This window comes from Zalophus californianus, chromosome 9, assembly GCF_009762305.2.
Source record: "Zalophus californianus isolate mZalCal1 chromosome 9, mZalCal1.pri.v2, whole genome shotgun sequence".
In the NCBI taxonomy this organism is placed as follows: domain Eukaryota; kingdom Metazoa; phylum Chordata; class Mammalia; order Carnivora; family Otariidae; genus Zalophus; species Zalophus californianus.
Genome location: NC_045603.1, coordinates 9,665,848 through 9,735,650, shown reverse-complemented (window position 1 = coordinate 9,735,650; position 69,803 = coordinate 9,665,848). Strand labels below are relative to the sequence as shown.

General features: G+C 53.1%; 2 protein-coding genes and 1 pseudogene across 3 annotated transcripts; 1 reads left to right on the top strand and 2 right to left on the bottom strand.

Moving 5' to 3' along the window:
- Window positions 1–9,695: 9,695 nt before the first annotated feature.
- On the bottom strand, window positions 9,696–31,984 carry NPTXR (neuronal pentraxin receptor; the record flags this gene model as incomplete). Its single annotated transcript, XM_027594327.2, has 5 exons — window positions 9,696–13,901; window positions 14,242–14,421; window positions 16,535–16,782; window positions 18,864–19,089; window positions 31,319–31,984. Coding segments are annotated over 5 exons (1,545 nt in total), but the record flags the coding sequence as incomplete, so codon positions are not given.
- A 379-nt stretch (window positions 31,985–32,363) lies between these two features.
- Window positions 32,364–57,461, bottom strand: CBX6 (chromobox 6). 2 transcript variants are annotated; one of them, XM_027592605.2, is made up of 6 exons: window positions 57,293–57,461; window positions 57,068–57,111; window positions 56,833–56,898; window positions 56,615–56,681; window positions 51,285–52,226; window positions 32,364–32,569 (listed from the first exon to the last, which is right to left on the bottom strand). In XM_027592605.2, exons 1-6 carry the CDS (start codon window positions 57,359–57,361, stop codon window positions 32,552–32,554), a joined length of 1,206 nt encoding a protein of 401 aa, XP_027448406.1. In that variant the 5' UTR covers window positions 57,362–57,461; the 3' UTR covers window positions 32,364–32,551. The 2 variants fall into 2 exon arrangements, with proteins under 2 accessions (XP_027448406.1, XP_027448405.1); XM_027592604.2 differs by lacking the exon at window positions 32,364–32,569 and having other exon boundaries at window positions 46,538–52,226.
- A 9,421-nt stretch (window positions 57,462–66,882) lies between these two features.
- LOC113923250 lies at window positions 66,883–66,947 on the top strand (annotated as a pseudogene).
- Window positions 66,948–69,803: the final 2,856 nt, after the last annotated feature.

Here is a 69,803-nt window from a genome sequence, read left to right as displayed (position 1 = left end):
CTCTTGGGTGAGAGTGGGGAAAGCAGCTGTTGGACAGTTTCAAGTAGGGCAGAAAGATAGTCAGATCTGAGTCATGGAAAGATCACTTGGGCGGTGAATATGGTGGAATGCACTTGGAGTGGGTAGACAGAAGGAGGGCACAGTGGGTTTGGTTTTGCGATTTGGCAGCTTGAGGTGTGCTCGGCCCTTGCCGATTCCCAAATTGCCTTCCTGGTGCGTTCTGAAGGTCCATGGAATGTCTGACTCAGCCTCCAGATTTCCCCAATCCTCTTTGCCAAGTTTCTCCAGGAGATGGAAGTTGGCCTTTGAGGGGGATGAAGCTCTCGCCTCCGCCTCTCATCCAAACTTCTAAAAGGGGTCTACGTTTGCTGTCTTCTATTTCTCACCTCCTATTCAGTCTTCAGCCCACTGCAATCTGGCTTCCACACCCACGCTGCCACCACCGAAATTACCTCTTTCATGGTTACCGGTGACCTCCTGAAGAGCAGAATCCAACAGATCTTTATCTTGCTGGATCCATCACTTCTGCTGGTGTAAGCCTGTTAACCACACCTGTCTTTGTGAAATTCTCTACTCCAGAAATAGTGCCTGCAGAACTCTTTACAATGCGGCTTCTAGGGCCCCATGGCATCAGAATAGAGAAGGGCAGGAATCTGTATTTGTCACAAGTGCCCCTGGTGCACAGTCACAGTTGAGAGTCACTGCTCTATCATCCAGGGCACCTCATTCTCCTGGATCTCCTCAAACCTCTCTTTCTTTCTGGCTCCTTGTTTCCTTTGCTCTCTGTGCCCACCTTGACTATATTTCCTTCTTACCAAGGGTCTCAAATTTCTTCCTACCCTAGATCACATCCTCATCAGCAAGAGTTTCCCTTGGTCACACTTCCTAGGGTATTTATTGAAATCGAAGGTTGGTGCTTTGGGAAAGCCCCTCTGGTGATTCCAAACCCTCCTAAGGAGTTATGCCACCCCATGCATATCTTGTTGAGAATTGCTGCCTTACGTCTTGTCCTTTGGGGATCTCATCTACTCCCATGGTTCCATTGTCGATGTCCTAGATTCTGATGGCTCTTGTGTTTTTCTCTCCAGATTAGGCTTCTCACTGGACCTCCAGACCTAAATATCCAATTGCTCCTGACCATCTCCACCAGAATGTCCCACAAACCCTTCAATGTCAATGTGTCCCAAACTGAATTGATCATCTCCCTCCAACTTGCTCTCCCTGTATCCCCCATCTCAATAAATGGCACCACCAAGTTGCTTCCATCAGAAACCAGAGAACTGTGTCCTTCATACTTATTCCCCCGTCATCGCCCACCTCAAGTCAACCAAAAGCCTCCTGATTCTGATTCTTATGTCCTGATTACAGACCTCTGTGCTCCCATCTCCTCTGGTGCCTACTCCTGTCATTGCTCTTCTCCATTATCCCTTCTGGCTATCTTCATGGCACTCCCCATGTGTACAACACTATGATCCAATCTGTATTATTGCAACAGCTTTCTAAAAGGACTCCCTGACTGCAGTCTTGCCCTTCTCCAATCCATTCTCCATGTCACAGTCAATGTGATGTGTCTAAAACCCAAATTTCACCACTGCATTCCTCTCTTTAACAACTCCTTGCCTTTCTCCACAGTTCCCCATAACCTGCCAGGTGACATCCAGATGCCATGATCTGCCATTTGAGGCTTTCCCATGGTGTGGCCCATGGGCACCTCCATCTCTTCTTGCTGCTCCTTCCCCTGTGCTCTGCACCCCAGCTACACCAGCTCTCATGGCTCTCCACACCCTCCAAGCTGCTTCTCACCTTGCCTTTGCTCACACACCCTCTTGGCCGCATTCTCTCTCTGGCCTTCCTCCTTTTGGCTATATGAGCCCATACACGTTTGGTCTAAGTTGTACACACTGGGATTCCATCACTGGCAACCAAAAGAGACCTCTGTGCTGCCATCTCCTCTGGTGCCTACTCCTGTCATTGCTCTTCTCCATGGTTTAATTCTCTGTCTTCCCCTGTGAGCTCCTGGAGAGCAAGAACCTTGTCCTAGTCATCTCTACAGCTCTATGTCACACACAGGATCTAGCAGAGAGTAGGTGCTTAGTAAATGTTTCATGAATGAATGAAGTGGATAGGATCTCACCTTACTTCTTCAGACTTAGCTCCTGTCAATCCTCAAGATTCAGCCAATATTCCAGCTGCACCCTTTCATGTTCTGCTCCTGCTCCTGCCATTTAACATGGCTGATGGGGACACCCTGGAAGCAGTTAGCAATTGGATCAGCTGCAAGTAACAAAGATTGGAAAAATAATGACTTTAAACAACATAAATTTATTATCTTTTTTTAAAAAGTAGGCTCCACGCCCAGTGTGGAGCCCAATGCGGGGTGTGAGCTCGCAACCCTGAGATCAAGACCTGAGCAGAGATCAAGAGTTGGACGCTTAACTGACTGAGCCACCCAGACGCCCCATAAATTTACCTTATAGTTCTGGAGTCAGAAATCTGACATGATGGGTCTCACCAGGCTAAAAGCAAAGTGTTCCCAGGGCTGCATTCTTCCTGAGGCTATAGGTGAGACTGTTTCTTTCCCTTTTCCAACTTCTAGAGACTTTCTGTATTCCTCTGACCCTGGCTCTTCAATCTCCCTTTCACATCTAAGGAATCTTGTGATTACACTGGGTCCATCCAGATAATCCAGGTTAATCTCCTTATCTCCTGGTCATATGATTAGCAGCCTAATTCCATCTGCAATCTTATTTCCCCTTGCCATGTGATATAACATATTTACAGGTTCTGGGGATCAGGATATAGACATATTTGGGGGACCATTATTCTACCTCCTGTGGTCAGTTTGGGTAAATTTTCCCCCATGTAATTGAAAAGAATATCTATTCTGTAGTTGCTCTGTTAGGTCAAGTTTGTTAATCATTTTGTACAAATTTTCTGTACTCATACTGAACTTTTTGTCTGCTAGCTTTATAAATTATTGAGAGAAGTGTGTTAAAATATCCCACTACAATTGTGGATTTGTCAAATTCATCTTTCGGCTCTGTCAATCTTTACTTTATATATTATGAAGCTGTGTTAATACATATTTTTCTATCTTTTAAATTTCAACCTGTCATATAACCAGTTTGACAAGATTAATATTTTCATTGGCATATTTCCCTTTTAATATTTAATGTAATAACCCACTTACATTACATTTAGGTTTAAAGCAATGAACACACTATTCATTTTCTATTTATTCTATCCTTTTCATGTTCCTTTTTTCTTTCCTTGTTAAGCCTTCTTTTGAATTGTTTTTATTATTCTATTTTTTCTTCTATTGAACTTGTTAGTTACATAATCTTTTACAATCCTTTCAGCAGTTACCCCAGGAAAATAAAATGTTGACCCTAGATGTATTAAAGTCTAATATAAAATGAATACTTTTTTTTTAATTTTATTTTTTAAAGATTTTATTTATTTATTTGACAGAGAGAGACATAGCAAGAGAGGGAACACAAGCAGGGGGAGTGGGAAAGGGAGAAGCAGGCTTCCCGCTGAGCAGAGAGCCCGATGCGGGGGCTCGATCCTAGGACCCTGGGATCATGACCTGAGCTGAAAGCAGACGCTTAACAACTGAGCCACCCAGCCGCCCCTAAGATGAATACTTTTAGTACGTCCAGGACAATGCAAGGAAATTAGAACATTTTAACTGCATTTACCTCTTCCCACCTTTTATTCTGTTATCATGAATTTTAAACCTCACAGGAGATAACTGTTATTATTATTATTTTTTGCTTGTTGTTAACTTGGATTTATCCACATGCCCTTTCTGTTGTGAATTTCCATGCTTCCTCTCAGAACCATTTCCCCTTTTCCTAAACAATTTCCTTTAGTCTGTCCTCCAGACAAGCTCTGTTGGTAACAAAACCCATTGGTGATGAATGAGCTTTTTCTTGGTCTGAAAACATCTTTATGCCATCTTTATTTTTGAAGAGTTTTCCATGAATAGGGAGTTCTAGAATGGTGGTTATTTCAACACTTTGAAGCTACCATCATTTTATTGTCCTCCTTTTTCCGTTCCTTCTATTGAGAAGGTAGCTGTTATTCTGGCCTTGGAACGTAATGCATCTTTTTTCTGTGGGACCTTGGAAGATTTTCTTTTTGTCTTTTATTTTACAACTGTTTCACCACCAAAGTCCTAGTTGTGGCTTTCTTTGCATTTTTCATGCTTGGTGTTCCCTGAGATTCTTAAATCTGTGGCTTCATGTCTTTCAATGGTTTTGGGCAAATCTTCAGATGTTAATTCAAATACTCTTTCTGCCTTACTTACTCTCTCCCCTTCTGGGGCTCCTTACTTGTAAGACTTTTTCACCATGTCCCTTATTAATCTTATGCTTTCCCCCGCGGTACGTTCTATTCTTTTCCCTCAGTTTTTACTTTGGCTTATTTCGTTTGAGATCTCTATTAATAGAGTTCACAGTTCCTTCTTCAGGTGTGTCTAACCTGCTGTTAGACTTATTTATTGAGTTCATGAATTCAGTTCATGTATTTTTCAGCTCTGGGATCTTCATTTCATTATTTTTCATAACTTACAGTTCTCTGTTGAAATTCTATTTGTCATCTAAGTCCTTAAATATATTAACCATAATTATTTTCAGGTCTATGTTTCACAACTCCACCATATGGATCTCCTAAAGAGATCTTTTCAAAATTAGACTTTTAATTTTGGGATAATTATAGATTCACATTCTGTTGTAAGAAGTAATACAGAGAGATCTTATGCATCCTTTATCCACTTACCACCAATGGTAGCATCCTGCAAAACTATAGGAGAATATCACAACCAGGACATTGACAATGATGCAATCATATTCAGAGTTCCCATTTTACTTGTACTCGAGTGTGTATTTAGTTTCATGCAATTTTATCATATGCGTAGGTCTATTGGCCTTTAAAATTTTTTTCCCTCTTGATTTTTAGTCATTCAGTTTTGTTTTCAGATATGTCTGATGATGCCAAACCTTGTGTATCAAAAATGTAATGTGAGTTTGGATGATGTTGTTATCCTTCCTCCAGAGAGAATTTACTTTTGCTTTTGGCAAGATGTTGGTGAAAGAGCAGACACCTTAATTCAATCCGTGAATGAGAGGATTGGAAGCTGGGATTCCATCTTTGGAGGGCTGGAATATTTCCGATTTACCCTACTCTCAGAGTGTAACCTTTTAGAGTCTCGCTGAGAGTCTGGGTCATTTACCTAGAGCCCCTTATCTTGAACTCCAATTTTTAGCTGGAATCTTTACCTTTATTTGTCATACAATTTCTTGAACCTACTAACCAGCTGCTCAACTATTGCTCTCTGCTCAACTTAGGCATTTGTTGTAAGTGGGCAGGTGCCTCAAGAGGAAAACTGTAGCCCCCAAAGTCAGGCTCACTTCTCTGAGCTTCTGTTCTCCATGGGATCTGGTTAACTTATCTCTCACCTCTCTTGATGCTTCTCTGATGCCTGGAAGTTTCAGATGTGGTGTTTGGTTTTTCTAGCTTTTCTCAGGGGAAGAATTAATCTGCAACGGAAATCTGCATCAGCCTTTGTTTCTCAAACCAGTGTTTGATATCCCTGAGGCGCTAAGGAGAATCCAAAATCACAGATCATATAGTGCAGCCATTGAGTGATCATTCTGGAGGCAGGAGGGATTAATATGTCAGTGTTGCCACTTTCCAGGTGGATGACCTTGGACAAGCACTTCATCTTTCTGTGCCTATTTTCGAGCAGTACTTCCTTCCCAGGGTTAAATAAACTAGTATGTGTCAAGTGATCAGAGCAGCAAATGTCTGGTGCATAGTAAGCACTTAATATAGATCAGTTATTAGTATTCAGCGAATACATAGTAAGCCCTACTCCGCCAGATGCTGGATACACGCTGTGGTGGGAAAGACAAATACAGTCCCTTCTCTCACGGGGCTGACACTCTGGGTGATCCACAATTAAAATTAAGTAAACAAGATGATTATCAAAAAGAGGTACGTGCTGTGGGAAGGGTTAAAGAGGATGATAGAGCAGGTGACCCCGACAGGCTTGGGTCCAGGATGAGTTGGTAGGGCTCAGTTGCCAATTCTGGGGTCATGGAGGAGAGGACTGAGCAAGTGGTGGAGAGTGACCAGGCAGCGACTTAAGGCTGAGGGGTCAGCAAAACATCTGCGATTGTTCATGACAAGCTGAGACCTGAATGACAGGAAGGAGCATGTCCCCTGAGAACTAGGGGACAGTGCCTTCCAGGCTGAGGGAACATATGCAGTCTCCCCAGATCTGGCAGGCTGGGGGAACAGAGGGAGGCCTGCATGTCCCGGAGCATAATGGGAGAAGGGGAGAGAGGTAATGCATGACACCCAAGAGGTGGGAGGGGGTCAGATCACACAGGGCTTTGTAAATCAGGGTGAGGGTATGGATTTCATTCTAAGTGTATTGGCACGCTTTGGAGAGTTCTGTGAAGGGGAAGACATATTTTGATTGCAACACGATCACTCTGGGTATTGTATAGAGAATGGATTTTGAGAGAGGCCGTTGCAGGAGTACAATTCAGAGACGATGGTGGTTTGGACAGAGTGGTAGCAGAAGTGGAGAGGAGTGAGCAGGCTTGAGATCCATGTTAGTAGTGGAGTCAGAAGACAGATAACGCAAGAGAAAGAGGGAGATCAATGATAATTCTTGCATTTCTGATTTGAACAACTGGCGGATCATGAGCCTGTTTACTAAATGGAAGTGTGGGGCAGAAGTCGAGGGGGATCAGGAGTTTTGGATATATTAATATTGAGACTCCTATCAGGCAAGGAGTGATGGTTTGAAAGTCATCAGATGATTGCTACAGCCATGAGCCTGGATGAGATTTCCTAGGGAGAGTGTCTAAATACAAAGAATAAAGAGACGCAGGGCTGTGGCCTGGGGTCCTGCAGATTTAGAGGTTGTGGAGATAAGGAGGAATGGGAAGGAGCCTGAGAAGGAGCAGCCAGTGAAGTCAAGCAGTGGTTCTCAAAGTATGGTTCCAGGGACCAGTGGCCACAGCCATCACCTAGCACTTGTTAGAAATGCTGAATGTCAGACCACACCCCAGTCCTGCTGTCTCAGACACACCAAGGGTGAGGCCCAGACACCAGTGCTTTGATTGTGCTACAGGCCAAACCATTGAAATGGAAGGAAAACCGGGGAAGGTGTGTTTTGAAAGGCAAGAGAAGGAACTCTTAAGAGAAGGAAGGAGTGGTTAACTAGGTGTCAGTGCAGCTGGAAGCTCAACTCAGATGAGTACTGGGGCCTGGCCATGAAGTTTCATAATGAATGTGGAGGTCATTCTTGGCCTTGACGAGAGTGATCTCGGCAAGCCGTGGGCGCCGTGGCAGAGTGGGAACTGGAGAAGGAGTGGATGAGAGAGGGAGGGTGTGGCAAAGACTATGGACCCCGGGTGCAGTAAATGGTTAACTCAGCCGGCTTAGGGTGCTCAAACCCTGCCCATTCCAAAGAAAGGACTGGGCCTTGACCGGTGGTTGGTAGATAACTTCTGAGCCCTTCAAATATCCTGCCTGATAATGGTGTCTTTGTATACCTTGGGCCAGATCAGAGAATTTATGTTAACAAAGTGACTTATGGAAAACACCTGCTTTTTTTTTTTTTTTTTTTTTTTTGCCTGAGGCCCTGGGTCACCCTGTGTCAGTTTGACCTCTGGGTGTCGGGGCCGGAGCCTGAGTAGTTAAGGCCCACACAGGTGCTTCATGCCTACGTGACTGACCCTGTGACAAGCCCAGGACACCAAGGCTCAGGTACACTTCCCTGGATGATGATTTTCTGCACAGGTGTCACACATCCCTGCTGGAAGAATGAAGCATTGTCCATGACTCCCCCCAACCCCAGAAGGGACACCTGGAAGCTCGCTCCTGGTCTTTCCTGGACTCTGCCCTATGTGCCTTTTTCCTCTGTATCTGTTTGCTGTAACAAACCGTGACCATGAGAAGAACTTTTTGGAGTCCTGTGAGTCCAAGTGACTCATCAAACCTGAGGGTGGTCTTGGGGACCCTGCCACACCTGCTTTTTCAAGAAGTCTTGCAGTGATAGGAGCAGAGAAAGAGTGAGGCCTTGAGGCGTGTATTGGCTTGGGGTGGGGGGATTTGGTGTGAGTAGATACGAGGGCATCATCACAAGCCTGTTGGAATGATAAAGTTGACAAGGAGAAGTTGGTGACTCAGGAGAGATGTTCTTGGGGAGGTGCGGGGATGGGGTCCAGTACACAAGGTCCTCTGGTAGGAGCAGGGATGGTTCGCACTGAGTGGCCGGAGGGCAGCTGGAGAATGTGCAGGTTTGTAGACAGACTTGGTGAGGCGATGATCGTTTTGTTTCCTCAATGGACTGTGGGGTAAAGTCACCCTTGAGGGTGCGGGACGGGGGGTGAAGAGGCTCTAGGAGGTCTGAGGAGGGAGAGGGTCTGATTTTTAGCTACTTGGAGAGCAAGCCCTCATACAAGGCAAGTGCTAAGATTGTAGGGCAGGCAGAAATGCCCCTTGGAGATCTCTGGCCATGAATTTGAAATGAGAGTCAACATACATCAGAGCCCTGTGCTCTTCTGCATCAGGGTTCAGCTGGGCAGGTGTTGACATGAAGCAGGTGGATGGTAGGGATTAAACCAGGGTTGGACATTGCCAGCTGATGGGACAGAGGGAGAGAGGGTGTTTGTAAGTAAATCAGTGCGAGAGAGGATAAACAAAGTGTATTGCCTGCAGCTTAATTTTGCTCTGTGGTAAGTAATCAAAGGCAATATTTTAAAACAAATCTGGGTTCGTTTTGGAGAAGGAAGAAAGCACACGAGGTTTTCGAATAACTCAGTACACTTCAGATATGGTTTCCCTGTTTCAAGTGCTGCTTCCAGCTAGCTATACCCCCTGGTCTTCATGGGGTGAGGTTCACTTAGGTGGGAAGTTTGGGAAGCTTTGGAAAATTCTGGAAGGCCTGTCCTACCGGTGTGACCCCCTGACCCGCGGGCCCCCTGGCATTTTCACAGGGGCTGTCTGTGAAGGTTGGACACGGTCCAACTACGAGCAGTAACAGTATTAATGGGATGGCAGAGGCTGTGCCCCTAAGATGGTGTGGACAGGGAGGGCTGGGGACCAGATCAAGACCTCCCCGGGGGTAGGGCAGGTGCTGCAGGGGTGGGTGGGGGTAGCAGACCCTTACACTGTCAAAGAGTCCAGCCTAGAGGCCAAACAAGTCAGAGGAGTCCAGGTAGACTGTGGAGCAGGGACAGGTTGAAATACAACAGAGTCCCTCCCTCTCTCCTACCCCATTGCCTCTAGGGCCCAAGGGAGGCGACACTCTGGGGGTCCAGGCAAGTGACTCAGGCGGACTGGGTCTCAGGGAACAAGTCAGGGACCTGATTCCCAGAACTGGGGCACGAGGTGGGGATGGGGTGTTGGGAATGAGGCCAAAACCCAGTTATCAGAACTAGGACACTTTCCATGTGGGACTTGTGTTCTTTACATCCTTCCTGCATAAATCCTGGGAAGTGGGGTATGTCTGTGCCTGGGAGCTGGCAGAACGATCAGTCTGAGAGGCCAAAGTGGTGAGGCTACGGGGCACCAAGACGGCGCCTCCTGTCTTTTTCTGCTGCCCTGCCCTAGGTAGCTGTCCCCTTCCTGCCCCACACCCCCCAGGCTAACTCCACCCTTGCAAGAAGAGCCTCAGAGTAAACATTGTTTATTTTGAACATTCAAATTTACAAAAACAAAAAAGTAACAAAACCCAGGACACATCTCATACACATACACACACACACACACACACGTTGCATCTCATGTCACTTTATGTACAAAATTGGGCGGGGGGGGCGGGTGCACTAATTTCACAGTGTCAGACAGCTGGACGTGCTCACTCACTGCTCAGCCTGGGTCCACGAGAGCCCCTTCCCCACCCAGCAGGGGTGAGGTGGGGTTTGGGGTGGCAGGCAGCTGGGACAGAGGGGAAGAGAATGATCCCATCTTTGGGAGGGGACCCTTTCTCCAGTCTGCTCCGGGCAAGGTGCTGGGAAATGGAGAGGAACCAGGGACCCAGTTCTTGGTGGCGGGTAGGGACCACTGCGTTGTGGAGAGTCAGAAAGCTGAGATCAGGTCTCCGGGTGTCCTCGCTGGGTGGCCCCAAGGGCCACTCACCCTCCCGGGGCCCCGGCATCCTCATCTATAAAATGAGGCTTCAGGAGGGCCTCCTGAAGAAACCTTCCTGCCCAAAGCTGTGGTCCTAGGTCATGCACGATTGTGGCAAGGTGATCCGTCCCCTCGGGATGTTGACTGGGGGTACAGCATGCCACAAAGGGGGGCAAAATCTGGCAGATAAGAGCTGTGAAGCACCTGGCGCAGGGCTTGACCCAAAACAGAAGTTTGAGAAAGATCATCTCCCCCATTCCTGGCCTGGGCCTCTTGGGAGACCGTCCAGCTTCCTCTTACCTTTGAGTTCTGGAAACAAGAGCCAGTTGAAGGGCTGAGGTGGTGGGCACACTGCAGAGACCCCTCCCACGGCCTCCCCCAAGGGGACCCCGGCCCTGGGGCCAGCCCATCCCGGGCCTCTTCCTCCATCACCAACCCTATGAGGGTAGTGAATGGGCTCAAGCACATCTCTTTAGGGAAAAACCCATTGGGAGCAATGATGCTCAAGTCCCACTCCACAGAGAGTAGGGGTGCTGGTCCCTTTGGTCCTGGCTGTAATCTGCCTTGTTTTGAAGTCTGGACTCCAGCACCTGCCAACTGATTGACACTGAGCAGATTACTTAACCTCTCTGTGCCCCAGTTCCTTCCCTTGTATCATGGGGCTAAGAACAGTCCCAGCTTACGACTGTGTTGTGAGGATAAATGAGATGTGAGGGGCTCAGCACAGTGCCTGACATTTAAAAAAGATGGAACAAACAGGCTCCAGCATCACCATTAGCCAGAGCAGCTCAGGGACACAAGCAAGCGCCATTTCTAGCTCCTCTTTCCCTGTCTTCTTGGCTGTGCCCAGGAGCAGCTAGACAAGACCAGAGCTGGCGTCCAAACAGCAGCCATTCAGCAAAGGTGAAGAACGATCAGTGGATGAAGGAGGGGTGGGGACTTTCGGGCTTTCACCTTCCTGGAATGGAAACGGGCACCCAGGCCACTCACCAATGGCCCAGACTCAGTCTGCACCTCAACGCCTCTAATTTGTTCCTGTGCCCTTTGGAGGGCCGACCAGGGTGACTCAGCATGGGACCAAGGTCAGATGTCTCATCTTTGTCACCATGACAAAGCATAAAGGACTTGGGATGATGCCTCTGGGTAGGCTCAAGTTCTGTCAGTTCTCTCCTAGACCCTTTCTTTCCCCAAGGCCTCCACAAAAGCTGCTTCCTTAAAACCGGTAACAGAAACCCAATAAAGCCCATTGTCCCGGGAATCTGGGTTCTGAATCTGCTGTTGTCCCAGCAACAGCATATGTCTAAGAGACGCTTGACCCAGCACTTAGGCTGATGTCATTGGCTGTTACCAGGGCAACCTTGGTCTCAGCAGGTTCTGGCTGAAGCACGCCATCGCTTCTTCTTCTAGGGGGAGTTGGGCCCGTGGTGCTGAACGGTCTATTTGTGCTCTTGAACTGGCAACAAGGGAGGGAACTGGGGGCTGGAGGCAACAAGTCTTGGAGAAGCTTCCATGGCAATGGGCCCCACAGCCTGCAGCTCTTGCATCTTGCCTCAGGTTAAGCGGTGGTAGGGAGCAGAGACAGGGAACAGAAAGCGGGGCAAAAGGCACCGGTACCTGCTCGAGTCAGGTAGCCTGCAGCTGCCCAGACACCTGGTAGGTGACTGGCAGAGGGAACACCTGCCTTCCATTCCTGCCAGAGTGCCTGGGGATCACCCCTCTCCTCCCCCTACTTCCTGTGGTGGGGGGGGTCTCGATGCCAAGATGTTTGTGTGTTTCATAAAGGAAGATGTTCATGTTGGAAAGCATTCTGACCTCTTTAAAATGTCTGTCCTCTAAGGTGAAGGCTGGACTCAAAGACACTCACGGGCAGGCAGTATGGTGTAGGGGGGAAGAAGACTGAAGAGGGTGTCAGAAGCCCTGGGTTCTAGCCTTGGTTCTGCCACATTGTGCTGTGTGGTCCTGTGTAAGTCACTTGACCTCTCGGAGCTCTTCCCCATCTATACAAGCAAGAAGTCAGACTGGGTATTTTCATTCTTTTACATTACAGCTTTTACATTCTTCCACTCTCTTGGGGGAGCTGGTGAGGACTCAGGGTGGGGAGCTGGAAGCCTTTAGCCCTCTCAGATGGGCAAGGGTTCCAGGCTGGAGGGGGGGCGATCCAGAAAAGCTGGTTTTTACAATCTGTGCATGAGGTTGGTCTGCCTTACCCGTTGCCCTTGCCCCTGACTCTCTGGAGGCAGCTCCTGACCCTGACCCATGCCCGGCCAGATCCCATCTGCTGCCTACTCTCAGGATCTGCCCTGGTTCCTAGGTAGCGTCAGGCTTGCCTCACCTGATCCACTTGGAATCACAGACCACCTCACGTTTGATCTGGAGAAATGACCAAAGCAAGGGCCTCAGCTCACAAATGAGGAAGGCCAAGCCAGAGAAGGCAGGGACTTACAGAAGGCTACACAGCAGGTGAGCAGCTGGGCTGGCTAGGAACCATGGGCTCCTTCTCATCCAGTGCTCTGTACACCACTCCGTGCTTCTCCCTCTTTGCCCACTCGGTTTCTCCCTTCTTTCCCCAGAGGCTGCGGGGGCCATGCAGAGGGATTAGGTAATGTGGCTGTGCTGTAACCTGGGTCCCCTGGGCACATGCCTCTGTCACAAGCTGCTCCCAGCCCAGGCTGACGTGACCCAGGCCCTGTCCTGGGCACAGAGGAGGAGGGGTGACCTGCCAGTTAGCACACATGTGGGTGGGCACAAGGGGTGACTATGGCCTTTTGGCCTCCCAGGGTCTTGGTCCCTCAGGCTGGAGCCGGGAGGGAGATGTCCTGGGAATTGAGGTGGGGGTGGGCCAGGCATGGAACCAACATTCAAACCACTGCACACAAAGAAACGAGGAAGGAGGAGGAAGAGAGAGGGTGCAGGAGGCTCCATCAAGATCCCCTTGCCCTTCACTGGCAACGGGTGGAAAGATGGAGGAGGGGTGAGTCTGAGTCTCCTCTGTCTCTGTCATCCCTTTCTCAGCTGGGGGGACAGCTCTAGAACTTGTTGTGGCCCTGAAGGGGAAGGGGCCAGGCCTGTTGCTTGGGGGACGGGGGGCAGACAGCCACACCTGCCACTGAGATAGTGGGCCCTTCCTCCATACATGACCCCATGGGACATGCTGTTGAGATCAGTGGCATCAGACGTGGTGGATGGGCCAGGGTGGGTGGGGTAAGACAGCTCCAGTGTGATGCCGAGAGGGTGGACAGTGCTGTGGGCACTGTTATCACCCCCCACCAGGCCCTGGACTCACCCCAGGCTTGACCTGTTGGCTTGAGCTGCTTGTCCCCATCCAAGTGGGGTTAGGGGACAGCCACTGCAGGGCAGGGCATTCTGGAGGTGTGGGTATAGGTGGGGGAAACGGGAGGCATGGCCAGGAGCAGGGCAGGAGGGAAGGCCAGTGTGTGGGTAGGCTGAGGAGGGAATGTGTGCCCCCACCGTAAGGTCCCCAAAATGGCAGGCAAGGGAGGGACCCTGGATGAGGTGGCCCCTCATGCTTTGGCCCTCCCCTTGCAGACATCAAAGGTGGTCTTTTTTGCACCCCCAAAGGCCTCCACCAGCTTGTCTTCCCAGGGGAGGACGTTGCCCAGCAGCGGCCCGGTACAGTTGGCAATGCCCAGGACTTGGGCAGGTGTCAGGGCGTGGTCCCACAGGTTAAACTGGGCGATGTCACCCACGAAGGCCTGGGTGGCATCAAACCGACCACCCAGGGTGTCCTGGGCCAAGAGAGCAGAAGAGAAAGGAGAGAGAGAGACATGGAGTGAGCCATCAGGAAAGACAGGCAGACAGACTCAATCAGGCCCCAGGTCCGGCTGAAGCCCCGCCCATAAAGTTCTAGCCCTGCCCCAAGCTGCCCCCTCTGTCCCCAAGGTTCCAGCCCCTTGGGCTGGTCACTGCTCATTCTGAGTCTCAGTTTGCCCATCTGCAGAATGGCTGGGTCAGACTGATTACTGCTGTGCTTCCAGGGTCCCTTTACCTAACCCCTCCTTCTCAGGGGCCCTGGGTGAGTATGATACCTACTCAGGCCTCAAGCCCCCATACCACCCTGAGCCTTACCTGCTCTTGGCCCAGGATAAGGATCCCATGAGGCTTGATGGGGTGCCAGGCGGCTAGGTTCTCACCAGAGCCCTGCAGCTCCCCGTCCTGGTAGGCAGACCACAGGCCATCCCTTGTGGTCCAGGCGATGCAGATGTGGTGCCAGCCATTGTCCTTCAGGCTCAGAGGCAGCTGGGCCACCTGGACATAGGTCCCGCAACCCCAGGTCAGAGGTGCCACAAGTCCCAAGGCTGGACCAGTGGGGTGGGGCCCAGGAGACCCATGTCCTTTCCAGGGACTGAGCTGAGGCTTACCCTCCCCTTCCTCTCAACCCCGTGTCTTTCTGACCACTTTTTCCTCTTTCTGCACAACTTAACCAGGCAGCTTCTCTCAGATCACAAGGGACTATTCAGTATTGGTTTCGGGTGTTTCCAGGTTCCTTATTCACGCCCTCACAGGCCTGTAAGGTCATGTGGTGCGGGAGCCACATTTCACAGCCTCTGAACACCTCACACAGCGCCTGGCACACGGTTGGGCTCAAGGAGTACGAGCAGCCTTGGACTCAGAAGCTGGGCACTGGCATCCAGCCCTGGCTCTGCCAACCAACTTCCTGTGGGACCTTGGGGAAGCTGCTCTGTCCTTCCTGGGCCTCAGTTCCTCATGCAAAGGATGCTAATGGTCAGGCAAAGGATGGCAAATATGTAGCCACCTCTGCCTCGTCTACCCAAGGCGGACATGGCTAATCAATCGTGAACCCAGGCTCAGCCCCAGGATCTTTCCTAAAACAGTGCTCTGGGAAGCCGCTGGTGATTGATTAGCATTGGCCTGTGAGATGAAATGCACTTGCTGCCTGTGGATTTGGGACTCCCGAAGGGCTCTTTCATCTCCAGAGTTCTGTGAGATCACGCTTTAATACACATTCTCTGAGGCCCACTTAGTGCCAGGCTTGTTCTGGACACTGGGGATGTGGATCTGGTCCTAGCTATAAATGAGCTGAGTCTGCAGGGGAGGGAAGAACTTCAGGGACAATATTATAAGGCAAAATAACAGGGGCCATTTGGGAGGTCCAGAGGAAGAGGCAGGTGTGGGACAGCAGACATGGTATTCAAACACCTCTGGAAGGACAATGGATCTGACTGTTCCACTGCAAGTCAAAGCAAGGTGGGGGCACAGCAGGAGCAAAGGCTAAGAGGCTGGAATAAAAGGGGAACTGAGTAACCTGTGAGGCTGACGTTTAAAAAGACGCTAGAGTTCCTGGAATAGGGCCGTGCTGTGCCCTGTCCAGGGTGCTGAATCCTTTCCCCTGAGAGCAGAGTGCTGAGCTTGGGCAGGGCCAAGGATGGCAGCCAGGGGGTGTGTGAAGGGGACATGGCAGCAGGATCTAGATGTACTCCAGCTACCCCAGTCTTCTTAGGACCTACTGGGCTACAAGAGAAACTCACTGCCCCCTGGCCCCATCTCCTTCCTCCTCCTCCTCCTCCTCCTCCTCCTCCAGGACACCCATGAAAGACACCTCCTGCTGAGCTGGCTTCTGATGGGTGACAGCCACTTCCCGGCAGCTCTAAGTGGCTGTGCGGGGGGTCAGAGGTGGGTGTGATACATGGTGTCTGCATCTCCGGTGGGGGTGTCTCAAAAGACCACCATGCCTGCAAATCCCAAAGCAATATGGCAGGTAGAGGAGGATACTGGGATGAATGAGGATGATAAGACACTCCTCTTCTCCTGCTCAATCACATGCCACTCCCACACCACTCCCCCGTGTCCTTGTCCGGATGTCACCAATGACAAGGTGAGTGGGGGCTGGGCAGCCCAGGCATGGGGAAGGTGGGTGGCCCAAGGGCAGAACAAGGGCACCAGTCTACTCTCCAGGTGAGGGGAGGGGCGGAGGGGCTGGCCTCAGGGGAGGAGGGGGGGTGAGGAGTCCGCCAGCACTCCCTTCCCTAGGTAGGTCCCTGGGCCTCATTTGCTTCTCGTCCTGTCCAGGAGAATGAGCAGGGCCCTGGAACAGACCCTTTCAGCCCTGCTCCCGCAGCTGGGTCACTGGGGAAGCCCCACGGGCCTCCTCTGTAAATGGAAACGCCATCACTGACAGCCTCTCTTGGATACAAACCCTTCTTCAGCCAGCCCCAGGTCTGGCTTGTCTTTGTATCCCCAGAACCCAGCCTGCCACCCAGTAGGCATTTCCTGTGTGCTGAAGCTGCCGAGCAGGGGAATGGAAAGGGCCCACATGCTTGGGACCTAGCCCAGTGCAGGTGCTCCTGGAAGGGTAACTCTGCCCCCCACTTTCTTCCCACTCCGCCCAGCCCCCACTCACCTTGTCATTGATCAGCAGTTCCATGGGGTCGTGGCCCGCCTCCAGCAGCACAATCTCATTGGCCTGCCCGGGCACCGAGTAGGAGAAGGGCGTGCCCTGGCCACTGCCACCCGACCTGGAGCGCAGCCACATGCAGACGGTGAAGGCGTAGAGCTCAGGCAGTGCCTTCCGCACACGGGCATACATGTAGTTGTTGCGGATGGGGATGCTGATCTTGAAGGCATCTGGAGGGCTGTAGGCTGAGGACCCTGAGCGGGGTGGGCAAGGTGGACATGGTGGGGGTCAGTGGACACTGATGGGGGGCAGGGCAGACTCTAGGATGAGGGCTCCTAGTCCCTGGGCATCTGCCATGTGCCAGGTGCCTTCATGGACCTCTCTACTCTGCCTCTGTGTTGACGGGTGTGGTTAAAGCACAAGGGCTCTGGACCTGAGATGTCCTGAGTTCAAATCCTGCCTCCACACTTTCCAGCCATGTGACATCCCACAAGTTCAACGTCACCTCTCCAGCCCGGGTTTGCTCAGTTAAATGACATAAATAAGATTTCCTCCCTCCCAGGCTTGTGTGAGGGCCGAGCGGGACAAACTACATAAAGGGCCTGGCCTATAATAAATGCTCGACAAACCTGAGCTGTGGCAATGATCATTTTTCTGAGTTCTTTGCCTATTTATTTAATAGCACTACACAGAACCTTCTACCTGGCAGGCACTGTTCTAAATGCTTTCACATCATTCTTGTGACAACCCCATGAGGTAACCACTATTATAATCCCCATTTCACAGATGAGGAAGCCTTGGTGCAGAGATTAAGTCATATTCTCAAGGTCACGCAGCTGGTCAGCGGCAGAGGTGCCATCCAAACAAGATCATCTTGGGACTCCTTGGTGTCCAGGGTGCCTTCCCGTGCAGAGTTTCAGGGATTCTATGTCTTGAGTATCAGAGGGCTTTCTGCAGGGGTAGACTAGAGAGTCACCTCTTCCAAGGCCGGGGGTAACACCTACCACACCCACCTCTAGGGTAGGAGGTCCCCTTCTCTAGCTGCTTGTTGAGGGCTGGGGTTAGGGGGTTGGGGCTGGAAATGGTGGACCTGGGTTCCCAGGTCTGCTTGAGGCTTGGGGTGAAGGCTGATGTGCTGATGCAACATGTGAAGAGAGGAAGGGACTCAGTGCCCCTTGAAACCCCTTTCATAGATGAGGAAGTTGAGTTCCAAGAAGGGACACAACTTGCTCACAGGCACACAGACATCCAGCCTAGCTGCCTGCCTCCTCTCTGCTCTGCAGCTTCTGGAGGGGTGTGTCCCTCAATCCCTTAGAATATGCAGTACAGGGGGCCAGTGGCAGGACTGAGGAGGGATGAGTTTGCCTTTCTTGTCTTTGTGCTCCAGCCAGGATGCGAGCCCTGAAACCCACTGGGTCGTGCCTCGCCTTCTGCCTTGCCCCTGCTCTGGCCCCTCCACTCCAAAACTGACTCTCTCCCTCTGCCTTCAAAGACCAGCCTGAGGCTCGTCTCCTTCAGGAAGCCTCTTGGATTTCCTTCTCCTGAACTCACGTCCCACATCTAAGCCAGTCCCCAATAATTGCTCATGATTTCCCCTTGGTATCCCTAACTTGTCTGTAAGCCTCTTAAGGGTGGTCCTCACAAGGTTTCAAAGAGGAAAGGTCCCTGAGAGCTCAGGAGTCCTAGATCCCCACATTTCAGATGAGAAAAACGAGGCCTAGGGAAAGGAAGCAAAATTGCAAAGCAAGCCAGTGACAGCTGTGGAGCCAGGAGCCAGGGCTCCTGATGCTCAGACCTGAGCACTGTCCATGACAGCACGTTTCTCTGACTCCTGGCACTGCCAGGCCCAGTTGCTAAGCAAGGAGCAAAATTCTGATTCACAGAAGGTGCGATTTTTGTGGGGTGGTTAAATGCATGGACTAAAATGCATGGAGTCCAAACCTCAGACCTGGTTTGAGGTCCAGATCCACTACTCACTGGCTGTGTGACGCTGGGCCTCAGTCGCTTGACCTCTCTGAGCCTCAGTGTCCTCATCTGTGAAATGGGACGAACAGTACCACCCCCGTGTGGTTTGTGAAGATTAAACCAGCTGACATGTCAAGTCCTTAGCCCACTCCCAGAACGTAAGGGCCAGAAAATGCTAACTGTTAAGAAAAATAATGATATTCCCCAATTATTCTCTCCTTCTTGGGTTTTGCAGCCTCCTCCCCACTGTCCCATCTAGCTTTAGCCTCTGGAGAGCACAAAAATGTTTTCAAGTGAATCTGCCTCCTTGAGGACCCATCTGGGAACCAAGGCCCCGCCTGCCATGCCCTCTGCTGGGCCCTGGACCCACCATGTTCCAGTCCAGCCACGCGGTCCTGCAGCGCATCCAGCTCCTTCTCCACCTCCTGCCGCTGCCGCTGGCTGTTGTGACTGAGAGCCACACGCTCCTTCTCCAGGGCCAGCACCTTGGCCAGCAGCTGCCCCTCTAGTTCGTCCATCTTGGAGTGCAGGGCTGTGGGCACCGCGGGCACAGGGGCTGGGGCCGCTGAGAAGTTCACATGGGCTGGGAGCTCCTGCTGCTTACAGGGCAGAAGAAAGGGCATGTGAGGTCACTTGGAGGGCAGAAGGAAAGAGACACAGGGCTCAGAGATGCCCACCACCCCTGTCGGGTGACCCCAGGTGAGCCTCAGCTTCCCCAAAGGCAAAATGGGGATGGCGATATCAAATTCAGGCAACACAGTTCAGCGAAAGAGCAGGTTCTTTCCACTGCCGGTGTCTGATGGTAAGCTGAAAGCAGGCTGGGTCTACCCTCAAGAACATCTCAGCCTGTGGTGGGGTGGAGGTGGGGGGGCTGGCGGTGGAGAGCTCTAGAAGCTCCCCTGGGTGGTTCTCACATTGCAGTCAGGGTTGAGAGCCACGGCTGAGTCCTTCATAACCGAAAGCTGTATGCTGACAGGTTCTTGAAGGGGTGGATTGTCTTAGTCTTCACTCATTCGCTCGCCAGGTTTCTCAAAATGGTGCAAGGCTCTGTGTGGGCACTGGGCAGATGCAGAGGCACAAACCAGGGGCTTCTGGAATAGGGCTGCAATGGTGTGCCTTAGTCAGAAAACCCAGGGCTCAAATCCAGCTCCAGAATCAATCTGCTGTGTGACCCTGGGCAAATGCCTCCACTTCTCTGAACCCCCGTTTCCTCACATGCAACAGGGTACAACGGTACCTATTTAGAAGGGGGGTTGGGGGATGGCTAGGTAGTAAATGCCAATGAACAGAGGCTGGTTATTGCAATTACAGCCCAGGGCAGAGTGATCCAAGCTGGTTTCTGACACCCTCATCCTGCCCAGGATTTTTTAGAGCCTCCCTTTTGCTGCCTTATGACCCCAGCGGGCAGGAGAATGGGAGCAGGGGCCCGGGGAGGGGGGCTCTCCTCCCCGTCTCCTGCTGGAAGAAGCCCTTCTGGAGTGGAAGAAGGCAGGCGAGGCCTCAAGTCCAGACTCTGGGAGGGGGTAGTCTCTGGCAGACATTAATAATTCAGTGAGCTTCTAGGACCTTCCCTGTCCCCTTGGCTTCCTCCACACTCCCCAAGGGCCCAAGCAGCTCCTGCTCAATCAGCCCTGGGCCTTGCCTGCAGGCTTAGCCCCAGGCCTGAGCTCACTGAATTCTTACCATACTTTCACTGAGCAAGGAATAATGAGGGAGCACCTACTATGGGTTGGGCCCTGCACCCAGTGCTGAAGGTAACTGCCGAGGGCAAAACAGAAAACCAAGAGCACAACCTAACATTTCCTGAGTGCCCCGTGCCTCGCAGGATGGCCCCTTGGCTTGGAGCAAGTACAGGATACCCCTCCCGAGCCTCATTGGCCCAGCCCTGGCCCTGTGGTCATTTGCTGGGTGAGACTGGGCAGATTCCTTCGACTTGAGGTGCGTGTCTTCTAGCTGTGTGATGAGCAGATAAATGGGTGTCCTGCCTCAAAGTGCTGGAGGGTGGGGCGGGGAGACCAGCGCCTGAGAGAAGCTGCCATGACCTCATGCTGGGGAGTTGGAGGGACTGACACCCCACCTCGGGAGTGGGGGCAGGGGGGCTAACTTCTTTGGTGTCATTTTTCCTCATCTACAAAATGAGGGCTTGGAATGCCCAGCTTGCAGACCTGTGGTCAGGATTAAATGGTGGTGTGCAGGACAAAAGCCAGGACCAAAGCTGGACCATAGTGGGCCACTTTTTTTTTTTTAACATTTATTTATTTATTCTGAGAGAGAGAGAGAGAGAGAGAGAGAGAGAGAGGGCATGAGCAGGAGGGGCAGAGGGAGAGGGAGAGAGAATCTCAAGCAGACTCCCTGCTGAGCGCAGAGCCTGATGCAGGGCTCGATCTCATGACTCTGAGATCACGACCTGAGCTAAAGCCAAGAGTTGGACGTTTAACCAACTGAGCCACCCAGAGGCCCCCACAGCGGGCCACCTTTATCCCCCACCACATCCCACCTGAGAGGGCGCAGCCACCCATCCGTGCAACCGCCTGCTTGGTGCCCCAGACTGGGGTGCAGGCCAAGTGTGGTGGGTGGGGCATGGACTAATGAGCAGCTCTGTACAGCTGGCCCCACCCTCCGTTACACTAACCTCCGATACCCTATCTGGAGGGCTCCTTCTACCTCCCTGGGTGCCTACGAATCCTAACTCTGGCTAAACACAAAGCCTCAGTTTCCTCTTCTGTGAAATAGGGACAACAGGTCCAGCTCTGTCCATCCCCAGACAGATGGAAGGATGGAAGGGTTGAAGTAACAGGCCCTCCTGGACAATAAAAACAGAATGCAAACTGTGAGCCTTGAATACATCAGCCAACGAAGAGCTGGCTACCTCCAGAATCTTCCCTTGGCCACGAAAGCCCATGGAGTGTCAGGGCCAGCCACCCACCGCACTTAAAGTGGCTGAACGTCCAGTAAATCTTGGGCTGAGGCAATTAGCTCATAGGAGGCATCCCATCTCAGTGCCAGCAGGGCCACGGCTGCATCTCCTGGGCTCCGGCACCCTCTATCCTCAGTTTCCCTCTTTCCACGGGGCCAAGCTTGACAGGAGGGCCACACGTCTGAATGAGACAGGGTGCCAGGCCCGTCCTTGCCCCTGCACGTGTATTTACTCACCAATCCCCACAGCCGCTCATTTTGCTTGGTACTCTTAGTGCCCCCATTTCACAGATGGGGGAATTGAGGCAGAAGCCTTTTTGAATTTCCGACAGCAATGGGGCTGGGCAAAGCTGACACCTCTAGAGCGCTCGAGCAGAGCGTCCTCCTCCCTCAGAGGGGGAACAGGACGTCTAGTGCTATTTACACAGACGCCGTGGTGAGGAGAAGCCGTGCATGCTGAGCGAGGCGGGCGTGCAAGCTGTTCTTTTGTCAGAGCCACCAGCTCTGTTGCCGGCAGGAAGGCCAGGGAGGAGGTGGGCTCTGAAGATCGTGTGCGGCCCCCTCCCCACCTCAGTGTCTGAATCAGAAGAACATGACTCCCCCCACTTTCCCATCTGCTGCAGGCGCAGGCTGTGCCGCGTGGGCTCCTGGCTGATGCCAACTGGGCCCCTAGCCCAAGATGGGGGGAGGGGTCACCCCCACTCAGGTCCCGACGAGGCAGCGAGAGGGGGGGCTCCGAACCCACAGACTGTTGCGCTGGGAGTCTGGGTGGGGTTCGGCGTGAGTGTACGGGCCCCGAGCCAGAGCCCGGAGTCCTAGCCCGGCTCAGCGCGAACGCGCTGGGCTCATTAGCACTCAGTAACGAGAATGCGACAGTGGCCCTTGTCCTCATCATCGCGTACCACGTGCCAGGTCCTGCACCGGGGAAGTCTGTGCGCACATTTCACAATCCCTCTCGACAATCGGGGGAGGTGAGGAGGCCCACTTTACAGATGAGGGAACTGAGGCGGTGAGCTGAAGTTTCAGGAACCCCAGCCCAGGCCCTTCAGGTTCCAGAAGCTGTTCACCTTCTTCCATCCTTCCCTCACAGTGTGGGTCTCAGTCTGCCAAGTGGGCAGAGTGCTGGCTGCCCTGCCTGCCTGGGGGGGCCAGCGGAAGAGGTTCCGGTGGCCATGAAGAGACTGGGAGGGTGCGGTGGGCTGTCAGACCGCGGTGGCGGGGGGGGGGGGGCGACCTCACTGAGGGACCCGGAGAGCAGGGACCTGCCTAAGGAGGGTGGCTCGGAGGCTGGGAGGATGTGGGGAGGACCCAACCACCTCGTCCCCAGGTGGGGTCTGCTCCTTTCCCTCGGGGAGCAGAGGGAGGGTGCCGGACTTCAGCGCCTAGCTCAGCCCCCGCCCCCGGGACAGTGCAGGGCCCAGCTCTGGGGGTGGTGGGCAGGGTGGGGGAGGAGAGGCTTCACGGCGGCACTGTGGGTGCGGTCTCCTCACCTCCCCATCTGACCACCCCCAAGTCCAGTGGGAATCTGCTGGGCTCACAGCTGGGTTCCACCCGCCTAGTGACCTCGTGTACAGCTGCGGTGCCTCAGTTTCCCCAGCAAAAAGGGTGCAGCAATATCTCATCACACTGTAGTGAGAAGTGAGTTATATACTGCCCTGAGGGCAGAGCAGGCCAGGGAGGCGCTTGGTGTCAGTTCTTTTTTTTTTTTTAAGATTTTATTTATTTATTTATTTGACAGAGAGAGGCACAGCGAGAGAGGGAACACAAGCAGGGGGAGTGGGAGAGGGAGAAGCAGGCTTCCCACGGAGCAGGGAGCCCGATGCGGGGCTCGATCCCAGGACCCTGGGATCATGACCTGAGCCGAAGGCAGACGCTTGATGACTGAGCCACCCAGGAGCTCCTTGGTGTCAGTTCTTACTGCCACTACTTAAATAGCTCTTGAAGGAGCCCATCCTTCTCCAACTCTAACCATAAACCTTTTTGTTCAATCATTATGTTGAGAGAAAAAGCAGGTTACAGAAGAACAGTTGGATACCATTTGTATAAAGTTGCAAAGATTCAAAACTAGATCATGTATTTGTAAAAAGCAGGAAGAAACACGTGGGGAGAGATGAATACAAAATCGGGGCAGTGGTGACTCTCTCTTGAGGGCTGGTGGAGCTGGGAGGCTCTGAAGGGCACGAGCTGATTGCAAACGTTCTGGGTCTTGAGTCTGGGTCCCCACCTGGATGGCATTCTTTATACCTTTGTGTATGTCTGAGATACTCCGCAATGACTTTCTTTAAAAAAACAGGGAAAAATCCAAAAGCAGAGTCTCTGAGGGTAGAATCTAACCCTGAATCTTAATGGTAGTCTCACTTGGGTCCTCTGGGCCTCCCTAGTCCAGGCCCCGGTCACCTGGGCCCCTACACTGGCCCTTCTCCACCGGGCAGCCAGGGGCAGCTGCCCAACTGCTAAACCAACGGTGTTGCTTAAAATCCTTCAATAGCCCCCCTCTCCCACCTGTAAAGTCGCAGCCCCTCTGATCTCAGCCGTCACTACCCACCCCTGCAGGCTACACCTCCTTTGCACCTAAAGTCCCCAACTGCCCCCGGCTCCCTTCTCCCAGGGCCTCCGTACATGCTGTTCCTTCTGCTAAGAACACACTTCCTGCTCCAGTCGCACCTCCCCTGGGCAATGCTGGCTCCCCCTCCAGACAGCAGCTTTCCCGACCCCTGATCTAAGATGCTCCGAAGGGAGAGGAGAGAAGGCTTTGTGGGGGGCCTGCAAAGTCTTCCTTCCCTCGGTCCCTCCCTCCCTCATTCATCCTCGCGTCCACATAGGCTGGAACAACTCGATGTCACGAGTTCAGGCACGACTCTCACATCAGACAGGTCAGCGTCATTTCCAGGCTCCTGACTTCCTAGGTCTGTGCACACATTTCACAACCCCTCTCGACAATCTGGGGAAGTGAGGAAGCCCACTGTACAGATGCAGGAACTGAGGCGGTGAGCTGAAGTTTCAGGAGCCCCAGCAAGCTGCTCAACTCCTGGGACCGTTGGTTTCCTCAACTGTAAAATGGGTTTAATAATGGTCTCTATGTTTTGGGATATAATTAATGACCAAATGAAGGAACGTGGTGAGGGCTGGCATACACTATGCGGCTGATAAATGGGTATAGTCAGGAATAGCATTTGCATCTACTGAGGGGCGGGAGGGCACAGGGAGTGGTAACCGTGCGGGCAGCAGAGGCCAGCCTGATCCTTGGTCCTGGGTCCGCAAGGCCAATTTGGAACTGTAACCAAAAGTTTGTCTAAATGGGTGTCCGTGAGCGGGGGTGCCAGGTCAGGGGGCTCCTTGTGTGGCGAGGCAAGGAGAAGGCTCTCTGAGCATCTGTCCATCCACCCTCCTGGGCTCAGAGGCCCCAGAGTAAGTGACAGGATACCCCCAGCCCCGGGCCCCCTTGCCTCTCCCTTCAAGTATTCCCAATCCAGCTGCTGCACTGAGGCGGCCACAGAATTCCCTCTAAGGTCCTGCTTGCCCACATACTTCTGGGCCCTAGCCAAAAATCTGCAGCAAAGACTGAGAATCCCCTCTACCCCACAGTCCATTTTTATAGAAAATCCTGGCTGTGAGCTTAGCTCAGCTTCTGCTGTGCTGTGTGACCTCGGGCAAGTTACTCAGCCTCTCTGAGCCTCAGCTTCCCCTGGAGTCAAATGAGGGGTATGTGGGGGGCACAAAAGTGCTTCCACTTTGGGTTGGTTGTCTCAGTCCCCATCCCCAGAGTTCTATGGGGACCATGGGCCCAAGACTGTCCTCAGGAAACCCCACCACATTTTCACTTGGTGAGGAGCACCAACCCCTGACCTCTTTCCACCTCCCACAGGCAAGGACTTCACAAAATGGCCAATGAACATAAGAAAAGGTGCTCCATATCATGAGTCATCAGAGATACACAAATTAAAACCACAGTGAGTTCACTACACACCCACCAGAATGGGGAGGGTTTTAAAAATAACCATACCAAGGCTGGCAAGCTTCACACACAGGTGGGCATGTCGACGCTTACTGCCACTTTGGAAAAGTGTTTGGCATCACCTCCTAACGCTAAATAAATGTCTCTCCCGGGACCCAGACACCCACTCCTGGGGATGTAGCCAGGAGAAATGAGGGCTTATCACCACCAAAAGATGTCACAAGAATGTTCGCAGCAGCCTTATTTGTAATAACGCCAAGCCAGAAACAACATAAATGTCCATCCATAGAGGAAGGGTAAGTAAACTTAGGCACATCCATATGTCAAAACACTACACAGTGTGGAAAAATAACGCATCTCCGATACATGCCCGCGATCGAATGTCAGACAAACACAACAAACAGCAGACCCAACAGGGCGCAGCTGTCTGAGAACAGTCGTATAACGTTCAAATACAGACCACATCTATGGTGGCCGAAGCTGGGAGAGTGGTACCTCTGGGGAAGAAGGGACTTTAGGGGTCACAAAGGAGACTTTGGGGGGCACTGGAAATGTCCTCTTCTTGATCTGGGTGGTGCTCTCATGCATGTATCCATACGCGAATTTTCACTGAGCTGTACACTTAAGATTTATGTGTTTTAAACGCAAGATATATGAGCTCTTACATATCTGGAATGTAAGATATACCTCAAATAAAGAAAATCCCCCAGGTAAGGCCCTGACTTCTCCCAAGCAGGCTTGGAAGGGCAGGACGGGCCTCTCTTGGGGGAAGGACTGCCAGAGATGAGAGGCCGCAAGGGCCCAGCATGACAGGACAAGAGGGACCCTCCCGGGGTCCTGCCCCTCCCTCCCCATCTGACGGATGGGGAAGCTAAGGATTAGAGAGAAGAAGGAATTTTCTGAGGTCACAGCCAGCAGGTGGCAGAGCCGGGGGTTTGAAACACCAGGTTTCCTGCTAGAGCAAAGGTGTCACACTGGCAGGAGTGCGGGTTAAGGCTTCCCAGTATGTGCGCCCCACCAGGAGATGGGGCGAGGCTAGCCACAGCGTCTGCAGGTGGCTGGTGGGCACTGAGTTTCCACATCCTCAACGGGCAGAAGTTCTTTCACTGCACCCTGCCAGCCCCCTCCACAGCCAAAGAGGCAGGGTGAGGGGAACCAGCTCCCACCAGGCAGAAGCTGCCAGAATGCGCAGCAATGGAGGAGAAAAGCAAAAGCAACCAACAGACTTTAGAAAAGGCACCAGGAGCTTCTCCATACCACTGTGTTTATCTGCAGATTTCCCTCGGAAACTGGAGGTGTGGGAGTGGGTGGCTGGGGCCACGCACACATGTAATCCCGCCCGCCCCCCCACAATTCCTAAGCAGGACGCATCTGCCCAAGAATTCCCAATTTAGAGCCCAAAGGGCCAGGACCAAATCCAGCCCCTTCTTGCACCCATTTTACAGATAAGAAAACAAAAAAACTGAGGGAGGGGAAGAGCTTAAAATCACAAGAACTCCACTTTATGCCACCAGCCAGCCTATTTCAGAGAATATTTAGAGCTGGAAGGTGTTTAGAGAACATCTGGCTCACCATATCATTTTATGGAGTGGAAACCGAAGCCAGGGGTGGGGGTGGGGTGGGGTGCCAGGCCCTGATTCCTCTAGAGTCTCTGGCCCTCCATGTCCTTATCCGGAAGATGCAGACGCATACAGCCCACTTCCCGGGGCTGAAGACTGATAAGCTAATAAATACTACTTATTGTTATCTATTAGCAGCAAAGCTCCCACGTGAGCCTTCTGATGATCCTGCCAACCAGCAGGACAAGCCTTTGAGGACTGGCCCTCATCATTCTTGCTCTGGGTGCGCAGAGGCAGAAATGGCCCAGGACCACATCCAGCACCAGGCACTGCCCTCATCTGTCTTTCTCACTCTCCTGAAGGTAGGTGAGGTCTGACCTTTCCAGGTGGATCTAGAGAAAATAATGGAGCACAAAGAAGGGCTCTGGAGCCAGACACACTGACAGGGTCAAATCCAGGCCCCATTGCTGCGTGACCTTGGGCCAATGTCTTAACCGCTTTGAATGTTGGGTTTCTTTCATCTGTAAAAGGGGAATAAAATTGTTACCTCCCTCATGGAGATTTAATGAGGATTAAATGAGCGAACTCGCAGTGCTCGGTGAGTGTGAGCTATAATTGTTATCAAGTCCAGGGTCCCCTGTGACCATCATCAGAGTGTTCCTTACCCCTGTCTTCCCACTCCAAGATGGGGATAGGCAACCAGCTTGCCAGGCCAGGTTAGGGATGTGGTTTCAGTCAAAGAACTGCTGATTAAATCAATCTTAAAGTTTCATTTTACACATATATTAAATTAATGCAAAAATGGAACCCTGGAACATGCATATATGGCTGGTTGCCATATAAATGGTTCAACCCTTTTGGAAAGTGGTTCTTGGCCACAGCCATAAAAGATCAATATCCTCTGATGCAGTAATACCACTCCTGGGACTCCAGCCTAAAGAAATAATTCAAGAGACTTAAAAAGAAAAAAAAAAAAACAAACCCAGACAACTATCTGCATGAAACTGATCCTGCAATGAGCATCTAGAAGAAAAATAATTAGGAACAACCTGCATCTCCAGTAATGAGAGACGATCGGAGGATTGATGGATGATGGAGTCAGAGATGGATTCCAGTGTATTATGGCCATCATTAAAATGGTAATTACCAGCAACCAGCAACTCTGGAACAATGTCTACCTCTGGAGAAAGGACCGAGAGGGGCCAAAAAAAAAAAAAACGGATACAATGGTGGAATTAAATGCGATTTCTCCCCCCCAAAACACCTTTTCACTTTTTTCAATTAATAGCAACAACAATAACAAAAATAAAAACCCAGGAAGGAAGACAATTTCTCATAAGGCCACAAGTGTGGCTCTCACTTGAGGCCTCAGGGGGAGGCCTGGGCCAGTGTGAACCTCCCTCCCCTTTGGTGGAAGGCTGAATGGGCGAGGGAGGAGGTGATGCAGAGATGTGCCAGGTGGAGACAGGCAGGGATATGCCCAGGGTTATGCGAGAAGGATTGGGGCTAGGGAAAAGACAGTGTGTGATTAGGGAGGGCCTCTGGGAGGTGGTGTCCTCAGAGCAAACTCCTAGGTGATGAGTATGGATACTCTGGGGGTAATCTGGGCAGAGGCAAGAAGGAACTGGGAGTTGGGCCAGCTCTGAAAAGACAGCCTGGGAGCAGGCTGGGGAGTTTGCACCACAAGGAAGCCCCATGATGGGCTTAAGGAAGATCCCTGGGGCTGCCTGGAGGAAGATGGGTAAAGGGGTGTGTCTGGTGGGTTGAGGAGGCTGCTGCAAGCATCCAGAGAGACGAGGTCGACTGGAAGGAGGAGGGGAGGGGAGGAGCTTCTCAGAACACACATGAAAAGCAGGTTGGCAGAGGACCTGAGTTCAGATTGGGGCACCATGAGGGCAGGGGGCTGGTGCGATGTCCAGAAGGATGTGCTCAGGAAGCAGTTGGATCTACCGGTCTGGAGCTCGGGAGAGAAACCTGGGCTGGATGAAGTTGGTTGGGGCACCACAGTAGAATATGTGTTGGAAGCTGCAGGGTGTGGCTGAGTTCACCCAGGGAAAGTGAAAGGAGAGCCAGGCGGGCGCAACCATTAAAGGAGGAGGACCCCGAAAGGGGACACAGAAGCAGAGAGGGAGAAGGAGCAGGTGAGAGGTGTCTAGAAGCCAAGGGCCTGGAGGTCTGTAGGAAGGAGGGAGGGATGGGGTCAGCTGTTGGAGAGGCATTCAGAAAGATAAGGACTGAATCATTCCTGTTCAATTGATCAACTCCGGTGACGTCCCCAGAGCACGTTCAGTGTGCCATTAAGGGAGAGAGGGGAGGGACAAGGAAACAGACCTTGGGAATCCGGGGACTTCCTTTTGAGGATATTGGATGAAAAGAGAGGGGAGGAAGTAGGTAGTGGCTACACGATGCACGCGGTCCCGCTGAGATCAGTAATCTGACTGCCCGACTGGACTGTCAGGGTCCAGACCCCAGCTGCTGCGAGGCTCAGAAGGCAGACCTGGTGGGCAAGCAGAGCCCCGCCCTTCTCCCTCCTGGTCCACTAAGCTCAGAAAGCAGGAGGGCTATGTGCAGGGAAGCCAGGGCTCTCCCAACCCGGGAGGCCAATCTGGTGCCAAATCCCAGCCGCCAGGATCCCCGCCCTGCCCCCCAACCTCAGCAGGCTAACTGGAGGGGAGCCCACCCTGCCGAATGCACAGGTGCTGGGGAACAGGTCCAGGGCAAGCCCAGCTCTGCCAACCCCAGACGCGGGAGGAACCACAGGTGCCATCTGGGTGTGGAGGCAGGGGCTAGGGCAGGCAAGAGGAAGTTTACTGAAAACCACAGCTTTTTTTTTTTTTTTTTACATTAATAAACTCTTTTTCCTAAAAGAGGGGTGTTTGTTCCCATTTTTATTTCTGGCTACTTAAAAAATTAGCAATATTATAGCTTAATGACAAAAATACCAACCACTCACATTGACAGAGCACATCGCTGCCAGACAATGGCTGTTCTGGGCCATTCGAAAAGACTAACTCACTCAATCTTCCCAACAGCCCAACGAGGTAGGTGTTATTATTGTCCCCATTTCACAGGTGAGGAAACTGAGGCTCCCCTGCACTGTTGAATTTCAGCATTCCCCTGATTATCTTCCTGCTCTTGGCTCTCTCATTCTAGAAATGCCCCAGAGCCGAGGGAGGAAAAGGGGATGCTGCTGGCCTGGCAGACAAGCCTCCTGGGCGTTCCTCCTGCCGCTGCCACTCACCTAGGAGGGTGCTGAGCCCCCGGTTTCTCACAGGTAAGGTGAGAGGGTTGGCTGTGATGGCCTAGCTGCACTCTGACCCCCAGTGGGGTGGGTGATGACACCAGCAGACTTTCTGGAAGGCTGCTGGGCCATGGTCATGCCTTCCCCGCAGGCCTTGTCTCTGCTGTCAGGCCAGAGGTTGATCTGAGGGAGCCATGAGGAGGGGGAGTCCCTACATTTCCTTTCTTCCAGGCTCTTCTCCCTCTGCCTTTGCCAGCTCTGCTAGGTTGGGGGAAAATATGAAAATATGAAAGGGGGCTTTGGCCTCTCTCTCTCCCCCACCTCTTTCCACAGACTCAATTTTGTTGCTAACCCCCTTCCCTGCCAACTGGAAATCATGGATGGCTGGGGGGTGGTCAGTGTCTTGCAGACATCCATCCTTCCAAGTCTGCCCAGCTCCCCCAGGGAGGTAGGGGTCTGGCAACCTCAGAGGAGAAACGGCCACGGACCACACCACAGCCAAGAGCAGACTCCCCCTCTTAGACCCCCTGTGTTTGACCTGAGCCAGGGACGTCGGAAGAAGGTGTCCACCCGCGGGAGGCCCTATTCTCCAGTCAGTCCCCACCCAGAGCTGCTGGTTTCCAGGTACTGGGGGCTGGGCCAGCACTTTAAGGTGCTGCCCTTGGGTCCGTGGTCTGAGGCCGAATGGGGGATATGGAGATGGGCAGCGCTGAGGGGCACGCGGATTTGGCTTATGGGACGCTCTGTTCCCTGCTCTTCGGCAGGACAGCAGATTCCCGAGTCCCTTGGACAGCGCCTCCTTTCTCCCTCCCGACCCTAGGAAGCGAGTGGGACTGGTGCTGCTTTGGGGGTGTCTGGAAGAAACGAATGAAACGGACATTTAACGAGGTCCTAGCACGTGCCAACCATTTTCACATACCTACATTTTAGTAAATCCTCACTACGAGTGGACACTGTGACGCCCGTTTCACAGATGCGGAAACTGAGGCTTGCCACAGAGGTGCCTGGAGGGAAAGGCGAGGGGAAGGAGCCTTTCCCGCGCACCCCCCGCCCCCCGGGCCCGTGTCTCAGTGGCGGCAGGCACCCGCCTCCCCTTTCCCGCCGGCCGCCCCTCCCACACCCGCCGCCCGCGCCCGACGGCGCGCGGCGCTCACCTCGATGCGGTCCAGGCGGTCCCGGAGGGCGCGCACGGCGTCCTCCAGCTCCAGGATGAGCGCCGGCGAGTCCCAGGGCCCGTCGGCCATGGCGTCGCGGCGGGGCCCGGCGTCCTGAAGGCCGCGCGGAAGGCCGCTCTCGCAGCGGCCCAGCTTGCCGGTGAGCTCGCGGATGGTGTCCTGGTCGGCGCGGATGCGCGCCTCCTGCTGCAGCGCCGTCTGGCGCAGCTGCTCGGCCGTGCTCTGCAGCAGCAGCAGCTCCTCGCGCTCGCCGGCCGCCGCGTCGCCCTGCTCGGCCCCCGACGGGCAGGCGGCCGCCAGCGGCGTGCAGAGGAAGCGGCTGAAGAGGGGCACGGGCGGCAGCGGGTGCGCGCTGGCCGCTGGCGCCCCGGGCAGCGCGGGGGGCCCGGCCGAGCCGCCAGCGCCGTGCAGCGCGCTCAGACTGCGCTGCGGGCCCGGGGACGCGGCGGCGGCGGCCGAGGCGGCCGAGGCGGCCGAGGCGTTGTCGGCGCCGCCGGGCAGCGCCCGCGCCGGGCTGGCCGCCAGGGGCACGCTGGCGATGATGCAGATGACGGCACCGAGAAACGCCAGCATGCCCGCGGCCAGCAGCACGGCCAGGAACTTCAGCGTGAGGCGGGCGGCGGGGGCGCCCGAGGCCCCCCGGCAGGCGCGGCGGCGGGGTCGGGGCGCGGGGCCCGGGCGCGCGGGGCCGAGCGGGGCCGAGCGGGGCCGAGCGGGAGCCGAAGCCGGAGCTGTTGCCGCGGCCGCTGCTGCCGCCGCTCTGAGCCCGGGCGGCGCGAGGAGGAGAAGGCGGCGGGCGGCGGGGAGGGGGAGCGGGCGCGGCGGCCCCGCCCCGCCGGCTCCCCCCGGGGCCGGCCCTGGCCCAGCCCCGCACCCGTTCTGTGCCGGGCGCCGCCGAGAGCGCGATCCCGCCGTCCGCACCGCGCCGGGGCGGGGGGAGGGGGCGGGCGGCGACCCGGTGGCCGCGCGGCGGGACTCCCGGGGGACCCCCGCCGCACCCCTCCTGGGCTCCAGGCCCCTCCCCGAACCCGTAATGCCGACAGCTACCTGGCAGGGAGCTTGTATCCGCGTCGGGCTCAATTAAGCCTCACGGTGGACACGCTCACCGGGGAAATGAGAAGCCTGGGGCCCACCGAGGTCAGGTCACTGTCCAAGGTCACGCAGCTAGGATGCGTTGGAGCAGCGTTTGAGTTCAGGCGCTTCTGAGGGGACTCAGGTTGTAGGATTGAGCTGGGGTGGGCGTGGGTAGAAGAAAAGAGGTTAGTATTGGGGGCAGGGGACTGGAGAATTTGAGGCAACCACCAACCTGTCACTCCCTACCTCCGACCTCCTGAAGGAACAGGGTTCACTCCCCTCCACCCCCATCAAAAAACAAAAACCCAAGAACACACACACACACACACACACACACACACACACACAGCAGAAAAACAAAGAAACAAAAACTTCCTGTGATCTCAGAGGGTAGCAGAATCCTTAAGGGCATGAAACATCGGGGGTCCCAGAGAAGACCCCTCTCCCCACCACAGTCTACATTAGGAAGGTAAAACCCTGCTGGACCCGTGGACCAGGCACTGGAAGGAACCAGAAGGAATGGGAGTGACCTATGGTGCGGAGGTGGTTGAGGAGACTTTTACTTTCTCCTTTCAAAAATGCCTATATATATTTTTTGTTGCGAATTAACTTTGCAATTAAAAACTTGAAAAAAAAAAAACTTCCTACCATCCTCCACAGTTCAGGTCCAGCTCGTTTTCCACGAGGTGTTTTCTGACCAGCCTGAGTTCCCAGTGCTGGAAGGACACCGAGAAGGCTGTGGATGTTCGGCTGTTTGCAGCAAAGGGTGGAGGAGAGGGGCTGTGGCTCCTGGGAGTCACTGGCCAAGGCCATACCCAGGTCAGTCCTGAGCCTAGGCCACACCCAGGCCTGTCTCCCTTCCTAGCCTGCATTCTTGACTTGAGACTGGGGCTCAAGTCACAAACTGGGGCTCTGAACCACCATGGCTACAGTATGGTCTCTGCAGAGTGCTGGTGGCAAGAAGAGACCAGAACATTTCTCAGAAGGCCACCGCCCTGGGGGACCCTCTTTGACCACTGGGATCCTGCCCAGTGGTCCCTGAGCACATGCTCCTCACACCCCACCCCTCCCTCAGCCCCAGGATGATGCCTGCCCTGCTCACCAGATCTCTCTGGGAGTCAAGGATCATGAGCTATAAAGTGGGAGCCAAGCGAGTGTAAGCTCTATATGATGAACCTCCAGAGCCCTACGCGCGTGGATGTGAGTTAGTTTATACATTGGAACAGTGACCTGGAAACCCTGCCAGGCGGAACAGCTTGGGGGAGGCATCTCCCTGATGGAGAGGTGAGCCAGGCTCTCTGAAGACAGACGCAGGCAGAATGGGGACCATGAAGTCCTGCAGGTGCATGAGGCATCGGGACTCCTGGTGCGTCTACGTGTGTTCTGTGAAGACAGAAACACATATCTAAAATCCCCAGGAGAAACTGTTACAGAAAATCCAGGGAAGCACAGGGGAGGCCAAGAGAGGGGGCTGCTGCCAAGGGCAAGGGAGCCACTGTGGCTTGGGCACCAAATGGTGCCACTTTTATGTGAGCTACCCCATGAGATTTAGGGACAATTGAATAAATGGGTCCAGAGGCTTGAGTCAAATCTTGTTAAATTGGTCTGTTTAGCCCCTAGAATGGCTTTTTAGACCTGTGATAGGAGCATGCCACTCTCCTGCTTCTAAGCTCCCTGTCCCTTATGGAATAAATTCCAAACCCCTTAAGAGGCCGTACTGCCCAGTGGCCAAGGGCATGGATTCTCTTAGAGCCAGAAAGCCTCATTCTCACCCTGCCTGCCCCTGTTACCGGTTGTACGACATAGTTTGCAAGGAGGGTAAAGTCTCAGGCCTTTCCCAATTCCTGACACCCTCTCTGCACCTCAGTTTTCCAAATTATAAAATGGGGGAATAACAGTAATACATGGAAAGCCTCAGTAAATGCCAGGCCTTATGATGCTAGCTTCTCTTGGCTTGTAAGACTGTTGGTAATCTGGACCCTGCTCATCCTTCCAACCTCATCTCCTATTCCTCACTGTCTGGAGCAATGTCAAACTGTGCATAATTCCCCAAACACACCAGAATGACCCCCCTCTCTGCCTTTGTTCATGCTGCAGCTGCCTGGAGTGCCACTCCTCTCCTTCTTTGGCTCATCTCCATCCCCACCATCCAGCAGGGTAGCTTCTTGGTGAATGTTTGCGGACCTAGTGCCCCCAACACTGCCTGCTGCTGGAGGCAGAGGGGGTGGCTAGGACAGGGACGTCCTGAAACCCATTTCTCCGGGACTGTGGGAGAGACTGCCCCCACCACCGATCCTAACACAGAATCCCTCCAGAGATGGCCAGAAAGACAGATTCTCAGGGGAACTCCCCTCAGACTTGAATTGTCCCCACATTTTCCCTCTAAAGTCTCGCACCTCTAGGCTTTTTATTGCTTCACTTATATTCCATTCTTAGGGTAAGGGGATTCTGCCCTAAATGAACAAGTATCTTTATTCATTCAAAATATATGTTTTGAGACCGACTTTGTGCCAAGCATAATGCCAGGCACTGGAGAGAGCTGGAAATAAGACAAACTCAGTTTATAACCTAGTGGGGAGGCAAGCAGTAAACAAATGAATAATTAAATAAATAAGTTAATTTATAATAGTCATGAGAACCACAAAGAAAAGTTAAAAAGTAATATTATAGAAAATTGTAGATGGTGTTTCTGTGTGTTGGGGGGGTGGATTTGGGAGATTGGCATTATTTATAAGGTTGTCAGAAAGGTCCTGCACACGAGCTGAGACCTGAATGACCCGAGAAACCAGCTATGCAGAAATCTGGGGAAAGACTGAGCCTTGGAGGTTGGATGACCAAGAGAATTGGATGGGTCATTGTAGAGGTAGAGTTTGCCATGTGGATCCTCCAGGAAGCAGGCACTTAGATGGGGTTGGATATGCAAGTGGTTGATTGGGGGCTAAGGGCTGTGCGAGCCTCAGACCCCAATGCAGATCTGACAAAGTCTTGGCCAACCCAACAGGGAGCTCCAGGGTCAAGACTGACCATTGGGGAAGTCTTGCATTGGGCAGAAATGCCCAATCCCTAATACCCTTTTCGTGCTTGGTCATTAGTTGGGAGCTGCTCCAGAAGAAGGTGGCTTCAGCTCAGAAGCTGGGGTGATGTGCACACAAAAGCCTGCACATAGATGTTTATAGGAACTTTATACATAATTGCCAAAACTTGGAAGCAACCAAGATGTCCTTCGGTAGGTGAATGGGTAAATAAACTGGTATATCCAGACAACGGAATCTTATTCAGCAATAAGAAGAAAGGAGCTCTCAAGCCATGAAAAGACATGGAGGAAACTTAAATGCATATGACTAAGTGAAATTAGCCAGTCTCGAAAGGCCACATGCTATATGATTCCACCTCTATGACATTCTGGAGAAGTAAAAACTATAAGGACTGTAAAAAGATCCGTGGTTGCCAGGGTTATGGGGAAGGGAGGGATGAATCGGCGGAGCACAGAGGATTTTTAGGGCAGGGAGACTATTCTCCAGGATACCATAATGGTGGGTACATACCATTATACATGTATCCAAACCCATAGAATGTACAACACCAAGAGTGAAGCCCAATGTAAATGAGGGACTTGGGGCGATAATGTGTGTCAGTGTAGGTTCATTCCTTGCAACAAATGCACCACTCTGGTGGGGGACATTGATAGTGGGGGAGCCTATGCATGTGTGGGGCAGGGGGTGTACGGGAAATCTTTGTATCGTCTGCTCAATATTTCTGTGAACCTAAAATGGCTCTAATGAACGAACAAACAAAAGCTGGGTTGGCTCCAGAAAGCAAGGCAGTTGGAGGGTGTCTGCTAAATGCACCAGGTGCAGCCCCATGCAGATTCATTCTTAAAGGGGGAGCTGAGTGCTAAATGCACCAGGTGCGGCCCCATGAAGATTCATTCTTAAAGGGGGAGCTGAGCAGTGCCCCCTCCGTGGCTGCCACGGCCCACCCCTTGCGCTGTGAAGATCCACTTCTCCACACAGGTCAGGAAGCATCTCCTCCAAGCCCCTCCCCCCCTCGCCGGGTCTCTCTTCCCGAGGAGACATTTAGAAGTGGGGGTTGGTGGGATGAACCACAGCCTCAATCACTGCGGTTGGTCTCAGGGCCCCAAGAGGTACCCACGGTCTCCCTCCTCCACTACCCATCAAAAATTCCCCTTGCCCTCTGCTGAGAAAAGGTGGGATGAATAGTCTTTCCTTCCCCTAAACCAGTGAAGTCCATGGTATGATACATCTGCTCAATACATGTTTCTTGAACCGAGACATGTTTTTGTAAAGTAGGGGCGGGAGGAAGGACAATGGGTAGGGAAGACCTTCAGGCTACAACAAAGTCACGTCTAAAAGAATGGGAGAACGCTGCTGGTTTGGTACCTCGTAGTTTCTGTCTGCCACAGGCACGTTGTGGACTCACACCTTGAACTCGGGGCTTCAGGTGACCAACTCACTTCAGTTTAGCACTGCAAGTCCTATGTCCTGGGAAACCTCTCAGTCAGGCTAGTTGGTCACCCTAACTATCTCCAAATCACACGCCCCCAGGTGCGGGTAAGTAATGGGTATCGAACAGCACGTGACTCCCCGTCTTCCTGCCATCCTCAGCCCCTGTGCTTTCCTCCACTACAGCACCTCCCACTTTACCTGTCCCTGCAAGACCGTGAGCCCCTCCGGGGCAGGGACCAGCTGAGTCCTCCTCATCTCTGTGTCTCCGGGGGCCTGCACTCCTGGCTACTGAAGTTCCCAGCGAAGGCGGACAATTCCTCTTGGGGTGTGCTTGTGAGCTAAAGAGCTTCCTTTCCCTGGGGAGTGGGGAAGCAGGGGCTGGGGGACAAAGAGAGCTGCCAGTGTCCATCCTGGACATCTCCATCCTGAGGGTCCAGTCTCCAGCCGGGGATGGACTGTCCCAGAACCAGAGCCGCCTCAGTCTCCTTGTCTATAAAGTGGGGTCATGGTACTCACCGCATAGTGAGAACGGGAAAAGAGCAGATGAGATGTGTGTAAAATCTCCTGAGGACTCAGGGGCAAGGACAATTTCCCACCATGTTGTTTCGTATGCCTAGGGCACAGCACAGTGCCTGGCACTTAGTACCTGCCCCAAACATGCCATCCCCTCCTTATTTATTCCCAGCACCTATTAGGTGCCCAATGAAGGTTAATTTCCTTTTTTACTTCTTTTTTTTTTTAAGATTTTATTTATTTATTTGGCAGAGAGAGGGAGCAAGCACAAGCAGGGGCAGTGGCAGGCTGAGGGAGAAACAGACTCCCTGCTGAGCAAGGAGCGTGATGCGATGCGGGGCTCCATCCCAGGCAGACGCTTAACCCACTGAGCCACCCAGGCGCCCTCCGTTTTTTTCTTCTTTACCTTTATTCCCCAAGTGCCTACAGTGCCTTCCTCAGTAGGCTCACTCTCCTTTCTTGGCTCCTCTCCCACCCCCTTCCCGAACAGAGTGGTGAATCATTCAGACTAAGGCTCATATATGTGTTCAATCAACGTACCCCAGCCTGGGACCTTCCAAGGGGAAGCGGGGCTCAGAAATGTTTGCCTATTAGCAGTAGATTCCCCGGCTAGGAGCCCAACCAGAGAGGAGGGGCAGAAGCCAGGGAGGAGAGAGCTTTCCTCTCTGGGGAAGCCCAGAGATTTCCATCCAGGGTTTCTGCTTCCCTGGAAGCAGCAAAAGGAGCCAACCCACCTCTCAGGCTCAGGCAGGAAGTGAGGACATCTGTTCCCAGCTCAGGAGGGGCCGAGAACCAAGGAGGAAACGGGTGTCCTCCTTGTAGGGGACCTGGCAGTTGGCGGGAAGGTGTGTGCCTGCAGCCAGACCCAGCCCAGAAAGACCGGGATGAGTGGCCGGCCAGTGAGGCTGCGTCCTCTTTTTGTGGCTGTTGGGGGCTGGGGTGCTCTCACTGTCTCACCCTCATCCCGCCAGCCCCTGGGGCTCAGTCCATTCCTCCTCCCCACACTTGTTATTCTGTTACTCACCGCAGCAACCTCAGAGCTCCACATTAAAATCTTCCCTGTTTCACAGATAAGAATTGGAACTCAGAGAGGTTCTGTCGTTTGCCCAGGGCCCCATGGTCAGTGCAGGTATGCGTGGGATTTGAAGCTGGAAGTTTGCAGAACGTTGCACATTCTCGCTCTCTCTCCGAGTAGATCAGACCCTGACCAATGAGGAAACAGCCAAGTATATCCTGGGAGCCTCCCGCCACCCTGGGCTCCGTCCACCTCCTTCTCCCAGGCCCTCCCCTGATCCCAGGAGTTCGTCTAAAGCCAAGAGCCGCTGTGGCCCACACCCGCCCTCTTCCAGGGGGCCCAGCACCTGTTTCTGTCGCACTGATCTGTGATTTGTGTTTCCCCCCGAGAGCCCGAGAACTTCTGGAGGTCTGGCACTGCATCTGTTTCGTATCTGGGTCACTGGCATCCAGTGTGTGCTCTGGGTGTGTCTACTTCACCCACGATGGAACCTAAGGACTGATGGCCATTTCTCCAGCTCCTCTAGGAAAGGCAGTTTTCTGATAACCCCCAGGATTCTGCAGACACTGCACCTGAAGCCAGGGAAGCCAAGTTTTAGGGCTCCAGGATCATCCCTTTCTTAATCCATAGAATGGGTATGGGCAGACCTTGCTGTCTACAGAGATGATGTAAGGCCTGTGACAGATAAGAGGTCTCCTTTTGAAGGAGGCTCAGGGACGGGCGGATACTGAAGAGTCAGAGCCGAGGCTTGTGATGGGGTTAGAGGCAAGGGGGGTACCTGGGACCTGACTGGATGACCGCTTATGTGTATCCAGCGAAGAACCAAGGGTGTCTGACCGCTACTCCTCAAATACCATGTGTTTCCTGATCTAGCTTGGGGACCCAAGGTGATCCCTAGGGGAAGTGGGGGGCAGGTTGGAGAGACTCTCCCAGAGGCTGGAAGAAGGGACCATGCAGGAGAGCAGGGTACAGTGGGTGGTCCTGCTGGCTGGACCCCGGCTCCTGCCCATTGAGCTTGCCAGCCCTCTTCTTGGCCCACCTCGGGTTGGGTCGGGGCTTGGGTCTCTCTCCTCTAAAATTTGCCTGCTACCAGCATGAGCTGCAGCCACTAGCAAATTGTACCCACACACAATGTGTTTTTTCAGATACAGAAATGGAGATTCAGGGAGGGAAAGGGACTTTCCTGAGATTACACAGCAAGGAGGAAGCATTTGATGATAATGACGAGGTGGTCCTTGCTCTGTTTCTAAGTGCATGATACGAAATCATCTAAAGCCTCACAAACCCCCAATGGAACTGGCATGCTACTATCACCATCCCCATGGTATGGCTGGTGAAGCACAGAGAAGTTAAATAACTTGTTTTAGGTCACTCAGCTGCCAAGGTGAGGAGCTGGGATTCAAAGCCAGACATTCAAATTCATGACCACCAGGCCATACGGACTTTCTGGGAGGAAGCACAATGCAGGGAAGGCCGTTCTGGCAGGCCTGAGCCCGATGGACTGGGTCGAGGGTAAAGGGTAGGGCATGAACAGCAGAGGGGAGGAAAGGCGGCCTGTTTGGAGGCTGAAGCAGTGAACAGACCCAGAGTGAGCTGTGCTCGGCAGGCTGCAGGCAGAAGTCATTTTACTCTTTCCCAGTGGCCGCCTTGTCAACCTGTTCTGTTGACCCCATCTTTCCCACTCTTGGATGAAATTTCAGGCATATCTCATAACTTTTTCAGTCACTCTGAGGTTTTACCTTATTTTTTTAGATATCAAAATCGTCTGGTTTAGTAGCAAAGTTTTAAGCTCTGTTCAAGACTTCTTCTTTCCCTCAAGTCTGCCTTAAACTCAAAGACCTGTATAATGAGGAAGGAGTCATTCTCTCATTAGGGGTACTTCTGTGGGTTCTTCAGAGACCCCCCTCCAATCACTAGGGATTTCCCACCTGCAGTTTCTACCTGGGCAAAGCCTCCAGCCCTGGGAAACACATTTGCATCCTGGCCCCCAAAGGCTGGAAGTGCAGGCTGTTCCCAAAGCAGCTCAGTCCTTGCCTCGAAGAAGCAAGGAAGCCTAGCCAGGCTTTCCCCTTTGTCACTTATCCTCAGAATTCCAGGGGGCACGTGCTATACCCTTGGGTTTTCCGAAGCCTCCCCCTCACTTGGCCTGAGGTTGGGGAGTACTGCCAACTGTCTCTAAAGAGAGCCCCCTCTCCTCTCCTCTCCCCCCCCCCCCCCACTCAGCCATACAGCCTTGGAGGGCTGAGGGACCAGGAGCACTTCCGGCCCTGGCCCTTTGCAAATCTATGCTTTGGAACGGGGTACTTGGTACCCGTCGCCCTCAGCTCTGGGGGTCTGGACTGGAGCGGGCAGCAGGGCTGAGGGGGAAGGGAGGGATTCGAGTGGGGTTTCCATTCGGGGGTCCCTCAGTCACAGATGCTGGTGACAGGCCAGAAGGGGATGAGTCAGAGACGAGGCGCAGGGTTCAGGCCCCACCAGTGGAAGGCGGTGAGTCAGGCAGCCCGTGGGGGCCAATTTGCAGTCTGGAGGCTGGTTTTGAAGACGGAGTTTGAGGGTGTCACATGGGGGTGGAGCAGAGGGGTTGAAAGCATGGACTTTGAAGTTAGGGTGTTTGGGTTTCAATTTCAGCTCCGCACACAGCTTACCAGGGGTACCACCTGGAGCAAGTGACTCAGTCTCTCCCACCAGTTTCCCTGGCTGCACCATGGGAGCATTAAGCCAGAGTGAAACTCCAGTGTGCAGCTCAAAGCCTGGCTCGTGGGGCCCTCAGCAGGGTTCCCTGCAAGCCCACGAGGAAGGGAGTATTATTCTCATCTCCCATTTTACAGATGGGGAAACTGAGGCACGGGGACCTAAGCAACATGCTGGGGCAGTCTCACACAGTCAGGCAGCCCAGCTCTACCTACTGTGTCCTCACCTACCATGCCATGCAGGAGGACGTGGGCACGGTGGGAAGTATGACCGTGTGGGTTCAACTCCCACCTCTGCCGCATAGGAATTCGTGAGCCATAATTTCACCTTTCTGGACCACAGTGCCCTCATTTCTATATCGTAGGTACTGAGCTCTCTGGCTTGTGAGGATTTAATTAGTTAATCCTTGTAAAGTCCACTCTGTCTGTGTTAGTTGTCTTTCTTAGAGCAATTCTGGGTTGGAAGGATAATTAGAGGAAACCCCTCTCCTCTGTTTTACAGAAGAGGACGCAGAGGCCCAGAGAGTGCTTGACGGGCCTGAGATCACACAAAGTGGCAGAGCTGGGACTAATCCACTGTTCAACTATACCGAAGCTCTTACATGGGAGGAGGGCATTGAGAATTGGTGAGCAGAGCCCTGGAGCACCTGGGCCGGAAGTCAGAAGAATGGTCAAGTCTGGACACATAGATCTGGAAGATGTCTCCTCCTACCCAAGCGGTGATTGCACAAAAACCCTTTCGCACCCATCACCTCAGGCCTCCCAAGGAACCCTGAGAAGTAGGGACTCCCGGCTTCCACGACAGCTGAGGGGCACGAGGGCTGTAGAGGAGAAGTGACCTGACCACCTGAACCCAGACAGGGGTCTCCTTCTGGTGACAGGGGTGTGATAGGCAGGCAGGCAGGGGAGGGATGAGTGTGGGGGAGCACGTTGGGGCTGATGAGAACAGAAAGCCTCCACCAGGACACTTCGACATGGACACTGTGTCAAGGGAGCCTGAGAGAGGACGGTCACTTTAATGAGTCCCTGCGGGGGACAGTCTACAATTGCCTTTTCCAAAGTGTGTCCTGTTGCCTTGCTCACAGACGGGACTATCGGAGCCTTCACAGAGAACCCCTAGGGACCTCTAAATCCACCTGAAAAGAGTGTGTTGCTCGTGCTGGGATTTCACACCATGAGATGAGGTGGGCAGAAGGCCGGCGGGGTGGGGGGTGCTGTCTTTATGCCATAGCACCAAGAACACCTGCCAGCTGCTTTGCCCCATTTCCGCCAGCTCGTCATGGCTCTGCATTGATGTTTCCCTCTGGCTCATAAAGGCTGATCGTTAGCCGCTGTCATTTAAATGGAGGCTCATGTCTTTGTCACACTCTGAGCTCAGCCTTTGGAAGAGACAGAGATGACTTTGGTCTTCTGCTCTAATGAAGGTCATATTCCATCTAGAGGGACCACGGGAGACCTGTTCCCATCCAGCTTCAACTCCAATTGGCTGTGCACCTCCTGTGTTATCTACCATGTATTCACATTTTCACATTTATCTTGAGTCTCACTGTTCTACGGAGATTTCAGAAGTTTGGGGAGGAGGGAGCAAGACACCAGGGAACGAGAGATGTGTATTACCATCCAAGTATATGAGGCTTGATTTTTCAGTTCTTCTAGCTATTCATTTTTCATTTAATTATACATGAACTGTGATGACAAGTTTCTTGAGATGTATTGGGATTTGCTTTATATCCTGCCGCATGATGTCCATGGTAGTGTCTGGAAATCTTCAGTGTGTCACAGCTTGAAAATGACGTGTCAGGTGCAGGATTCCATACATGCTGTTTGTCATTCTGCTGTGTGTCTTTGTGGCTTTCTTTGTATGTCTTGTAATTTTGGATTGCAAGCTCACGTTAACAAGGGTTTTATCTGTGAATATCCCACTGTGGCTTTTATTTGGGAATGTCCTTCCAGAGAGGCTTGCATTTACTATTGCCACATGCTCTGTGGGTGTAATGCATCCCACATTTGCTTTGTATGTTAATTACCAGATCTGGCAGTTCTGGGACCATGTGGGTAATGCAAATTCAAACCTCAGATTTGTGTTAGGGAAGGTCTAGAGTCATAATTTCTCAAGGGAGACTTAATTTTTGTTTTTCCAACCAGAGCCAAACATGAAACGTCTCTAATGACAGGTTTTTTGGTTTTTTGTTTTTTTTTTTGGTAACCATTTGCCTTTTCACTGAAGATATGCTATATTCAGGTGTCTTGGTTTCAGATCTCTTTTGGCAAGGGCTCAAGGCCTTGTCTCCCATCCGTATATAGATGTAGACTCCAAGCTCCTTCGTTACCAAGATCAGCAAAGGCCAATATCTCCCCATACCTGTCCCTGGGTCACCCGCAGACCCACCCTGCAGGGCAAAGGATTGGCATCTCCTTATCACTCTGATTTTGGCTTCCTCTTTGTTTATGGTCCGTGGGGATTTCTTTACTATCTTGGAGGGTTGCTAGGTATTTAACAGAATGTCTGTTATACTTTAGTATCTCTAGGCATTGTGTAGCATCCCTCCAGAAGGTTCCATCCACCATGCCCAAGACCTGGATTCCACTCCTTCAGCCTCTGAGTGACCCTGGTAAGCCTCCTCCCACCTCCCCACCACTTGTCTGACTCACTGTCCCCAGCCACCTGCCCCACAACCTCACCCAGATGAAAGGCATGAGATTATTGGGTGGTGGCAGGCAGGGGCTAGATATCCCAGTGGCCTCTGGAGCAAAGCCCTTAAGTCCCTAGTGATCCTTCCAGGGTGTCTGGTGACATCTCAGAGCTGAGGTGCACTTGGGGATAAAGGCTCTTCAACAAAGGGACAGATTTCCCTAGCAGTGCCTGGGTGAGCAGGAAATTGCTGCTCCAAGCCTCACGTCTATGGGTCAAAATCCCTCCTGATTCACACCCAAGGTGTCTCAAACTGCATTCACCCTCCTCCCAAGCTGACTCCCCCACCAGGCTCCCCAGGCCGCCTGTGAGTGGCACCAACACCCCCTCCTTTGCTCACCAGATACCCAGGAGGTTTTCAGAGGCTCCCTCTTGCAAGCACTGAAAGCCAGTCACAAAATCTTCAATATTCCAAATATCTCTCAACTCTGGTCACTTCCTACCATTCCCACTGCCTCTGCTGTGTCCAGGTCTCATTATTGCTCACCAGGGTTATTTCCTCCTTCAACCCTCCTGTGATGAAGAGACGCTCAGAGCGCATGGATGTCTGGAGGGTGGGGCCCCTCACCTGCTGCTTCCCTTGCAGACCCCCTGCACGGATCAGGCGTCCCTGAGCTCTCTGAGCCAGAGCCCTCTTTGAAGTGTGAACTGTCAGAAGCCAGCAGCCTGAACAAAGATGGTGCAGAATGGGCACACAGGCCTGTGATCTGGCTTGAGGGGGGCTTCCGATTTGGATGCAACCATGCTGAGCCCCCCTCTTCACTTCAGGCAGAATTTGATAAGGACAGAAAAGCCACTGCTCTTACAGCTTTTTAAAAATGATGGCGTAATTTTGCAAGCTTATCCTTCTCACCTATCCCAACCCCCACCCTTCCCTTGTCCCAGCCCTGGGCTTCACCCCGGGGCTGACCCGGACCCCTGGCGAGGCCCAGGAAGAGAAGGTGAGGACGGGGGCTGGGTTAGGTACCACCTGGCAGATGAACCCTGTGACACCAACAGCGACCCTGGAGCGTTTCAGACAGGGCATCGTGCCCTCTGAGCTGAGTTTCGTGGTCCTGCCCGGCACTCAAAGCAAACCCTCCAATCCTCCTTAAGAAGCGGTTGTGGTCACACTCACTCAGGGGCAACTAATACAGAGCTCACTGCCTAGGAATGGCATGACTTGGAACAAGGGACAGCAGTGACTCTTAATCTCTGAACGCACCTGCTTCACAAGGGTGTTCCCAATCCCCGAGAGCGTGGGGCTTGGGGGCAAGAGCTGGAGGGCAGCCCCCTCCACCACTGAGAACTGTGCCACTTCAGGAAAATGAATGGATTAACCAAGTCCCCCCCACGACACAGCTCTTCACTTGAGGCTTCACTGCGCCCCAGGGAGGGGGTGGAGGTGTGGAGCTGGGCAGGGGGAGAGAGGGGTATTTGGCCTGTAGTGGGTGCACTGAGCTCATGGCTGTTTTGTCCGTCAGTATGGATTAAGGATTTTTGGAGAACAGAACACTGAAACTGGCGAGATGACCAGGGAGGGGGAGGGCTGCAGTAGGTGCCATGGAGGAGGGCCAGCCGGCTGCACAGCAGGACTCACATCCCTCGCCCACCTTCCCACCCACCTGCCGGGACCAGGGGCAGACAGGGCCACGCTCCCAATTGTCCTGCTGGCCCAGGACCAGTTGGATGAGTTGTCCTGGTATCCCAGGTCTGCTCAGTTACTCCCCCGCCTCACCGACCCCATCAGTAAGGGGGTGACAACTGGAGGAAAGATGAATGGAGGGCCTAGCGTGTGTCAGGCGCTGGGCTGTGAGCTGTGGGTAGCGTGGGACGCTGCCGCCCCACCCTTAGGGACCTGGAAGGACAAGGCCCCAGGTAGGTGGCCAGGAGGCGCTGCAGGCTATGGGAGGCCCCTGCAGAGAACTCAAGGAGAGTGGGAGGGGCTGGCACCCCCGGCAGGCTGCCAGTGGAGGACTTGCAACATGATCCCGAGGGCAGTGGGCTCCCAGGGGGCTTGAGGCGGCGGCCCCAGCCCCCTGTAGCACTGCCGTGGAAGAGGCAGGGGTGGAACAGGCTAGGACGGAGCCTGGCAGACCGGTCAGGACGGGGCGGGGGGGGGGGTGCACACAGGCTGGGGAGACACCGGGGATTTCATGATCAGGGGTGGGGGCGCTGTGGAAGGGGAGGATTCGGGGGGACATGTGCTCAAGGTCTGGCAAATGGGTGGCCACCGATGCACAAAGGCGTGGCTCAAGGGCAGAGCGACAGGGCCCTTGAGGAAGGCATAGGTTTGCCCAGGGCTGTGGCTTTTCAACCCATGAGGTTGCCCTACGTGGGGAGAGGGCTCCTCGTGGCTGCTCACCTATCTAATCAGAGAAGGCACCTGAGTGCCCAGAGAACAAACGTTTCTCTGCACCGGCCCGTTCTCCCAGGCCCTGTGGTGGAAAACTTGTTAGGGACCCAGCCCCCCCAAGCCCCCCTCCTCTGCAGCTGCTGCCATTCCAAGTGGGGAGCGGGCAGTGGCGTCCCCCCCCAAGGTGCCCGCCTGCCTGGCAGCACCTCAGTCTTACCTCCAACTCAGCCCACTTACAGGCTGCGAGGTGGGGAGAGGGTGGGAGGTGGCGAGCTTGGAAACAGGCCACAGCTGGAGGGACAGGCCACCCCCCTCCTCACTGCAGCAGGCGAGGCCTGGCCCGATGCTTGGAGGGACCACATGCACAGCCCGAAGAAATGAGACTGACACATCCCCACCCTAGGGGCCAGACCTTAGCTTCGGAATGTGACAATTTATTTGGGGGGCAAAAGAGGCTTTTCACTCCCCCTTCCTGGCATTGATACAACACTGAAGAGCAGCAGAACTAAACGTACAAGACGAGAGTAATCGGCACAAACCCCCCTCCCCCGGCCCAGAAACAACCGAATCCAGAACAACAGAACCAAAACCCACACCCGCAACCTCTGGGAGGGGGCAGGTAGCCTGGGGGACTCACCCCCACGCTCGGGTGGCAGCTCCATTCCTGGTCTCCTGCCAACCCAACTCAGTCCCTCTGTCACCCCACTGGAGGCAAAGTTTAGCCAGCTGGGAGCTGGATGGTTGAACCACAGACAAAGGCAACAACACTTCATTTTTAAAATGAGAAAAGAGAAATAAGAGACAGCGCCCCTCCCCAAATATAGAGCTATATACGTATATTTTATATATATAGAATTCATTCGTGCACAATTCATTAAATGAGCTTTTCAAAAATTAAAAAAATTATAAGATACATTTCTTTAGGCCTTTGTGTTTTTAAATTAAAACAAACAAAAAGTGTCCATCTGCACTCCGCCCAACAGCGGGGGCAGGCCCCAGAACTCTTGGTTCCTTCTACCCTGGCCTCTTGCAAGGAGTCCGGTTAGACCATCAGCCCTGTTTGCCTAGCTGAAGCTCTGCATACAGTAGGCACTCACTCACTGCCGGAGTGGGTTATCGACTCCTTCAAGGCGAGGCAGGGGGACCCCACAGGCCTGGGGTGTGGGGTCCTCAGTCCCCACTCAGCCTGTCCCCCTATTTCGGCATGTTGGTGACTGTCAGCAAGATGGAGTCAGGCTAAGGAGACCCTCTCCTGGAGTGTTAGCCCCTAAACTCCTTTCTGAATCTGAGAGGAGATGCAGACTGAGAAAAACGAAAACCTTTAAACACTTTCCTTTTCTTTTTAAAAGTGATTCCTTAAACCATACAAGCCCCCGAGAGGCTGCCTTGGGCTAGTGCATGGGAGCCCGAAAGCGGAACTGACCGTGTGGGGCTCCACTGTCCGGCGTGGGCCAAGTGCAAAAACAAAACAAAAACAAAAACAAAAAACAAAAAGACCAAAAAACCCAACCCAACCCAACCAAGCAATAAAACCCCAGAAGGTAGGAATGGTGGTGCGTCCACTTGGGCCCCATGAAGGCTAAAAGGGCTGGTCATGGCCCAGCACCCCCGACCTATGTTTCCTCCTCTGGGCTGACCCCTCACCCAGGACTGCCTGGCAAAGGCGGGGGGGGGGGGGGCGCCTGCTGGCTCTGCAGTGGCTTCAGCGTCCGCCCCCTCCGCCCCCTTTGAAGGGGCTTCTCCCAAAATGCCAGAGCAGCTGGGCTCTTCACCCCAGCGAAGCAGCTTTGCCTCCCAGAGCCCCAGTTTCCTGGTCTTTTCAATGGGGTGATCCCTCCTACTCTGCCCACCTCCCACTGAGGTTGGACCTCAATCATCACTTCTTTCCAGAGTGGGGAAGGATGGCATTCATTTTGCCCCAGTGCCAGCGACCTCTACCAGCACTGAATCCTCAGCAGCTGTCTGGACACCAGCAGTGCTTTATGAAGAGGTCTTGAGCCCAATACACCCATTTCACAGAAGGGCACACTGAGGGTCAGAGAGGGGAATGAGACAGGGAGGTGTCCCAACTTCCCATCTCAAACTGGTGACACCAGACCTCACCTGCTTCCTATGACACGTGGGTGGGGAAGGGGTGGCATTAAGGGGGGAGGACCGATGCCCCAACTGATATTGAATATGGGAGATTGGGCTTTGGGGGTATTTCACATACAAAAATAAAGCAAACCAGAATGCAACTTCTGCTTGGTAATTAGGCAAACGGAAAAGCAGCAAGGGGAGAGGGAGGGCCCAGAGGAGGCTGATTCGTGCAAGAGTGTGTGGGGGGATTATGGGTCCCCGCTCAGAGCCACCCTGGGAGAGAGGTAAGGAGAGCTCCACCTGCTCTTGACCCTGTGCCCACCTGGGCCTCCCAGGGGAGGTGCCCACCTCGAAGCAGTGTGCATGTGTGCCTCCGCGTGTGCTGAGATGGGATGGGGCCGCGCGGCTGAGGGTCGGGGCAGCAACCCACCCGTGGGAAGAGAAAGGGTAGGCATTCTCTTCTCCGCATGGGCACTCCCAATCTCTTAGGGTCACTACCTAAGATTCTCCCAGAATCTACAGCTCCTGTCTTTCTGAAGCCTGTATCCCCTACCTGGACAGGGAAGCTCAGGGGTGTCACGGTCTTTGGGGTGGTGGGGAGGGAGGGACCAGATGACCCAACAAGCTGGCAAATGAGTGGAAGAGAGCGAGAAACCCAACTGTATCTACTCACCAGCTTTCCTGGACAAAGTCACCAAGGATGCAACAGTGGGACTCCCGCTCACCCCCCCCCACCATCCCCCCAAATCTCAGCTCCCTTCACCTGGCCCCTGCAGCTCTGGCGAGTTCCCTTGGGACCAGCGGTCATCCTTCCCTTTGAAGGAGGCTAGGTGTGGGGGCTGGGCCCAGGACAGGAGGGAGGCCGCCCATCCCCGTTCCTAACATCACCACCTCACCTGTGCAATCACTGCGGTACTAGTTTTTCTTTAAATATCTCTTTCTCTCCCCCCCACTCCCACCCCGACCCCGTAGGAATCCCACAATATTTTTTTCTATTTCTTTTTTTTTTCCTCTTTTTTTGTTTTTTGTTTTTTTGCAAAACTAATTCTTTCACTTTCCTGTCATAAAATCACCTCTGAAAACACAACTTCTTTACAAAAAAAGTCACGAATGACACGGACTCTCAGGAAAACACATTTCTATGGTCTCTGAAAAACACCTGTAACTGGCCCCCAGGCGGTCACTCACCTGGGGTGAGGGGTCAGGGGGGAAATCCCCTCTAAGGACAGAGGAGAAATACCAGCCCTTATTTGGGGGGTAAGCCAATTGGCACTTGGACGGCCACAGAGCCAACACAAAGGGCAGAGTGGGGAGGGGTCTAGGAGTGCCAGCCCCCCAAACCCTGTGAGGGCCCTTGTTCTACATCCGGGGGTGCGGAGGGGGCAGGGGCCACCCTGGCAGGGAGATCTGGAAGAGCGAGTCCTCCCGTACTTCCGACGAAGGCATCTGTTACCTAACGGGATTCTCTTTCTGCCTCCCCCTACCTTCCGCCATCACGCTTCCCAGTTGAGACACTTCTCACTGCACACGCCCGGAAGCTCCCTGGAGCCCCGCTCAGGGCCACGCCACCCAGGCCAGACTGAAGCCCGGGGCTGGCCGGCCGGGCGGCCCCCACAGCGCCCCAGTCCCGCATACCCTCCCTCTCCTGGAGAACACAAGCCCCCTCTTTGGTCACCCCCTTTGGCCTGCCCGCCCTCCCAGGGCCTGGCCTGAAGCAGGGGCCCTGGTCTCTGCCACCGGCATGGACACCCTAGCTCCCTGGGAAAGCTGCCCTGGGCTCCGGAGCCTCCGGCTGCTTCGAGCAGGCTGCGCGGTGAGAAGCCTCAGCGGTCAGAAGCGAAGGTGGGGGGCCGGGGAGAGGCTGGAGGCCCCCCCCACCCCCACCCCCCACCGGGAGTGGTTTCCAGGCTTCCTCCTTCCCCCAGACGCGGGGGAGGAAGGAAGGGCAAGGCCGGAGCGGGGCCTCCCGTCTCCACCTCAGTTCCCGCCAGGCCGTGTCCGCAGCAAAGGCCTGGCTGGTTGAGCGGGCCGCCCGGGACAGGGCGGCGTGGGGGCGTGCACCCCAGCACAGCTGGGCTGGGGGGATCGGCCTGGGGGCTCCACAGCAAACTCCTCGGACCCGCGCCAGGTCCGGGCAAGGAAAGGTCGGGCCTCGGACAAACCCCATTCTGAGGAACCCTCAACAGAGCCGCCTGGAAAGCCCGGGCCCCGTGCACATCCGGGTACGCGCACAAACACGCCGTGGGGCGGCAGGTGCGCACGCCAGCTGGAAGTTTCCACAGCAGGTTCTTGTAGCACCTTTGGTCGAGAACTGAAGGGCCCTACCGGTCCCTCCCACCTCTGAGATGGGGTTGAGGAGGGAGCCGGGGCGAGGTGGAGCCTAAGGGGACCTGCTTGGGTCGGGTGCTAAAGTTCGTGGGAAGAGCCAGGCCTCTGGCCCTCTGGCCCCGCTCCTGCCACCCTCCCTGACGTGGAGGGAGGGGCCGAGGCCGGCCTCACCTCCACCTCTGACTGGGCTTTGCCATCCCTGGCCCTCCTGCCCAGGCATCCGGTTTGGGGAGGAAAGGGACAGCGTGCCCGCTGGGAGGGGGTCTCCTAAGGGGCCCCACAGCTGCCGGGTTAGCACCGAGAAATCAGATGCTGTGTGCGAGAGCTGGAAGCAAGCTGGGGAGAGACAGAGTGGGATGCGGAGGAGGCAGCTGAACCCCAGGTTCGGGGGCTCCGGGGGAGCCACCCAGCAGGCCCCACCATACATGGGCAGGGAGGGTGCCGAGGGGCAAGAGGGAGGACTTCCAAGTGCCCTCGCCCCACCCCAGCCCTAACCCGTTCCAGGACTGCTGCTCCCACTGGGCTTCGGGGGGCTCCAACTGCCCAGCCCCATCCCCGGGGGGGCAACACCGAGCCATCTGAAACAAGCAAAGCACAGGCAGAGGTGTCTGAGGGCAGGGGTGGGCGCGGGAGCAAACGTAGGACTTTGGGCAGGAGGGCCCCCCCCAAGCCCCCCTCCTTGGTGGAGCCCCCTCACTTGCTCACCCCACTGCTGCCACCACCCCCAGCGGCACCTGCTACCCCAGTAGCCACCTTCTCGAAATCCTCAGGGTTGCAGAATTCCTTGATAGTGACTGTCAGAAGGTTGCTGGTGACGTCGGTGACCACCACGTTGGAGCAGGGTGACATCTCAGGGCGCCAGTCCCCAGCTTCAGGCTCGGAGGCGGCACTGGCAGGCTCGGGGGCCGTGGGCAGCGCCGGGCCCGCGGCAGCAGGGACATCGGGAGGCACCCGCTTGCTGGCAGCCGCGGCCTCAGGAGGGATGGACAGGTCAAGCACTTCGGGCTCACGCCAGTCGGGAGCAGCTGGGCTCAGGGTCTCAGGGAGCAGCTTGGGGGGCGCGTCGTCAGGGTCGGAGGAGGACTGTGGTGCTGGTGAAGGACAGCCGGAGGAGCTGGAGCTGCGGGCGTCGTAGGGGGCAGCGGGGGCGGCCAGGAGCAGCCCAGGGCCCGGGGAGGCCGCAGCATCGGCCTTGCCCGCTGGCTGGGGAGGCAGAGGGCCGGGCGGGGGCTTATTGTACAGCGCGAAGGTGCCGAACTTCATGTGGCGGATCTGGGTGCGCAGGATGCTCTCGCTGAACTTCTTGCTCTTGCCGATGACGCGGTTCCTCGAGGGGACTTTGGGGCGAGCGAGGGCTCCGGCCCCCTGCCCGGTGCCGCCTCCGCCCGTGCCCTTGTCGATCACCTTCAGGTTGAGGATGATGCGGTTTCGCTTGGGCTCCCGAGGCTTTACCTTGCGATTGATGATGCGCACCGTCTCGGAGAAAGGTGAGATGGGGGGGCGCAGGCCAGGGCTGCCACCCTGGGGGTCGGGGCGGGGCAGGGGGCGGCGGGACATGCGGTGGCAGCGGCGGATGTCCTTCTTGAGCCGGTGCACGGCCGCGCTGGAGTGCAGCTTGGGCGAAGAGGCGCTGGCGCTTGGCTTGACAGAGAAGTGCACATCGCTGATGCGGAGGGCCTCAGCCTGGGCCCGTGCCTGAGGGGCGGAGGGAGGCGGTGAGCGGAGGCTCAGCTTCCTGCTGACCTCCTCCGGATGTCCCTGCGCCACCCACCCACAAGTCCCGTCTCATTAAACCATCCTGAGAGCATCTTGGAAGATCTGCTGTGCTCCCAACCCCGTCTTAGAGATAAAAGGAAATGGGTTCAGACAGGTGAAGCGAAGCGCCCAAGCGGGACTCTAAGACCCACCATTTTTGATAGCCATGGGCCCCTGGGACAGATGGCGGCTACCCTGGCTGACACAGAGAATGAGTGACCTCAGCAATGAGGACACTGCATGGAAGGAATGACCCTTTGCTCAGAAGCCCCTGACCAACTCTGCTCTGTGAAGGATCCCAGCCTAGCTTGGCACTCCTCCACGGACCAATTCTTGGTGACAGAAGGAAGAGGGAGGCCCCTCCCTGCTCCACCCCACACCCCAGCGCCACTGACCTACTTGCAGAGTCCCAAAGGCTCTGCGCTCTCTGCTTTTGAACAGGCTGCACCTCCAGCTTGGATTCGCCTCCCTGGCTGATCAGCACCTCTGGGACAACCCCTTGGCCCTCTCAGCCCCTCCTGTATGCTCCGGGCCCCCTCCACTTCCCCTCCTGGGTCTGATTCATGTCTGCCCAGGATCTGGCTCAAGGCCTGGGGCTGAGCAAATCAGTGCCAACAGATTCCAAAGCCAACACCTAAAGCCTAGGCTGGAATCCACCCCAGTGAGACAAGGGTCTGGTGGGGATGGACCAACTTCATATCCATGCTGGGATGGCCTGGGTGGGGGGAGGGTAGCATAGTTGAGCAGGCCTGTGGGCAGCCAGGGAACCTGTCCCAGGCTCCTGGGCTCAGCTGCACTCCCAGGTGGACATCGGTAAAGCCCCCCCACGTTCAGGGCAGGGGACTCACAAGGCCACATAAACCGTCCTCCATGGCTAGTCCTTCCTTCACTAACAAAGTACTAGAGTCACAAGCCAATTGCTTGGAGCTACGACTCCAAACACACACAGCCTCTCTCCCAGGGGCTGCCCGCCCTGGGAAAGACAAGGGACGGGCAGTGAGGATGTTGGGTGATTCAATGTAATAAAGGACGGATGGGGCCTAGCGGAGCACAGCTTAGGGGCACAGGCCTATCTTGGAGGATGAAGCCTTAGTAGGAGGAAGCCTTGGTCCTTTCTGAGCCAACGATGTTTGAGGCAGCTACAGAGGCTCTGGTGGCCTGCCGCACGGACACCGCTAAGACCAACAGGGGAGGCAGAGAGCCATGCGGTGGTCAAGGGACTAAAAGCAATGGCTGATATGTCATCTACACACATCCTCGCTCCTGGTGGAGGAGACTCGCTAGGCGATGTCTGCCTCAATCCGGGTGAGAGACAGTGGTGGCCAAGGGGGAGGGCACACTCCTACGGTCAGTTGGTGAGCTCCCCGAGAATGGGATCTGTGGTCTGGGGTCTCTCCACACCCCCCCCCAGCACTAGATGCTTAACCAGTCCCTGTGAGGTGGCCTGTGTGCCCCTCAGACAAAACTAGATTATATCTGACCACAATCCCCTGAAGCGGTGTCGGTGGACTTATTTGCTGAATCAGGGAGGTCTTTAGAAGGTGGTGGAAACACACTTTTAACGCTAAGTGGCCCCCCGGCCCCTCTGGGAGGGGGTCTCCTGGGGCTGCTTGGCCAACAATCCCTTTGAGCGCTAGGTGGCAGCAACCCCGCGTGCCCCATGCCAAGGCTGCCCACTCCTCCTGGGCACGGGCCAGTGGAGCCAGGGCCCGGTTCCCTCACATCCCTTCTCAGACAAAGGCAGGAGACAGCCAAGCTTCCTCGGCATGGCAAGCAGGGCCTTTGACAGGTTCATCCCCAAGGGAGCTTGGGGGAATCTCCACTCTTTCTGATCCCCCCCCAGGGGGTTAGTGTTCATGCCATCAGCATGTCGCCTGCGCTCCCAGAGCTCTGTTGTCATGGCTCTGCCCAAGTCCAGGGGTGATGGACCCTGAGGAGTGACAAAAGTGGGTAAATCTCAGACCTGGGACAAAACTTTGGCTCGGTGCGCCATATATACCGTCAGATAACATATGCTACCTGCTCAGCCCAGTGTCTGGTACACAGCAAGTACTCGAGACAGACTAGATTTCTCTCTCCATGGGGGTGAGGGACAGGGGCTGGTGAGCAATAATCTTTTACTAATGTACAGTTTCCAAACTTTTTATGAGAAACATTTTTTACTTTATATCTTCTAAAATATATATATATATATATATATATTTTTTTTTTTTCTAATTTTCGTTTTTAAGGACTGGTGTGCCCTTCCTCCTCTCCCCTCTGTAGGCTGGGAATTCTGTGAAGGTGGGACCCGGGTCTGCCTGTGAATTAAAAAGGCCAACCACAGCCAATGTGTTTACTGCACTCTGACGGGGTGAGAGGCACAGCTCTGAGGGGTTGGCGTGCACCACAGATGACAGCACAGAAGATTAAACACCTGGATTCTACAGCTTTGTGACCACAGGCCCATTCCACAACTTCCCTGGCCTCCATTTTTCTAGGTGTAAAATGGGGCTAAATCACAACCTACCTCATGGGCTCCTATTTCCCAACAGTTCCAGGCAGAAAATAAGCGCTGAGTATAATTGGTTTGCTATATACACTGCCTCTCAGTGACTCAGAGCCATGGGCTCAGACCAAGCTGGTCTCCACCAGCCCTGGCAAACATCCACATCACTCTCGTGAGGCTCAGGTCCTCTCAGCTGCCTCTCCACCCCCTGCCCCACCACCTCTGCGGCCTTCATCGTTTCCTGGGTGTGTCCACCTTGTCCCCTCAACCGGATGTATGTACTCTCTGAGGGACAGGGTGAAGAGAAGGAGCCGGAATGAAGCCAGGAAACTGGGTGGTGGGACCTCACGTTAAGTCATCTCCCCTCTCTGGGCCTTGATTTTTTTCATCTGGGTAAAGGAAATAATACTCCTTCATAGGGTTGTTGAGAGGATTAAAGGAGATAATCCATGTGAGGGTTCAGCACTGTGTTAGGCCCAGAGCCAGCTCAGAAGCTAGAGCCATCAAGGAAAAAAAAAAAAAAAAAAAAAAGGCATTTCGTGAATCCAAGCTCACGGTCATTACTCAATTGACCGCTAGAGGGTGCTCCAGCTGCGCTGAGGGGCTGTCACACAGCCCACCCGCCCTCCAGCTGCCCCGCCCCATCCCTCCTCCTAAGAAGCATCAAGGGTTAAGGGTGCTCCTCCATGGATCCCCTAACGTATGGCGGTTGGGAACAGGAGTCACGGAAATATGTAATTCTAGAAACCAACAGTTCTTTCACGTCGGCTTTAAGTTCAAACCCTTACCCACGCACAGACCTTTTGGGGTGGGGGTGGGGCTGGAGAGGCCCACCCCACCCTCACGGGGCTTTGAGCCTTTTGCAAAAACTGGAGATGCTGAGGCTGTGCATTCTGCACAGTCTCTTCCCTGTCCTTCCCGTGCCAATTGCGACCAAGTCACAGGCTGCCAGGGTGGGAAGGGGCCCCAAGGCAACTTTAGCACTATTGGGCCAACGGTGGTGTCCCACGGAGGCCCGCCTGCAGTCTTGCCTGTCTCCTAGGGTCATCTCACCTTCCCTCTCCGACTGTGTTCTTTCTCACTAAGAAAAATTAACCCACCAAAACCTCTAAGATGGCTTCCTCTGGGGCTAGGTCTCTCTTGCCAAGGCTAATGTGCTATGCTTCCACTCCCCCACACCCCATTCTCATTAGAACCTCCAGAAACAGCCAGGGGTGGGGGGAAGCCCGTGGCCCGGCCCAGGTGATAAACTCAAAGTGAAGTGATCTAAGGTCAAATTCAAGTTGCATTCCCCAGTGAGGAGGGGAGGCATGCAGAACAAACCCTAAGAGAGAGAAGGAAGCTGGGGGTGGGGAGGCAGGTGGCCCCCAAATGCTTCTCCTGTTCCCAGCCCTGAGGGAAACCACATTTACTTTCCCCATGGATTCTAATTCCAGGCAGAGCCCTACCAGCTCAAGGCTGGGGGAGATGAGGGTTTCGCTTCATCCGACGTGCAGAAGTAACCTCCCTGCCGCCCCCGCAGGTGGACAGCCCCCACCTGCCTCATCCACCCCCATGCTGGAGCCCAGGTGGCCTGCCCAGACCCTGGTTTTGTCAGCGAGGATTATCCTCCTCCCTCCCTCCCTCCCCACTCCCAGGCCCCTCTTGCTGAAGCTGGAGCTGGCCAGGGCCGGCTGCCAGGGGCTCCGTCGGGGGCTCACAACCACCCCCTGCCCAGCTGGGGCCCCACTGGAAAGGTCCGCCTGCCTGGGCAGCCGAGGATCTGTCCCTCCCTTGCAGGCCCCGTGCTGCGCCAAGGCTAGGGGCCCGAGAGGGGGCTGCTGGGGCTGGGCCAGGTTACCTTCAGGAGGAAAGTTTTGGGTTTGGGTCCCCTCTTCTTGGGCCCATACAGCTCACGCTCCCTCTCCCTGCGGCCGAGAAACGCCAAAGGTTAAAAAGAGCCCCTTCCAGGGCCCCACTCCGCGCTGCCCTCCCCGGCTCTCCCGCTTCCCCCGCTTCCCTGCGCGGCGCCCCAGCCGAGCCTTGGCCCCGCCGCCCCTGCCAGCTCCCCAAACTCACTTCTGCTCGAAGGCTGCAATGAGCCGCGAGTCCAGGATGTTCTCCTCGGGCTCCCAAGTGCTGTACCTGCCGAGTCACACATGCACAAAATAAAAATGAAAACCTAATAGGCAGAGGCACATGCGAGGCACCAAACGTGCACACTCCCCCCCCCCCCCCACCACCAAGGGAAAAAAAGGCCCCGGTGTCCGCTCCTTCCCCTCCCCCATCGCCCCTGGACCCCACCGGCACTTACTTGATGGCCCACCCCTTCCATTTCACCAGGTACTCGATGCGTCCCTGAAAGGCAGAGAAGAGAAAAAAGGGGGGAGTGGGGGTGGGGAGGATGCGGGGACGCGAGGAGGCGGCGGCGCGGGGGGGGACGAGAGAGCCCGTGTTAGCGGGACCGCTTCGCCCTGATGGGCCGCGGACCCGGACACCGGCTGCGGGGCAAGACGTCCCGCCTCGGGAGGCGGCTCACCTTTCGGATCCGCCGTTTGATGATGGATTCGGCCGCGAAGACCCGCTCGCCCACTGCAGACAGCTCCATCTTGCTCAGCGGCACCCACAGCCCATAATACTCCCTGCTCCCGCGGCCGGTGCTGCACCGCTCGCGCACGCGCCGCAGCGCACAGGCCCCGGCGGGCGGGCGCGCGGCGGGGCGCGCGCTCGTGTTCCAGCTGCGGGCCGTCACGTGACCCCTCCCGGCAGGCGCGCCGTTGCCAGGACCACCCCCTCCCCCGGGGCGGTTGCTAGGGAAAGTGAGCGCTCGCGGGGCGGGGGCGCGCGCTGGCTCTTAAAGGGGCCTCGCCTGGCGGCGGGAGTCCGGGCCCGGAACCGGGTGGTTGCTTGGCTTGCGGGAATCCTGGTCGGGCGCAGTGCAGTCTAACACTTTCTTACTGCCTTCTCCATCTTCCCGGCCCCCGATAGCTGACAACCTCTCCCTCCTTTTAACACCTCCCCCTTGCAAGTCTCCCTAGGCCCCAGCAGGGGAAAGACGATGGAGTCTCTGCAGCTGCTGCGCATCCTCCCAGCAGAAGTTTGCAAACAGTTAAATATGATACAGCAGAAATGCATTTGCTGTTGCCTTGCCAGGCCCTGCGGGAATTTCTTTAAAAACATTGCCCTCCCCCTCCCCAATCCATTATTTATGTATTCGTGGGAGTGTGGTTTTGTAACTAGTTCAGATGAATTAAAACAAAAACTCCACCGCAGGAAGAGGGCTGGGGGCGGTGTATTGGGTTGGAGGAAGGCCGGGAGGATCATGTGCATCTGTTCTTCGGCGGGCTGGGGTCTTGGGCGGCACCTGCCTTCACCGTGGAGGCGGGTTGAAGATCGCAGCCAGGACTATGTGGCGGCGAGGGGAGGGACAGAGAGGCTGTGGGATGAGATGGGTTCCTGGCACCCCAGATTAGGCCCGAGTGGGTCATCCTTGGGTCATTCGGCAGAAACCACCCACATGACCTTGTCTATATGTTTTCTGATTCCCAGGCCCCCTGGCCTCGGCAAGCTTCGGCTGCGTGCTGTTCCTTTAGTGGTTCCGCCATTGCTCACAGGGAGACCAGACTCCAGCTTCCTGTGTGAGGAGAGACTGGGAAACCTGGCTGTCCCGGAATGGACACAAAATAGCCCTGCCACACAAAACGCTCCATTTCTTTTCCTTTGAATTATTTAAACTTTATTCTTTATTACACCAACGGTCTTGTTCTTTGTAAATTAAAACAAAACAAAACAAAACCCGACTGTTCCCCCATAATCTCCATCAAATCATTGTTAATATCTTCATGAATCCTCTTCCAGCCCGTTCTCCCTCTATACAAACACATGTATGTATACATTGTATATACATAGTATATATATATATATATATATATTTACTTCTTTTTAACAGAATGGGATCTTATGAATCACACTGTCTGGGTTCTGCTTTTCTCCCTTAATGAAAAGAAGCGAACCTCTCTTGGTGTCATTAATTGGAAGTTTTGCCACCATTTTCGTGGCTGTGGTGGGGCTGAGATGGAGGTGGAGAGGAATGGGGATGTGGTGAGGATCAGGATCGTCTCTTGCTTTCATCACTTGTTTATTAGAAAAGAGGATTTTTACATTTCTGTACTGTAATACCAATTCTTGTGGTTTCAAATCGACTGCATCAAAACTGCTGCTTCTCATCTCTGCATCTATGCAGATTTGCCCAATTATTATCTTGGGAGAAATCCCCCTCACCTTCCTTAAAATCAACATGCTCTTGAAAAATAGCTATTTGCTGGCCAGCCCAGAGTGGGCTTTGGTCTAAGAATAGAGCTGCCTTTCTGGGGATGATCAGGGTGAAGGGGCAGATGAGCTGTGTGTGTGTGTGTGTGTGTGTGTGGGTGTGTGTGGGTGTGTGTGCGCGTGTGTGTGTGTGCGTGTGCGTGTGCGCAGGCGCGCACGCGCTCAGGCTGAGAGAGGCGGCAGTCAGATAAAATGGGTAAACATTAAATCCATGTGTTAGTTCACTCAGCAGCTTTTGTGACCCTTTTTAAGGTTTTGTGTTAAGTCACCTAAACAAAGGTGCCCCAGGTTTTAGGAACTCTCAGGTGAGAGAGGCACCTGCCATATAGTGTGACTAGTGCTAGAATAAACATGTGGTAATTTCCTATGGCCACTGTAACAAATTAGCACACATTTAATAGCTTTAAGTAGCACAGACTTATTATCTTAAAGTTCTGGGGGTCAGAAATCCCAAATCAGCGTCACTGAACTATAGTCAAGATATCCCCAGGGCTGGTTCCTTCTGGAGGCTCTAGAAGAGAATCCATTCGTTGCCTCTTGCAGCTTCTAGAAGCTGCTGACATTCCTTTGCTCGTGGCTGCATCACTCCAATATTTACTTTTGCCTTCCCCTGACTTACCTCCTGCTTCTTTCTAATAAGGATCTTTGTGATCACATTGGGCTCACCCAAATAATTGAGGATTATCTCATCTCAACATCCTTAACTTAATCATATCTGCAAAGTCCCTTTTACCCTAGGGTAACATATTATACAGCTTATGTAAGGTATCATATTCATAGGTTCTGGGGATTAGAATGTGGACATCCTTGGCTGGATGGGGCATATGCAGCCTACCACAAAATGTACGTAGAGGATGCTTTGGGAATCTGAATGTATTAGAGCTCTCCAAAGAAGCAGAACCATTAGGGTGTATACAGAAATACATTAAGAGGAGATTTGTTATAGGAATTGGCTCATGTGGTTATGAAGGTCCAGAAGTCTGCAAACTGGAGAACCAGGGAAGCTGGTAGCAGAGGGCCCAAGTATGAGGAGGCGGGTGTTAGTGCCCTGATTGGAAAGGCAGAGAACCAGGGCAGGAGAAGATAGATGTCCCAGCTTGAGAAGATAAAGAATTCACCATTCCTCTGCCTTTTTGTTCTGTTCAGGCCCACAGTGGATACAGGATAACAGGGCACATTGGCAAGGGTGGCTTGTGGATTCAAATGCTAATCTCTTCTGGAAACACTCTCACGAACACACTAGAAATAATCTTTACCAGCTATCTGGGCATCTCAGAGCCCAGCAAGCTGACAAATCAAATGAACCATCATACTAGATAAGGGAGCAGCCCACTACCTGGAGGAGAGGAGGCTGGGAGGGCTTCTCAGAGCTGGGGTCATTGGACTGGGGCCTTGGAAGCTGAAGATGAATTTGCCTGCAAGTGAAGAATGAGAAAGGCAGCCCAGGTAGAGGGGTCAGCCGGAGCTTTAATGAGAGAAAGTCCCTTCCACCTTGAATTCTTCCACCTCTCATAGATCATCTCTTTTTTTAATAAAGATTTTATTTATTTACCTGATAGAGAAAGAGAGAGAGAGCATGAGCAAGGCAGGGAGGGGCAGAGGGAGAGGGAGAAGCAGACTCCCCACTGAGCGGGGACCCCAATGTGGGGCTTGATCCCAGGACCTCAGGATCATGACCTGAGCAGAAGGCAGATGCCCAACCATCTGAGGCACCGAGGGCGCCTCACAGATCATCTCTATTCTATGAGAAAAAGTTCCTTGTACCTCTTCCACAGCCTGTCCTTCTGAGATTTGGTCCAACACTGAAAGGGAACAGTTTAATCTCCTGGACTGTGCGAGTTGCTGCCCAGAGAGAGGGCATTTCAGTTAGCTTGTGCTACAAAACACCATCATTTGCTGGCTTCATACACAAGAATCTATTTTTCATGATTCTGTGGGTTGCCTGGGCTCAGCTGGGCAGTTTTATGTGTGTTTTGTCTTGTTTTATTTTTACCTGGTCTTGCTTCGGGCCCTTCATGGGGCTGCAATCAGAGACATGGCCAGAGTTGACTCACATGTCGGGGGGCTTAGTCCTGGGTATTGGCTGGACCTCGCTCTCCTCGTGGCCTCTCACGATTCAGCAGTCCAGTGCAGGCTTCCTTACAGGGCTGCCGGAGCCATATGAGGAGGTGAAGAACACTGCAAGGCCTCCTGAGGCCCAGCCTTGGAAGTTACACAACTTGCTTCCACGGCCCGCTGTTGGTCAGAGTTGGCAGGATTCAAGGCCCTGGAGATTCCTGCCTCCCTGTGCCCCCTCCCCTGGCCCCTGTGCTGGTCCTGCATAACCCCCTCCCCTGAATGAGGATGGCACTTGGAATGAGCTGGATTTTTCTCCCATGATCAGGTTAAGTGAAAAGGTAAGGGCTTTTGCGATGTGATTAAGGTCCCTAACCAGTGGACTTTGAGTTCATCAAAGGGAGTCCTTGATCTGATACTCTTTTTACAGCACTTCTGACACCCAGTGTGTGGGTTTGCTCCTCACACCGACAACCGGATTTTCAGCTCTCTAGACACCAATTGGATGTCCAATGTTTCGGTCCAATTGACACCTTAGCATCCAGAGTTAGCGCAGATCCCGCAAGACTCCCCACTTCAGGCACTCATAGCGAGTCTGGATTACTCAGACTTCTGACGGGGTGGCTGTACATTGAGGGTTCCTACAACCCTCTCCTCAGTTTTCATCATTTGATGAAACTCAGAATTGGAAAAGAATATCTTTAGCTCCTGTCTCTCTGAAGATCGTTCCAAGTTCACTTCCCAGAGTGGACCATCCCCTCCCTGATGCCAAAAGGCAGGGCTTTGAGCTCAGAGCCACAGGCCATAGGCCTTCATGGGGGTCCCGGAGGGCTGGACTGGGGGATATAATACAGTAGGGGTATCATCTTATGTGCATTTAACTCAACACAGCCAAATCTATGTATTTGTTGCCATCGTTTAAAAACAGAAAACATTCTACAGATGTGTTCATTACTGTGTTCTGCAACACTACCCATTATATATTTGTTTCAGGTAGTCAAGTGACTTAGCAAGGATGTGCTCCCATGAGGATGCTAAGGGAGTGGGTGAAACAGGACCCGTAAAGGAGAGAAGCCAAGCAGAGAACAGAGGGGGTCATCTCAGGTCCAGGCTGATCCTGCAGGGGAGCTCTGGAATGAAAGTCACTCCTCCATACTTTTCCCCCCACCTCCAGGCACTGGTTAAAGGCCTCAGGGAGAAGGTGTCAGGAGGGCAGATGTCAATTTCCAGGCACTTCCTGCTTTCTACCTCAGTGTGCAAAGTGGCTTCAGTATCCTGGGGAAGTCAGGAGAGGTGCAGGTGCTGGTTGTTGGAAGGAAAAGCACACAGCGCCTAGGTGGGGGGCGGGGAGTGAGGATTTGACAAAGGGGATCCCCCCCCAGGGGTTCTAGGTAGCCCGCAGATACCGCTGTGAAGGGGTGAGTATATATATACATATACCATGTATATTTCACTTTACGGGCTCTGCAAACTCCAAGCTTATTCCCACCCCAGGGCCTTGACACTTGATATTCCCTCTGCCTGGAACACTCACATTTTCTCCTGATGGGCACATGTCTTGTTTCCTCACTTCTTTCAAGCTCTGCTCAAATTTCACTTCTGCAGAAAGGTATGCTCTGACCTCCTTATCTAAAGTAGTGCCTGTCACTCTCTATTCCCTTAGTCACCTTGTCATTTCTTCCTGGCCTTTAACACTATCTGATGTGATATTAACCATAGAGTCAGTGCCTCACTAGACTCCAAACTCCACGGGGACGGGGATTCTGCCCATCTGGGGCACTTTATCTCCCGCGCTAGGTAAGGGCCCTGCACATAGTAGGTGTTCAATAAATATGTTTTGGCTACATAAGCGGACCATTGAAAGGGCTTTCAAGAGTAATTTTTCAAGAGTAATGTTTATATAACATATACAGGGCTACAGACCCAGCAAACACTCACTGGGTACCCCCTTGCTGGGCTTTGGGAATGCAGGGGGTTGGAAAGGATGGGATTTTTGTCCTCTAGGTACTGAGGTTCAGGGAGGGATGAAGGTGCAAACAGGTGCGGTTTGAACTGTGCACCTCTCTGCACCTCAGTGTTCTTCATCTGTAAAATGGGGATAATCCTTCCTATCTTGTAGGTTTACTGTGTGAATAATGGGATAACACATGTATGGCACCTGGAACTCTGTTGGGCACATAGTAGGTCTGTGAGAGTGGGAGTGGAAGTACATATATGCCCCAGGCTGGCTCATAGCTAAAGGGAAATGGACATACACACACACACACACAGTGTATATACTTAGATGTTTTTCTTCCACTGAAACTCAGTTTATTTGGTCAACTCTAGAAATCGAATCTGTGTTGGTCAGAGAGAACACCAAACACTTTATATAGTGCTCATCATGTGTCAGGGACTCTTCCAAGTGCTTGATACACGATACTAATTGACTTAAACCTCAAAACAATCTTAGTGGCCAGATACTAGGACTAGTCCACCTCACTGTTGCAGATGCTGGGTTTCTATCCAAACACGAGAGACGCAGAGCTGAGCTGAACAAAGCGTAAGTTCTAGTCCATCAGACACCCTCTATTTCCTTCTACTACCTCATGAGCTCTGCCATGTGATGTAATTTGACTTTCGAAACTGGACCAAAAAAGCTGAAGACATGCAGTCAGGTGACGATGTAAGTCTCAAGGAATTGAAACATGTATGGTTCTTTCTGAAAGATCGTGCTGCAAACTTCTGTGCCCCCAAAGAAAAACTAACTATTTTTAGAAAGAGGGCAGTAGAGTCTTTTGGAAATATGCCTGAATACGGTCATAATTGGGCAAGGGACACAGGAAACTCCAATTTTGGCAGAGCGATCTTTTGGAAATGCAGTTCTGACCAAGTCATCCCTCTGTTTAAGACTCTTCAACACAGGAAGGAGCCAAAATATCAACAGGGAAAAAATCCTCACGGTAGCCAGTTGCTGTCTCTAGAAGGAAACCCAACTTCTTTCTCTTGGTGGAGGAGTCCCTCCTGATGGTCTCTGCTCCCTTCCCTCCATCCTGCACAACCCTTCTTTTGGTCTGCCCACTGTTTCCTGAATGGTCCCTATTTTTTTTTATACCTTTGCACCTTTGGTTCACCTGGGAAGCACCTACATATCTTTCAAAACTCAGTTCTGGGGAGTCCTTCCATATGAAGCCATATCTGGCCTTCCAGGTAGAACTAGCCAGCCTTCATTTGCCCCCATTTGAGGATTTGCAGAGTTCCAAGAACACAGGAGACTTCTGTTTGGTCCCTCATCAAATCCGGTAAAGCCTGAGCTCTCTGAGGGCAGGGACCTTCCTGACACTGGGTAGTCAGTCAGCTGATACTTACTGGGCACCAACCATGAGCCTAGCACCTAAGTGCTGGGGATGTGGCAGAGAAAAGACAGACAGACCCCTGCCCTCAAGAAGCCTAGATTCTTATGAGGGTACCAGACAGACAATGAGCACACAGGACGAGGAGATGATTTCTCAGGCCAGAGTTGTATCATAAAAAGACTAAATCAGGTCATACGGTAGAGAGGAACAGAGTGTGCGGGTCGGGTGCTCAGCTAGGGTGGTCAAGGCAGGCCTTTTGAGGAGCCACATCTAAGTAAGACCTGATGAGGAAAAGGAGGCAGCTGCATAGATCTGGGAGAAGTGCTTTCCAAACAGAAGAAGTAGCAAGTGCAAAGGCCCTGAGGTAGGGACACACTTGGCATATCTGAGGGAGAGAAGGAAGACAGTGGAGCTGGAATGGAGTGGTTAGGAGGCTGAGGTTTTCAAGGAAGGCAGGGACCCCACACGCAGAACTTACAGCCACGAAGGAGAGCTCGGTCTTTGTTTTGAGTGCAGCAAGGAAGCTCCAGGAGAAAACTCATTGCAAGAGGAAAAAGGACCCATCACGGTGAGCTTGCCGCAGAGGCAAAGCCTAACTTGGGTTGTTGGTGAGGTCCCGAGTGCCAAGTGGTGGCCGCTTCTCAAATCTGCCACCACCCAGCCTCCTCGACGTACATCCAGGGAGGCAGAGGCTACAAATAAACATGGAAAGAGCTATCTCTAGAATCTCCAAGCCTGGGTACCCTCCAACAGAAAGGTGGACAAGGGGGAGGAAGCCATTTCCCCGTTATGCTAGTTAGTTTGGGCAAATGTTAAGCTTCTGTACAAAGATACCCCAAAATACAATGATTTGTTTCTCTCTTGGATAACAATCTGGCTTGTGGAGGCTGGTGGCCCCCAGCAAGGTCACAGAACTGTTGCCGGGGATGGTCAAGGCCAAGGTTGGAGGGAACTGACTCCTAAGCAATTACAAATAAAATCAGGAATGATTCTGGCTCGTGTGAGCCCCGGGGGGCCCTGATGACCCCTCCCTCTTCTGGAGAATGCAAAACAGATGAGAAGAACCTTCTCTTTTATCTCCCAGCAGACTGCCCCCAGCTCTGTGCAAACTTGTCCTCTTGCTGCTCTTCCTGTTATGCTGGGAAACTTTTTCAAATACTTCTCAGTTGTTGGGGAAGGGGGGGGTGTTAGTTTCCCAGATTCTTTTTTGAGGCAAGGAGAGGTTGGGGCAATGGGACAGGTGGATGCCAGGAGGCTGCATCTGAGAGGGGGTGAGGCAAGGGGCTGGTGCTTCTTTTGGTTCTGTTCTGCCAGCTCTGTCAAGCAGTGTGGTCCCTGCCCGGGCCGGAGCAGTGGGCCAGCCCCGGGGCCAGAGAAGCCGGGCTGCTTGACTGCCTGCTCTCCCAGATCCTGGCCTCAGATCCCTGCTTCTGCTCACAGTGAGGACCAGCCTGGACGTGAGTCTCTCTAGTGGTCACATCACCTTTGCCTCCTTTCCTGGGGTCCTGAGGCAGTCCTTAGGATGAGTGATAATAAAGATCAAAATCTTACTGTGACATGGCAGTTCTGGGACAGTCTGAAAACATAAACTTCTAGGGGTTACTTAGAAAGAATCCTTCTAATGGTCTCATTGAGTTGTGCCTCCAAAATGCATGGACAGCTGAGAACGTGCCAGAGAGTGCCGTGCCAGCCAAGCATCCCAGATCCCGTGGGAGGGGAGTGGGTCCCCAGGGTTTAGGGACACACGTGGGCCTCCCAGACATTGCCGAGAGGGGTTTTCCAGTGGTGTGGTGTTCTCAGGTGAACAGGCAGGCCACAGCCTGAGGACAAAAGAGTTATGTTAGCCTGATTATGTAGTTATTTTATTTTATTTTTAAAAAAGATTTTATTTATTTGACAGAGAGAGCGCTCAAGAAAGCACAAGCAGGGGGAGCAGCAGAGGGAGAGAGAGAAGCAGACTCCCCACTGAACAGGGAGCCCAGTGCTGGATCCCAGGACCCTGGGATCATGACCTGAGCTGAAGACAGACGCTTAATTCACTGAGCCACCCAGGCGCCCCTGGTCTTCGTGTTCTGAGCCATGGAGGGAGCAGGATCCCTGGCACAACCTCAGCCCCCCACTCTGGGACGGGTCTGCACATCGCCGCTTCTCACACAAAGATGGGCCATGCCTCTGGGGAACACTGTGAGCCATACCCTTAGTCCCATAGGGCTGGGGACACTTCTGTCTTCCAGGTTCTGTGTGACCCGTGGCTGGTGATGGGTGCGTACTGCCCAAAGAGTCGTGACCCGTGCCCAGTTCCTGTGTGAGTTGAAGGGGGCTGGGAGGTCAGCCCAGGGGCCTGCTGGGAATTTGTCCTATTCTTGGCCCCACACAGACAGAAATGAGAGGTGACAAGACTGTCTCCAGCTCGCTTTGGCAGCACATACACCAACATTGGAACGATACAGAGAAGATTAGCATGGCCCCTGAGCATATTTTTGCTTCGTGGTACTGTTGGAAGCAGCTCCTGGGCTGTTCTCTCCCTACTTGGGGGCCTTACCCTCCATGAGGGCTTTTCTCTCCACGGGTGGGCCCTTAGGCTCCCCTCCGATTGGGAGGCTGTCCAAAGCTTATTTCTAAATTAAACTGTTTTATCCCTCAAAAAAAAAAAAAAGACTGTCTCAAATAATCTCAAACCCGTACACACATATAAACATTAACGTGAATATTTTTTGATGCCCTTAAAAGTAGTTTTTGTGGGTAACAGATGGGAGCTATGCTCGTGGTTAGCATGGCAGAACGTATAGAGTCGTCAAATTGCTGTGTTGTAAACTGAAACTAATGTCACATTGTGTGTCAACTATATTTCAATTAAAAAGTATTTTATTTTATTAAAGATTTTATTCATTTATTTGAGAGCGAGAGAGAGCGCGTGGGGGCACGTGTGAGTTGGGAAGAGGGGCAGAGGGAGAGGGAGAAGCAGACTCCCTGCTGAACAGGGAGCCTGATGTGGGGCTTGACCCCAGGACCCTGAGATCATGACCTGAGCCAAAGGCAGATGCTTAACCGACTGAGCCACCCAGGCACCCCAAAAAAATATTTTAAAAAGTAATTTTTATGTGCAGAGAAGATTATTTGGGGGTTTGCTTAGGTTTTAAAAATTACTATTCAATTTATTAAAGTTATACATAAAAAGAAAAATCCTAGTTTGTCCTTAAGCTCTTAATTGCAGCTTAAATAATTTATTATTTTAATTATAGATCTAGCAAATTTTAGCAATCACTTCTCGGGAGGCTTTGGATCAATTTTGGTCTCATTTACAAACATAAACTCCTGTAACTGTTTCCTATTGCGTTATCCATCATATATAGTATATTTTCTCAACTTCCTAAGTATAATCAGGGGACAAATTTTCTCAAGTAACTTAAGTGATTCTTATAAGCTTAACACATTTAGATTATAGATATGGTGTCTTTGAGGTTTGATGAGCTGTCCCAGTATAATGTATGAAAGAGTAAAATCTTAAATTCAGATCAATCATTCAATTATATATTTTATTTATTTATTTATTTATTTATTTTTAAAGATTTTATATATTTTATTAGAGAGAGAGCATGCACGCACGTGTGTGAGGGGGTTGGAGGGGCTGAGGGGGTGGAGCAGAAGGAGACAAGCAGATTCCCTGCTGAGCGGGAAGCCCAACATGGGGCTGGATCCCAGGACCCTGAGATCATGACCTGAGCCAGGTGCCCCTATTTATTTATTTTTTTTAGTAATCTCTATCCCCACTGTGGGGCTCAAACTCACGACCTTGAGATCAACAGTTGCACACTCCTCTGACTGAGCCAGCCAGGAGCCCCTCAATTATGTATTTTAAATTGGAATCACAAGGTAATCTGTTATTCTAATAACCCAAGTTCACACTAACATTATAAGGCTATAATAGCAAAACCACGTTAACATACAAATATTAACACTTTGGTATTTGTTCTTTTTACATTTCTGTAAGTCTTCCTGGGGAGTAAAAAGTACTTACTCACCAGGGAAATTGTCAGGTCATTTGAGCAATTTTTGAGGTTACTTAGTCAGCTGTTTGATGTTGCATAATGACTTGAGATCTATATGCTGGGTCCTCGTCCATGACCTCGATGGAAGGACTATGTGTAGATGCTTATCTCAAGACCTTCTGTGTGGGGTCATCTCAGAGCCCTTGTGACTGCTTTGGTCCATATCCTTGGAACTGAGTCCTATCATTACCTAATTCTTTCCTCTGTTGATGGAAATCTGCAAACTTAGTTTCCAAATCATTGATTGGATTTTGTATTTCTTTGCCTCTTAAGATGTTTAAATGTCTAAAGACCTTTGAACTTTATGACATAGCTAGCTAATTTTATTGAAGGCCGGCTATCTGCCCAGGATCATTCTATGTGCTTTTCATTCATTCATTCATTCATTCAATTGTAACAACTCGCAAAGTAGGTGCTGTTATTTTTCCCATTTTACAGAGAAAGGAAATGAAGCACAGTGAGATTAGGTCATCTGTCTAGGGTCATGTGGGCGGTCATAATAGTCATAATAGCTGTCAATCTCAGGCCTTTCAGGATGCCTAAAATCCAGCATCGTCTATAACATGAAACGTCAGAGGAACAACATTAACACACTTCTAGGTGAATATAATTTCTTTCTTTTTAAATTTTAAGTAAAAAAGATTTAAAAAAATTTTTTTAAGTAATCCCTACACCCAACATGGGGCTTGAACTTAAAACCCCGAGATCAAGAGTCGCATTGCTCCACCAACTGAGCCAGCCAGGTGCCCTGGTGAATATAATTTCTAACCCACCTGGACTCATGAAGAATTTTGTTTAGGATGGTAGCAAAATAATGACAATTTTGTGCATACAAAGACATGCAAAGCTAACCCCTAGTCAATACTTCGGGAAAAAGTTTTTCAGGATCTACTCCAGAAAAAAGAGAATGGGATCCAAAACGGGAGATGTGCAATTTAAGAGTAAACCAATAAAATGCACAGTAAGTGCACATAATTGATGATGTGACTGTGAATTTTAATAAAAAATAAAATGAAAACCTTTTTTGAGTGTTTGCTTTAAGCCAGGCATTGTCCTAAGTGCTTTCTGTAACTGTATCAACCCACTGAACCTTCACAATGATCCTTAATCTTATGATGTAGGTATTATGATCACCCCAGATTTAAATATGAGTCAAAGTAAGATTGCACGACCCAGCTAGGATCACAGAACTAGATAGAGCACGACGCAATCCAGATCAAACCCAGGTGGTCTGGCTCCGCCTGGCCCTAACTATTTCAGTGGGCTTCGGTTGTTCAGAATT

Excerpts from the sequence above, each read along its gene's own strand:
- CBX6 (XM_027592604.2), bottom strand. The coding sequence starts at position 57,361 with ATGGAGCTGTCTGCAGTGGGCGAGCGGGTCTTCGCGGCCGAATCCATC. Across the intron at positions 57,112-57,292 it reads TCAAACGGCGGATCCGAAAG|GGACGCATCGAGTACCTGGT; the intron begins GTGAGCCGCCTC and ends TCTGCCTTTCAG. Across the intron at positions 56,682-56,832 it reads ATTGCAGCCTTCGAGCAGAA|GGAGAGGGAGCGTGAGCTGT; the intron begins GTGAGTTTGGGG and ends TCTCGGCCGCAG.